Source organism: Lathyrus oleraceus, chromosome 2 (assembly GCF_024323335.1).
Source record: "Lathyrus oleraceus cultivar Zhongwan6 chromosome 2, CAAS_Psat_ZW6_1.0, whole genome shotgun sequence".
NCBI classification, from domain to species: domain Eukaryota; kingdom Viridiplantae; phylum Streptophyta; class Magnoliopsida; order Fabales; family Fabaceae; genus Lathyrus; species Lathyrus oleraceus.
Window position 1 is genome coordinate 410331051 of NC_066580.1, and position 72089 is coordinate 410403139.

Sequence of the window (72089 nt, forward strand, 5' to 3'; positions counted from 1 at the left end):
AGAACAAGATCTGATGAAAAGTCCAAACAAGGAAAAGGAGTTCAGTGCCATGAATGTGATGGGTATGGACACATTAGAGCTGAATGTGGGACCTACCTCAAGAAACAAAAGAAGAGTCTTGCTGCTACTTGGTATGATGAAAGTGAAACAGAAGGAGAGTTTGCCAATCTTGTGACTACCTTGACTGGAAGATGGGGTTCTAATGAAGACTCATGTGATGATGAAGTAACCTTTGATGAGTTAGCCACTACCTACAGAAAGTTGTGTTACAAAAGTGAAGAAGTGTGTCAACAAGTGGAAAATCATAAGAAATTGATAACACAACTAGAGGATGAGAAGACAGAACACTTGGAAACAATTTCTAAGTTGAAGATTGAGGTTGTGTTCTTAAACTCCAAACTGGATGAGATGACAAAGTATGTCAGAATGCTAAACAGTGGATCTGACACCTTAGACAAAATCCTCCAAACTGGAAAAATGGCAGGAGACAAGTCTGGCCTTGGGTTCAATGAATCCACTCCTGAGTGTAGTCACACTGGTAGCAAACCAAAGATGTCACATCATGTGTCACAACATCACAAGGAAAGACAACATAAAGGAAAACACCAAAGATGGAGATGTCATTACTGTGGAAAATTTGGCCACATAAAAAAATGAAGTGATCGTGAAAGGAGTCAGGTCTAGGGACAACTGCTATATGTGGAGTTCTCAAGAAACTGGCTATTCTTCAATGTGTACTCTAGCCAAAGAAGAAGAAGTGAAACTATGGCATCAAAAACTGGGCCATCTGCATCTTAAAGGAATGAAGAGAATTATATCTATTGAAGCTGTCAGAGGAATCCCAAAATTAAAGATTGATGAAGGAAGAGTTTATGGGGAGTGTCAGATTGGAAAGCAGACAAAGATGTCACATCAGAAGATCAAACATGACACAACATCCAGAGTGCTATAACTTCTCCATATGGACTTGATGGGACCTATGCAGGTGGAAAGTCTTGGTGGGAAAAAGTATGCTTATGTGGTGGTGGATGACTTCTCCAGATACACCTGGGTAAATTTTATAAGGGAAAAATATGATGTATTTGAGGTATTCAAAGATCTTTGCCTAAGACTTCAAAGAGAAAAAGAAAGTCAGGTTATCAGAATCAGAAGTGATCATGGGAAAGAATTTGAGAACAGTAAATTTGTTGGATTTTGTTCATCTGAAGGAATTAGTCATGAGTTCTCATCTCCCATTACTCCTCAGCAAAATGGTGTGGTAGAAAGGAAAAATAGAACTCTCCAAGAGTCTGCCAGAGCTATGATTCATGCTAAGAAGTTGCCCTACCACTTCTGGGCTGAAGCCATGAACACAGCCTGCTATGTTCACAACAGAGTAACCTTGAAGAAAGGGACTCCAACTACTCTATACGAAGTCTGGAAAGGAAGAAGACCTACCGTCAAATACTTCCATGTGTTTGGTAGTAAATGTTATATCCTGACTTATCGTGAACAAAGAAGGAAGATGGATCCCAAGAGTGATGAAGGAATATTTCTGGGTTACTCAACAAACAGCAGAGCATTTAGGGTCTTTAATTCCAGAACAAAAGTAATGATGGAATCTATCAATGTTGTTGATGATCAACAGACTGGTGTCACAGACGATGTTGAGACATCTCTAAATGATGCCCCAGCTGATCTCCTAGACAAAAGTAATGAGAGTGAATCTACTCAAGCTGAACCTGAAGCTGATAAAATTAATAAGGGACCCTCTATCAGAATTCAGAAGGATCATCCGAAAGATCTCATTATAGGAGACCCAAATAAAGGGGTCGCCACTAGATCAAGGGAAGTGATCTCACATGGATGTTTTGTGTCTAAGATTGAGCCCAAAAATGTCAAAGAAGCCTTAATTGATGAATTCTGGATCAATGCCATGCAGGAAGAGTTAGGCCAATTCAAGAGAAATGAAGTATGGGAATTGGTTCCAAGACCTGAAGGAATAAATGTTATTGGAACAAAGTGGGTTTACAAGAATAAATCTGATGAACAAGGGGTGGTTACTAAAAATAAATCAAGATCGGTAGCACAAGGATACACTCAAGTTGAAGGAGTTGATTTTGATGAAACATTTTCCCCTATAGCTCGGCTGGAGTCCATTAGACTTCTGCTCGGAGTAGTATGTATTCTGAAGTTTAAATTGTTCCAAATGGATGTAAAAAGTGCCTTCTTGAATGGTTACTTAAATGAGGAAGTGTATGTTGAACAACCTAAAGGGTTTACAGACCCAAATCTTCCAAAGCATGTGTATAAGTTGAGGAAAGCTCTTTATGGGTTGAAACAAGCTCCTAGGGCTTGGTATGATAGACTCACAGTGTTTCTCATTGACAATGGATACAGGAAGGGAGACATTGATAAGACCTTATTTGTCAAAAATGAAGGAGAAAAACTCATGGTGGCTCAGATATATGTGGATGATATTGTGTTTGGTGGGATGTCAAATAAGATGGTTGAACATTTTGTTAAACAAATGCAGTCTGAATTTGAAATGAGCCTTGTTGGAGAACTAACCTATTTTCTTGGGCTACAAGTCAAGAAGATGGACGATTCTATCTTTCTATCTCAAAGCAAATATTCCAAAAATATTATTAAGAAGTTTGGCATGGAGAATGCAAGTCACAAAAGGACACCTGCTCCTACTCATCTGAAAGTCTCTAAAGATGAAAATGGTGTCAGTGTGGATCAAAGTCTCTACAGAAGCATGATAGGGAGTCTGTTATACCTCACAGCAAGCAGACCTGATATTGCCTTTGTTGTAGGTATATGTGCTAGATATCAAGCTGAACCAAAGGTGAGTCACATAAACCAAGTGAAAAGGATCCTGAAATATGTCAATGGCACTAGTGACTATGGGATGTTGTACACTCATGGGTCTGGATCTGTGCTGATTGGATACTGTTGTAGCGGGGTTTTCATTACCTTTAGGTTTATTGACTAAACCAAAAGTCAACATACAATTCGAGTCACCACCGCACTTTTATTTGTCCAAAGGAAAGGCTAAAAAGAGAACAAAAGCCAAGTAAGAAGTTTTTCAAATCAAAAACTAATAAAAATGTCAGAGATCTAGGTAAGGGGGTTGGTTATGAAATGGGAAGGTTTTACGCACCCAAAACATCCTTAGTACTCTAAGGGAACCCTTTTTGCAAATATGGGTTATAGGTTGGTATTTGTGAAAAGATTTGTGCAAAAGATTGGAGGGATGAGAAGAGAATAGATTATATTTACAAATTTTGTTGTTTGAATGGATGAACTCATTGCCTACGTACCATCACAAAGGAGGATCAAAACCTCGTAGTTCGGGGTAAAAAATCTCAAAGATCGATGAATTGATTTGAATCAAAAGCCTTAAGGTATTTTTTTATCAAAGGGAGAAAACTCAACCTAAACCAACAATCCACCATGTGAGGAAGGCTTCAACATGCTAGTGAGGGGTTAACCCTATAATAAGCATGGAAGGCTTATAATCCAACACTAAGGATGAGGTGAGGTTTACATCAACCACTATGATAACTCAAACCTATGACTAGTATTTTTGAAAAGGTTTTAACAAGTGGCCATTGGAACCACAAAAACAACTTGAAATGAGTTATATTTACAAGTTAGATTTATTTACAAAATGAAGTCAAAGTTGGATTAAACATTTATTTACAATGAGTATTTATGAAAAATGGTTTTGATAAGTCAAAGGCTTAAGGCCTAGGTTTCTAATTTGAAACAAAGTCAAAGTTTTGAAAATGATTTTTGGCTTAGTTAGAGTGGGGAGAAGAAGAGAAGGGCTATTCCTAAAGCAAACAAAAATAAGAGGGGGAAAGATAAAACCCTTGGAGTTCCTTTTCTTAAAGTCATATAGAGATGACTCAAGATGCTCCTTTCCTTTGGATTTAGCACACAAACAAGCAATCAATAATTGAATTCAAGCTCCTAGGATCTCCATTTGGCTTGGCTCTTAACTTGGCTACTCATGACAATGGTCCTCTTTTCACAATCTCAAGGTGGGATCCCTACCACACACAAGCAAACATCAAAAAGCTCACAACACAATAAAGGGAATGGACAAAGAATAAGTTTGAGGAGAAGTCTTCTGAGATCAACTTTGAGTTTTTGCATTCTAAAGGCATGAGGCCTAGTTGCTCTTCAACATATTTTGCATTCTAAAGGCATGAGGCCTAGTTGCTCTTGAACTCCTTTAAGCATGGGTAAATCCTAATTCTAAGTCCTTTCTCCTTTTGCATTTGGTTCACATCACAACAAACACAAACAACACAAATAGCAATATATTTATATACAATAATGGGCTCAAATGAGCAAAGGAAAAATGACATAAACATAAAATATGTGCTCAAGTGAGCAAAGATGAAAATCAATATGAATAATGAGCAAGAAATAAATGACATTAAAAGTAAATGGCAAGAAATTAAAAGCTCAAATTAAAGTTAGTAATTAGTAGAGTTATGTTAACTTGTCATAAGACAATGTAGCGCTATGTTAAGCAATCGTAAGTGGACTAATGTAGTAGTCACACCTATCTGAGGTCGGTCAATAAGAATATAGGCAAAGAACACAAGTTAGAGATCATGACTAGTAAGCCAAGCTCCATAAACTTGTCATGCCAAACAAAAGGGGAAGGGTCTTGTATTGACTTTTGGTTATTTGCTTGACCAAGAAGCAACCTATCTTTGACACAAAATAACTCAATTGATCATGGATCAAGTTGAACTTGGTTTGGATCAAAGAAGGTTAAACTTCTCATTTTTCAAGACCAACTTCAAGACTTTAACTCATTGGCCATTGATGGAAAGAAAGGGATGAAGATGAAAGGGAGGGGAAAAAAGTCAACAACAAGTCCCAATTAATCAAAGTTGAATCAAATCAAACTCAATCAACACCAAACAGAAGAGAAATGAAGATAACAAGTCAAGAAGTCAATGATATTTTTTTGGTATTTTTTGAATTAAAAGAAAATACAAATAAAAATAAACAAATAAGGTTGAACCTCAAATTCAATTCAAATCAACTTCAAAAAGTCCAATTAAATTCTCATAGGTTCAACATAATCACACATACTTTGACTAATTTTCTCTCAAATTTTTAAAATCATAAAGTAATTAAAAACAATTAAAAACAAATAAAAATAGCATAATATGAATTAAAATCTCAAATAATCTCAAAATAATCAATAAATTGTTGAGACTATTTTTCATTGACTTATCATGATCCATAGATGCTATGAAAATATTTTTGGATTTTTTAAAAGTCAAAAAGTATTTTAAAATGAATTAAAACCATTAAAAACCAAGTAATTCATAAAAAATATCAAATGAAGTCACAAAAATAATTAAAAATCATAATATGAAACTAGATTTTTCAAGAAATTTTTTGGAATTGGTCTCATATTTTTCTGACTTCAAATGAATTTTTAATGAATTAATGAAAATAAAAGGAATTAACAGAAAATAAAAAGAAAATGGAATAAACGAAAAAACCACAGCCACATGATGCGCTTCATTAATTGACGTGGCACTTGTGTATGGTCCAGATCTGAGGACACACAATGCACTTGAGTCAAACGCGCCACATCCAGCATTAAATGAAGTAATTACAATGAATGAACAAGATTAAATCGTGGCAACAAGATCCAATGGCCCTAGCGTGCACACGTGGTGGTGGTGGTGGTGGAAACCACCATCTTCTCCAGCGAAGCAACCAATTTCGGCCACCAGTTGCAGAAAAATAAAACTTAATAAAAATTAAAAACAAGGCCATGGAAATGAAGCTCGTGTGATGGAGATCGTCCTTGTGCCAATGGATCTCCCTCACTCTTCATATATTGAGAGAAATGTGAAGGAGAAAATCATGGTGTCCACACGGATTGCTCATGAAATGAAGAATTGAAAGCATCAACAGCTTGCCTCAAGTGTGAGGACTTCAGAAAACCACAGAAACACAAGAATGCTACATTGAATTCAGAGTTCTAGATCCAAAAAGTTTGAGATTATACCTCTGAATTGATGAACTTCTGGCCACGAATTCTCCAAGATCCTTGCTCCTCTTTGATCTATGAATGTAATGGAAGTGATAGGCTAAAGAATTTGGCTTTGAAAACTCAGCTAATGATGCTGAATTTCAAGCTCGAAAAATTAAAGAAAAGTGATTAATTCCTTTAGTGATGGCTATGGTTTCACTTCTGCAGCACTTGGGATCTCCAAAAGGTTAGCAAATGAATGAGAGGACGCTCTATTTATAACTGAATGCATCAACTGATCATGCTTTGTTCATGTGCATGGCAAATGGAATTTGAATTGCATGGGCCTGTGTAAGTGTGTGGAAGGCCCAATGATGGCTGAAACAACTTGCTGAGCTCAAGGGAAATGCATTTGGACGTGCACATTGGACTGAACAAGCTTGCAATTCAAGTTCCACCATAAAATATTAAAATGCACCTAAATGAAAAGAAAATCGAATCTCCCAAACGATGAATCCAAAAGAGCATTGTGAGTAATGGTTGGAAAGCCCTTGAGATAAGTAAAAAAACTCATGTTGGGAAAAAATAATTTGGCATGTGCAAATTGATGAAAACTGGCTGGGAAAATCCAAGTACAAAACATGTTCAAATCACTTTGAAAAATTTCACCAAAAGCAAGCTTAATCAAACCCCTATGTATTTATGATACAAGCTTCAAATCAAAAAACCTCCAACATAAAAGTTGTAGATACTTTCAATATAGTCAATCTAGACTCAACGTTTTCATCATTTGGATTTTCTATGACAAAGTTATGGGCATCTGAAGTTGGGTACTTTTTCAAATTCAAAGAATTATGTCCAAGATGACCTATATTGTTTTGCATTACCACATGTATTTATTTTATGATTATAAAATTTTGTCCAACATAACATTTTAATTAGACATCTCAATATTTCCAATGCATTTGGTCTCACCTCAAAATCATAAAAATTAAGGAAGTTATGCCCTTGGTAAGTTGACCCAAAATTAGGGTTTCAGTCAAAATGACCTATAATGTTTTGAAATGAATGATGACCTTACAAGTTTCAAATGTATTTTTTATGAACATGAAAGTTGTTCATATGGTTATTAGAAACATTTTTTATCTTTGGGTCATCTTCATTTGACAAATACATCAAACGTTATATCTCATTGATTCTCAGTTTAGTCAGATGACTTGACTGGTCAACTTTTCAAGGCGAAACTTCCAATCTTGATGAATAAATGATTTAGGGAACTCAAATAGGCTCATATATGCATAAAGTTATAAACGAAATAACTTCCCTTGATTAAATTTGATCAGAGGTTGAGATTGCTTCATGGGCAAGGCATAGTCAAAGCATGGTGAAATTAGGGTTTCCTTGGGAAACAATCCTCAAGCCCTTTGGTTTATCTTGATCAAATTGGAAAATTGAGATACTTGGGAGACATATACGATGATTAAGAAATTTGTGGACCATTTTCATGCTTTTTCTAATCTTCATCTAGCCATTGCATTGGGCTTAGGGGCCTCCTAGGGGCATTATGGAGCACATGATCACTTGAGCTTCAAAAAAAAGAGTTAGTAACATATTTGTGTGCTTTTGGTTAGTAATTAAATAATAAAAGCAATAATATACAATACAAGCATGCTTGGTGATTTCAAAACACTCAAACAAGTCCCAACCCTAGGGTTAAGGAGCCAAACATGCTATGATCCTTGAGGCAATGCACTTGTGCAATAACATGATGCCATGAGGGATCTTAGGGTCAAAATTAGGGTCTTACAACTGTGATGATGATTGGGCTGGAAGTGCTGATGATAGGAAAAGCACATCAAGAGGATGCTTCTTCTTAGGGAACAACTTAATATCATGGTTTAGTAAGAAACAAAATTGTGTTTCTCTGTCCACTACTGAAGCTGAATACATTGCAACTGGAAGTAGTTGTTCTCAACTTGTATGGATGAAACAGATGCTAACTGAATAAAATGTCACGCAAGATGTCATGACATTGTACTGTGACAACCTGAGTGCTATAAATATTTCTAAGAATCCTATTCAGCACAGCAGGACAAAACATATTGATATTCGTCATCATTTTATTAGAGAACTAGTGGAAGATAAAATTATAGCCCTAGAGCATGTTGCTACTGAAATGCAGTTAGCTAATATTTTTACAAAGGCATTGGATGCAAATCAATTTGAATTTCTAAGAGGGAAATTAGGGATTTGTATTTATGAGAATTTATAGCAATTAATTTGGAATGGAAAAGGTAATCAAATTATTGTCTGCTTACTTAAAATAAAGCACCCCATTTATGGTAAATCATCACTTAGTATTGGAAATACCATCTATTACCTTTTCACACGCAACCTCTACTCAAACATTTCCAACTCCCTGTGTATTCCTCAAACTCCTCTGCTAGGGCAACTGAAACCTTTCCACAAAAACAACAAGATGTCACAACATCAAACACCATTTGGTTCAAAAAATACTAAGCCTGCTCACAAGGATAGAACGCCTTCAATGGACTTTCTTGATGAAGATATTTTGGATGTGATTCCCCTGTCTATTATTCCAAGCGAAGCTCCTAACCGTCCCATGGATGCATCTACCTCTGCTTGCCCCACTAAAGGTAACAGCTCTAGTATCCCTTCTAGCTCTACACATGCCACTAGTTCTAAGGACGACATGCATCACACTGATCGTGTCATAAGAAACCTAGTCACTAGCATCCTCAATGAAGGACATACTGTAAAGGGAGTTTCTACTCCTCTATCAAGAAGGGGGCCCTCTCCTAAGGTAGAACCTCATAGTGAGAAGGATGATGATTCCACTAAATCTGAAAAGGATATGGCTGTTGAAGGTTTGTCCTCTTTAGGGCAAACTATGTCTGGTAAAAAATCGGTGGCATCTACAACTGCAAATGCTTCACATTCTGAGAAGCATGATTCTGCACACAATGTGATTGACCTAGAGGATGATAGGTCAGATGATCAAGAGGATAGCTTACTTCATCACTTAAAGCCTAGTGTGGCTAAGAGGATGAAGACTAGAAAAGGTAGGTATGTGGCTGAAATGATGTCAGCCAAAACTGCTAAGAAGACTACTGGTGTAGGCCCCTCAAAATCTTTGAGCAAAGTTGATGTGAAGAAGAGGAAGGTTAGAGAAGTTTCTGAGTCTGATGAAGATGTCGAGGAAGATGTCCCTGATATCTCCCTTGCGAAGAGGACACCTGTTAGGAAGTCCCCTATGAAAGTGGTTGTTGTACACTTGGACAATATCTCTTTCCATCTTGAAGATGGAGCAGCAAAATGGAAGTTTGTGATCCAAAGAAGGGTGGATGTAGAGAGAGAGTTAGGCAAGGATGTTGTGGAGGTCAAAGAGGTCATGGACCTAATTAAAAATGTTGGGTTAATGAAGACTGTGGATGGGTTATCTCAGTGCTATGAAGGATTAGTTAAGGAATTTGTTGTCAACATTCCTGAAGATATTGCTGATAAAAACAGCAAAGAATTTTGTAAAGTGTTTGTAAGAGGGAAGTGTATCACTTTTTCTCCCACTGTGAGTAATAAGTTTCTAGGAAGAGGTACAGAAGGTGCATGTGAATTGGAAGCCACAGATAATGAGGTCTGTAGGGAAATTACAGCAAGACAGGTGAAGGAGTGGCCTAGTAAGAAGCATCTCCCTGCTGGGAAGCTGACTGTTAAGTATGTTATATTGCATAAGATAGGGTCTGCAAACTGGGTACCTACCAACCACATTTATTTTGTCTCTTTTGGCTAAAAAGGGGGAGAAGTAGCTAAAGTTATGCTAAACTATATGTTATGCAATAGATGATGTTACAAATGATGTTGGAGTTGTATGTTGGAGATAATCTGTTTATTACAGGTGATGTTGAAGGTGATGTTAGGTGGTGTGTTCTGAGCACAAGCGCATATGTGATTAATATGTGTTTACTAGTTGCTATTTTTGCTAGTAATGTGTGTTTGTTTACTTCTGCTGTTGAACTGATAATGTGATTATTTTCTTGTGAAACATATGATCTGATGTATGTTTTAGCCAAAAATTGCCAAAGGGGGAGTTTGTTGGTTCTAGGTGTTGGCATCAATTTTGGTAAAACCTAGAGTTATCACAAGTTATCACATGTGTTGTCTTGACATGAGATATCGGTTTCCTACAGGGTGTTTAAATATGGTTGTGCAGGATTTAGCTGAGATGTCAGACCCGATGTCAAGACATGTGTATACAGAATATTCAGTCTGAATGTTATGCATCTTTTGATTGCGCTTTTCATGCTAATCTATGTGTGATTGATGTGGAGATTGAACACGCCATTCAAGCAGTAATTAAAACCAGATTGATTTATTTTCCAATAAGATATGATCAGCTATCATAAGAAGATACGAAAGGAAAATAGATTTAGGGTTTTATGATGTCCAAGCCCATTCAAATGCTTCTATAAAAAGGCAATGTAAAACCTGGTTTTAATGTACACAACAGAACGAGCGAAATAGTGAGAGAGAATAAGGGTTTTAGTCTTGTGTGCATTTGTGTATTGTGAGCCATTCATTCATCCTGTTGATGATTGAATTGGACTGACTTTTATATTGTAATTTGTCCACTCTAAGCTTTGAAGCATGAGTGTGTGTTTACTTGGTTGAAGCTTTGAAGCAAGATCAAGTATGTGTTCTTGAAGAGTGTCTTTTTTCTTTGTAATATTTGTTTTTACATCACTGTTGTGATTGAGGGGGGTGAGTAGGGTCTCTTATCTAAGAGTTCTTAGATAGAAATCACACGGGTAGAGATTAGGTGCAAAGACTGTAACTTGAAGTTGTTTACTGAGAGTCTTTGAACTGATTCTGTTTAGTGGATTTCCTTCCTGGCTTGGTAGCCCCCAGACGTAGGTGAGTTTGCACCGAACTAGGTTAACAATTACTTGTGTCACTTGTACTATTGTTTCTTTATCTTTTATCCTATTTATACTGTTCAGATATTAGTGTCGTGACATTACCTTCGACATCTCATATCTGATACCAGAATTTCAAGCGCCTTCACCTTCGGCTACTGAGTCAGAACCTTAGGCCTGTAGGCCTAGAATTCGATTACATTTGGTAATCCTACGGTTCTATAATAATAGTACATATGCTAGTGTTGATGACAATACATACTATACATAAACTCAATATCTTAATCTATCAAGTGAGGTTGTAAAAGAGGAAGAAAGAGCAAGGCATAGCAAACTAGCTAATAAACTATCATATGTCATTGTTTCAAAAGCTAAAGCCACAAGGACCGTAATCCGCATCGTAACAACTGCAATAGCCACAACCGCAGTGGTCGTAACCGCAACCGCATCCGCAGCCTCAACCGCAATTTAAAACCACGATTGCTACTATGGTTGAGAAACCGTGTCGTAGTCGTCAAGGAAAATCACTAGGACTACCTAATTTTGCAATGAATCTGAACTTCAACATACAACATAATGGTAGCATTTGATACTAATTGCAACACACACCAATCTCTACACATAGATATGTAAACATATTATGAAGGACTCCACTAATATAATTGGTTGTACCTTGCAATAGTTTAATATTAGCAAATTCTATCAAACATATTATTGAATTGATAATAAGTTTCCTTATCATAGGAAATCTTCTGTTGCAAACCAAGATACAAGTTAGGAAGATGATGATAATGATGCACCTTTTTTACTATATGAAGCGTCTAAAGGAAGTTATGAAGATATGATAGGAAGTTATGAAGGTATGATTTCTTTACCTGAATATAACTTGTCTATTCTAACTACTAAAATAATAACATTTTATATTTCTTGACATTGTAAAACCTTAATGAAAAAGAAAGGATGAATAAATATTATCATTTGGTAAATCCCAAATATTTTATATATTGTAAAAATGAATCAATTTCTTAAACCACCTCCTCAAATTCTACACATATCTTATTTGATCATGAATCAATTTCTAGTACAAAGTTCCAACATCAAATTAGACTTTACAGTATGATGTTTTCCTTCACATCACCTGGTGCAAAATTAGATAACTGGTTTAATAATGGTAGCGGACCACAAACAATAAGAATTCAGTTTCAATCTTATAATCAAATTGGTCGTTTGTTGCCACTTGAGGGTTAACCACCAAATTTGCATAACTATACATTTATGACACTAAGAATGAAGTTTACAATCGGATGCATGACCTAAGGTAATATTTCCTATGTCGCAACTTTAACCTAATCACTAAAAAATTCAATTGTTTTAAAATATTCATATTGAACATAGTCAAGCTAACGATATACAACAACATTAATTATTATGCTTAACATCCTATCTTCTTATTTATCATCTTTTTACTTCCTCCATCTTTTTGTCATTATTAGGAACATAAAAAAACATTGATCCATTGATTATGCAACAGCTATCTGAAATTTTGCATAAACATAACACATGTGAAATGCTTTCAAATGTAAAAAAAATAATGAATGATGGTAATCTCCAAAATTTGAAATTGACACAAACTTTTAATAGAACCACTAAAGGGAGAATATACAAATAACCAACTATATAAGACGTTATTGCATTTATAGTTAGTAATAATGACACAACAAGGGAAATTTATATCATAATGTAAATTAAAGGAGGGAAACTACAAAGAATAGATGAGTTTCATGCAAGTTACTTGACTTATCAATATCCTTTGATTTATCCATACGGGGATGATAGATATAAACCTAATGTAGCACATAAAGACTTGAATTTTTTGGAGAAAGCAAGAGAAATAGACTTACAATCAGAGAGTGGTTGTCATTTAGAATTTAAAGCAGGTCAGAAGAGGCAAACAAATTGTTATCATCTAGAAGATTATTTCAATAATTATTGATTAATGGTTACACAATATTATGGTCTGTGAGGTTTAAATGACTTCCTAAGAACCAAGCAAAACTACGAGTATATAATTTCAATAATCTAAATGAAAAATGTGATCAAAGTCAAACACAAGGATTAAACACAGGAAAAAGAGGGGTGTTGCCTTCATCCTATGTTATTCAGATTACTTCATTTGAAGCCACAAGATAGATCAGAAATTATTTCCATAATCTTTAAAATGGAGTTTGATCAACTGTTAGCAGATTTAACCAAGAAGTGTGTTTTAGGCAAAGTAATGGCATGTAATTATGACATTTGCAACTTTACTAATGGTGTTTTAAACATTTAATAGTACTTACTAGGTTTTGAATCTATTTTATAGATATGTACATCATTGAGTTTCAGAAGAGAGGATTGTCACATGTTCACATCTTGATTTTTTTTACATCCTTCTAACAAATACCCAAGGCTTAAAGATATAGATAATATTATTAATGTTGAAGTCCCTGATCCATTAAAAGGAACCTAAGTTTTACAATTTGGTTAAGAATCATATGATTCATGACCCTTGTGGTATGGAGAGTGAAAGTTCATCTTGCATGAAAGATGGGAAGTGTTCCAAGTGTTATCCTAACAAATCACAAAGTTCAACTATAGTTGATCAAGATGGATATCCCATATATATATATATATATATATATATATATATATATATATATATATATATATATAAAGAGCTAATGGACACACAATTGAGAAGAACGGGTTGTGTTTCACAACAGTTATGTAGTGACTTACAACCCAAGTTTGTTGTTGAAGTATGAAACACACATCAACATGGAATAGTGAAATCAAAGTAATTCAATCAAATATTTTTTCAAGTACATAAACAAATGTTCTGATATAGACAATTGTTATTGACAATTCAAACGATACTACAAGAGATGGGAAAAAACAATATTGATGAAATCAAGCAATATATGGATTGTAGATACATTTCCCAAAATGAAGAATGTTGGAGAATATTCTCATATTCAGTACATGGGAGGAAGTCATCTATTGGGATATTGTTTTTCTACATGGAAGGAGAAAATAAGTAAATGTAGATAATCTCAAAGAAGTCAAACTAAACAACCATTCACTAAGTTTCTTAGTAAGGAGGTTATTTACGTCACTAGATAAGCACAAATAAGTCAATCTAAACAGACCCTTAGTAAGTTTCTTTCCCCTTGTTTGAATGTTTAAAATCTTCCAAAGTTCTTCTTCCTCCAAATTGGAAGAACAAGATGTTCATCAAAATCTAAATAAGGAGTTTCTCATTTAGAATTGATTTAAACTTGAAAGTAATAAATTATGAAAAAGGAAAGAGGATAAGTACCTTGTATGTTGTGATGTAAACAGAGGCAATAAAGGAACATTTACAGGGAGGTAGATGAAGAGGGTGTTTGTGAGAAAGATAAAGTAAGAAAAAATAATGAAAGAATGAGCATAGTGATGTGAAATCTATTTTTGAGAAGAAGTGTAATGTTTTTTGTTGTTGTGGGGCTTGGGGAAAAACCTGAGAGGAGTAGGAGTAATAGTTGTCGTTTCCAGAGTAGAGATAGAAAATAGATATAGATAACATAATATTACATTTAAAATGCCATACTATAATGGTATGTTATCTACTCATGCTACATACACCAATAAAATTAAGATTAGAGATATTATATTTTAAATCAGGATATTTTAAGATGTTTGAACACTAACTTAAAATAATTTTTATTTGTATTTAAACAACATTTATAGTTATTGTTATGGGCCGATCATTAGTCTAAAATGAGGAACCCTAATCATCAATTACAATTGTCGTACCCAAAATTTTATCCACCTTTCATATGTTTTCTAGTGCCACTTTATTTTGAAAAAATGAAATGACACAATTTATAGAGAGTATGTGTAAGGAGTTATAAGGGTGAGGTCTTGAGTTCGAATCTCACTTTCTCTACTTTTAGATTTTTTTTCTCTTTTTAGATTTTTTTTTCACTTTTATAGTTTTCTTTTCCCTTTTTTATAATTAAAATTAGGTATTTTTATTTTTTATTTATTTATGTTTGAATTTTTTATTATTTTATTTTTAATAATTATTTTATTTTTAATTTTGGTTTAATAGTACATATCAATAGGGGACGCCATACTTGTTCAATTTATCTCTCAACTTGGATTCCGTGAGGAGGACCTTGGAAAGTTTTAACATAAGCCTCAGGGATTCGCAAATCTTCTAGACGTAGAGCACGCAAGGCCTTAAACCCAAATTCATTACCACTAACTTAAAATAATTTTTATTTGTATTTAAACAACATTTATAGTTATTGTTATGGGTCGGTCATTGGTCTAAAATGAGGAACCCTAATCATCAATTACAATTGTCGTACCCGAAGTTTTATTGGTCCTTCATATGCTTTCTAGTGCCACTTTATTTTGAATAAATGAAATGACACAATTTATAGAAGAACATGTGTAAGGAGTTATAAGGGTGAGGTCTTGAGTTCGAATCTCACTTTCTCTACTTTTAGATTTTTTTCTCTTTTTAGATTTTTTTTTTCACTTTTATAGTTTTCTTTTCCCTTTTTTATAATTAAAATTAGGTATTTTTATTTTTTATTTATTTATGTTTGAATTTTTTATTATTTTATTTTTAATAATTATTTTATTTTTAATTTGGGTTTTGTAGCGGAGTATTCGTTACCTTTAGATTTATTGACTAAGTCAAAAGTAAGCATACAATTCGAGTCGTCACCGCACTTCTATTTATCCAAAGGAAAGGTTAGAAAGCAAACAAAAACCAAGAAGTTTTATCAAATCAAAAACTAATAAAAATGTCAGAGATCTGGGTAAGGGGTTGGTTATGCAATGGGAAGGTTTTAAGCACCCAAAACATCTTTAGTACTCTAAGGGAGCCCTTTTTGCAAAGCGTATTGTAGGTTGGTATTTGTGAAAATATTTGTGCAAACATGATTGGGGAGATGAGAAAAGAATATACAAATTATTTATAATTTCTTTATTTGAATGGATAAACCCATTGCCTTCGTACCATTACAAAGATAGGATCAAAACCTCGTAGTTCGGGGTAAAAAATCTCAAAAAAAGATTGGTGAATTGATTTGATCAAAAGCCTTAAGATCTTTTGTTATCAAAGGGAGAAAACTCAACCTAAACCAACAATCCACCATGTGAGGAGAGCTTCAACATACTAGTGAGGGATCCACCATATAATAAGTATGAAAGACTTATATTCCAATCACTAAGGATAAGGTGAGGTTTACATCAACCACTATGATAACTCAAACCTATGGCTAATGTTTATGAAAAAGTTTTTAACAAAGGTGGCCATTGGAACCACAAAAATCACTTGAAGTGAGTTGTATTTACAAATTAGAAGTATTCACAAAAATGAAATCAAAGTTGACTTAAAATTCAATTCAAAATAAATATTAATGAAAAGAGTTTGAAAAAATCAAAGGCATATGGCCTAGGTTTCTAATTTGAAAATAATGTCAATGTTTGCACAAAGATGAGTTTGGCTTGGGTTAGAGTGGAGAGAAGAAGAGAATGGCTAGTCCTAAACATGCAAAGATGAGAAAAGAGATATAACCCTTGGAGTTCCTTTCTTGAGATTATAAAGATGATTCAAGATGCTCATTTCCTTTGGACTTAGCAAGCAACAAGCAATCAAAACAATTAAACATTCAAGCTCCTAGGATCTCCATTGGCTTGTCTTTCTCTTAACTTGGCTACTCATGACAATGGTCCTTCTTACTATATCAAGTTTGGAATCCCTATCACACAAGAACAAACAATCAAAAAGTTCAAAATGCAATAAGAGGAATGGACAAAGAATGAGTTTAGATTAGAGGTCCTTTCAAGTCAACTTTCAAAATTTAGAATTCTAAAGGCATGAGGCCTAGTTGCTCTTGAACGAGTTTAGCATTCTAAAGGCATGAGGCCTAATTGCTCTTGAACTCCATTAAGCATAGGTAAGGTCCTAATTCTAAGTCATTTCTCCTTTTTGCATTGGGTTCACACAAACAATCACAAAACAAAAACAAAGCAATAATATATATATATACAATAATAAGCTCAAATGAGCAAAAGGAAAATGGCATAAACATAAACATAAGCTCAAATGAGCAAAGGGAAAAGACAATATGAATAAATGAGCAAGAAATTAAATTGCATTAAAGTAAATTGCAACAATTAAATGCTTGAATAAAAAAGTTAGTAATTAGTAGTTAGTGTTAGTGTGCCATAAGGCAATTTAGCGATATGTTAAGCAATCGTAAGTTGACTAATATAGTAGTCACACCTATCTGAGGCCGGTCAATAAAACTATAGGCAAACAAACACAAGTTAGAGATCATGACTAGTAAGCCAAGCTCCTACAACTTGCCATGCCAAAAGAAAAGAATGAAAGGCCTTGTATGGATTTTAGGTTTTTTTGCTTGATCAAGAAGCAACCTATCTTGGACACAAAGCAATTCACTTGATCTTTGATCAAGTTGAATTTGATTTGGATCAAAGAAGGTTAAGCCTCTCATATGTCAAGACTAACCACAAATCATTAACTCATTGACCAAAATAAAAAGAAGAAGATGAAGATGAAATGAAATGAATAGAAAATGAGAATTCAAATGACATAATCAAAATATAATGGTCAAATGTGAATGGAGTCAACATCAACCAATGGTAAACAGAAGTGAAATGAAGATTAGAAGTCAAGAAAGGTCAAACATATTTTTGGTATTTTTTGGAATTAAAATAATACATAAAATAAAATGAACAAAATATGGTCAAACTTCAAATTCTATTCAAATCAATTTGAATAAGTCCAATTGAATCATCATAAGTCTAACATGGTCAAACAAGGTTTGACAAATTTTCTCAACATTTTTTGAAAACAGAAACTATTTTTAAACAATTAAAAATCAAGAAAAATAACACAAATGAACTAAAATCTCAAATAAATCTCAAATCAATTAAGAAATTGATGAGAATACTTTTCATAGACTTATCATCATCCATATGTGTTAAGAAAATATTTTTGGAATTTTTGAATATCAAAAACTATTTAAAATGAATTAAAAACTAACAAAAACAAAATAATTCACAAAAAATATTAAATGAAATCACAAAAATAATTAAAAATCAGATTAGGAAACTAGATTTTAAAAGAAATTATTTGCAATTGGTCTCATATTTTTGTGATTCCAAATAAAAGAGTTATGAATTTTTGAAAATAAATGGAATTAAAGAAAATAAAACAGAAATTAGAAAATCTAGAAAATCCACAGCGCTTGGATCCACTTCATTAATTGACGTGGACAATCCAAAGGCTATGAGGCGCGTGTGTACCATGTACATGAGTCAAGCGCGAAATAGAATGAATTAAAAAAAGTCATAAAGAACAAAGGCCAAGATTAGATCGTTCATGTGAGATCCAATGGATACAGGGCCTCCGCGTGGGGACGGTGGTGGAAACCACCGTCTTCTCCGGTGAGCCAACAGAAATCGGCCACCAGTTGCAGGTTTTGCAACCTCAACCAAATTGCATGATCCTTATACCAAATTAAAGCTGGGGTGATGTACATCACCCCTGTAACCTTTGATTTCTCTCAAGATCTCTATGGAAAGAGAAATCTGAGATGGAAAATCCAGGTGTTCAATCTGAAATGCATCAATTCACAAAATCAAAGCCACCATTGGCTTGCCTCTCACACGAGGACTTCAGAGAACCAAACAAACACAAGCAAATCACATTATATGAGGAGATATGGATCAAAACAGTTGAGCAATGAACCTTTGAAGTGCAGCTTTAAACAGCACGATCCACTCAATCTCTTGCTTCCAACTTAATCTTGAGATATGATGTGAATGCAAGGCTAAGGAATTAGTATTGAAGATCAACTGATTTTGTTGAAATTCAAACTTGAAATGAGAAATTAAAAATGAGAATTCCTTTGGTATGGTTGGGTTTCCAATTCTGCAGAGCTTCAGGTTAACTCAAGGATGAAATTTGAATGAAGCAAGGCATGTATTTATAGCTGCAGTTGCAAGCAAAGTGAGGAGAAACTCGTGTGCATGAAGCTTTGGGTCCTCCATGCATGGGCCTGTACAGGCGCATGTGAGGCCCAAAACCAATTGGAAATGAATGTTGAGCTCATTTGGAGAAGGTTTAGATGTGCAATTTGAATTGCAAATGCTTGTGCATGAAGGCTCCATGTGAATTCCATATTTGGGCCTAAATGTTCCCCTCTTCAAAAGTCACACATAAAAAATCCAAACATAGGCATGTGAGTAATGGTTGGAAAGGTCTTAACATAAGGAACAAAAGCTATGTTGGGCAAAAATCCATTTGGAATTTGGAAAATTGTGAAAACTGGTCGTGAAGTCTGATGTACAAAACATGTCTTTGAACAATTTGCCAAAAGTGACCAACTTCAAGCCCTTCTTCTTTAATGATGTAAGCCTAAAATGGGAAAACCTACAACATCAAAGTTGTAGATCTTTTCAATATGATCCATTTGGACTTAAATTTTGAATCATTTGGATTTTTTATGAGAAAGTTATGGGCACTTGAAGTTAGACTTTTTCACATTTCAATGGCTTTGGTCCAAAGTGACCTATAATGTTTTGTATTATCACATGTGTTTCTTTTAGGATTATGAAATTTTGTCCAACATAACATTTGAACTATACATCTTAATATTTCCAATGAAATTGGTATCACCTCAAAATCATAACAAATGAAGGAGTTAGGTCCTTGGGAAGTTGACCCAAAATTAGGGTTTCAGTCAAAATGACCTATAATGTTTTGAAATGAAGGATGACTTTCCAAGTTTCAAATGGATTTTTGATGAACATGAAAGTTGTTCATATGGTTCTTAAGAACATGTTTTATCTTGGGGTCATCTTCATTTGACAAACACATCAAAAGTTAGGTCTCAGTGGATTTCAAAATAGTCAGATGACTTGACTGGTCAACTTTTCAAGTCCAAACTTCAAATCTTTATGAATGAATGATTGAGGATACTCAATTAGGCTCATATATGCATAAAATAGTGAATTAAAGAACTTCCCTTGATTGTATTTACTCATAAGTTGAGGTTGATTCATGAGCAAGGCACAGTCAATGCACAGTTGAATTAGGGTTTCCTTGGGGAACAAGCCTCAAGCCCTTTGGTTTATCTTGATCAAATTGGAAAATTGAGATACTTGGGAGACATATATGATGATTGAGAGCTTTGGGAACCATTTTCATGCTTGCTTTCATCTTCATCTAGCCATTTCATTGAGCATAGGAGCCTCCTAGGAGCAAGGGATCTCATGATTGCTTGAGCTTCAAAACAAAACAAGTTAGTGACATATTTTTGTGCTTTTGGTTAGTAAACAAAATAAGAAAAGCAATAATATACAATTCAAGCATGCTTGGTGGTCTCAAACCAACTCACACTAGTCCCAACCCAAGGGTTAAGGAGCCACACATGCTATGATCCTTGAGGCAATGCAATGAGCAATGATATGATGCCATGAGGGATCTTAGGGTCAAAATTGGGGTCTTACAGGTTTAATATTACATACCAATAGGGGACACCATACTTGTTCAATTTATCTCTCTAAAATTGGATTCCCTGAGGAGGACCTTGGAAAGTTTTAACATAAGTATCAAGGATTCGCAAATCTTCCAGACGTAGAGCACTTAAGGCCTCGAACCCAAATACATTACCTACAATGGAGGTAAACATGTTAGTAACATAATCTTCTTCAAAAAGGTCTAAGGGATAAGCTACATAAGAAATAAATTGGTTATCTTCTCCAAGAACAAGCTCGATTTAGTAGCGGCGTCCTTTATAACGATTGAGGCTGGTAAATTCATCGGTCCACACAGTTATCCATGTACCAGCGAAAGATTCTGCAGCTACCATTACACCTGTTTCTTCAAGCAGAACTCCAGGTTGAGGAGTTACTCGGAATGCTGCCAAGATATCAGTATCTTTGGTTTGATAGTTAGGAGTAAAATAAGTCAATTTATAATCTTTAACACCAACTTTGAACCCAACCTTTGCTTTCGTTTCTGTTTGTGGTGACATAAATCTTCCCTTACAATGCATGAATTAAGAATTATAACAACAACAACAAGGTATACCCGACATAACTTAGGAGTTAATAAAACCTTTTTACAATTGATCCATCAACTAATATTATCAATGAATCCAAATGGGTCATTGTGAAATTTTACCATGATATTTTTTTTTTGAGAAATACATCATTACTCTATACTCTTTCATATGTATGGCGCAACCCAACCGTTTTTTTTTCGAGTCTTTTTTTTTTAATTTTGGAATATCATTTTCTAATCTAAATAAAAAAAAATATATTCTTGACCTTAACAGTGATATATGTTGTATATGTAAAACCTAGACGTAAAAATCGGCAGAATTTTCCCAATAAAAAGAAAAATTGGTAAAAATGATATGCATAGTATAAATCATATGCCGAGGAAACAAAAAAGAAGGACCAGTGAGATAGAAAAACGGAATCATAAACAAAGTTCAGGTTCGAATTCCATAGATAATATAGATAGTATTGTCTATAATCTAGATGATTGGTTTTGACCTTGAAAATTCAATCATTGAAATTTTAAAACAATTTAATTGATTGGATGGTACCAAGAAAATTGATTATTAACTTACATTTATTATTCAATATCATTAACCACTTGCTTTGTTATCCAACATTTTTTTCTTTTCTTAATCTCAATTTTTTTTGAAAAAAAAAACTGATATTTTGCAATATGACAATAACTCCTCCCCCTTCTGATACTGAGGTTTCTGCACTTGAAAACAAAAATCTGAGGCGTATTGCGCAAATAATTGATCTGGTACTCGATGTAATTTTTCCACCAGGAAAGATGCCTTATATTTACAACGCTCTGGTATTTCAAGGTCGAGATACGGTTGACCAACAAATTCACGTAACTTGTGAAGTACATCAATTATTAGGAAATAATCGAATTAAGGTTGTAGTTATGAGTGCTACGGGTGGTCTAAAGAGAGGAATGGAAGTGGTTGACACGAAAGATGCTCTAAGTGTTCCAGTCGAAGGAGCAACATTAGGTCAAATTTTCAACATGCTTGGAGAGCCTATTGATAATTTGGGTTCTGTAGATACTCGCACAATATCTCATATTCATAGATATGTGTCTGCCTTTATACAGTTAGATACACAATTATCCATTTTTGAAACAGGAATTAAAGTAGTTGATCTTTTAGCTCCTTATCACCGTGTGCAGAGAAAAATGCATGCACGGCTTGGGGAGGGATTTTTATTGTTTTATTTGATTAAACATGGAATTTTCTACTTCATCCGACTAGTTCTGTGTTCGAGTCCCGGGCAACCCATTCTAATTAATAGATAAATTATATATTATAATTAATATAACAAAAGAATATATATATATATATTTCCTTGTGCATCGATACTCAATAAATGGATGACAAAGATTTGTCTACGAACAAAACTGTGACACTTATTCTCTCGATTATTTTTGAACAACTAAGGTAAAGGGTTGTTTATTTTTTAAATAAAAAATGAAATAATTTAGACCTACTGAGGGAATAAATTACTTCTATTTCATACCCAGAAATAAAATGATGTATTGTAAGGTATATCACTTACAAATTTTACCATTCACCATTTTCTTTTTAGGTTGTAATATTTCTAAGTATGATTAGGAATAGGTTTCTCAATGTTGTCAACCAAGGAAATAAAAAGAATGACATTCCATGAGATGGATCTCTAGAGCAAGAAAAATATTTTGTTCAAGGTTGGTAAACAACAACAATAATAACAACAACCTTGAAAATTTTCTTAACTAATTAAGAAATCTTAATATTTTTCGGTCTTGCAATTCATCTAATATAATGATGTTTACATGTCAGGTTAGGGCAAAACTTAATGAACATATGCTTTTATAGTGAAAATGAGTAATCTTTTCCCTCGGTTGTTAGTATAATAAAAGGAATAGATTGATTAATACTTAAATAAAAAATAAAATAAAAAAGAATGACACCATTAAAAAATAAATAAAACATAAATTGTAATTAATAGGATTTAAATCGCGTCCCTTAGTGACTTTACCCTTCGATTGTGTGTTGCAATCGAGGGAATATATTTATATTTTTTAATAAAAAAATATGGTGTGCCCAGGGTTTATACCTCAGCTATTTCTTGGGTGATGTGAAATATTTGTCAAAAAACATGTTATTTATAGTAGTGAGTGGAACATGTCACATTTTAGAAAATGCATTAATATCACGGTCTTGTAAAAAACAAGCATGTGTTGTTTTAAGCATTGCAGAAGCATAGTACATAGTTGCTGGAAGGTTTTGTGTACAAGTACTTTGGTTAAAGCAATAATTATGTGATTACGGCTTAAATTTGGGATGCATTCCTCTAAATTGTGATAACACTAGTGCCATCAGACATCATTTCTTAAGGGATCATGTACTTAAGGGGGATGTTGAAATTACTTTTGTTGAAACTCATGATCAACTAGTAGTTATCTTAACAAAATCTCTATCCAAAGAACAATTTTACAAAATTAGAAGAGAATTTGGGATCTTGGATGAGAGCGATATATGATTCACATATATTGCATATTGTTACCTTTAATATTTGACTTGTGTTTTCTTATACATCTTTGATCTTGACTATTACACATGTTAAAATTGTTTTTGCATATAAGCAAGATTAAATATATATTACTATGTGTTTGTGATCTTAAAATATGTTCAAACATGGTTTACCATGAGAATATGGGGCAAAAATGTGATAAAAATTTCAAAATTTTAAGTGTGGTAATCAATTATCAGTGCAAAAAAATGCAACAAAAAATCGGGTCAAAACTTACAACCTCAAATGGTAATCGATTACATATATGGCATAATCAATTACCAGCACACATACCTATTTAAGCTTCAACCCTCCTTTTATGGTCATTTTTAATATTCTCATATTTGAACCATTTTGCAACAACTTTTGTTTTGTAAACTTGAATGTTTCCATTCTTGTCTATTTTCACTTTGAAAACCTATTTTCAACCAATAGGTGTAACCCCCATCGGGAAAATCAACCAAGTCATATACTTGATTTTCAGACATGGATGTCATTTCGGACCTCATGGCTTCGAGCCATTTTTCGGAGTCTTCACTCATCAAATCTTGTTTCTAGGTAATAGGCTCCTTAATTTCTAAAATCAAGATTTCAGAATTTTGGTCAACAAGAAATCAACAAACATCTTAGGCAAATTTCATGGTCTACTAGACATACCAGGGGCAGCAATAGAAGAAATTTCCTTCTTAACAAATTGAGAATTTTCGCACGAATTAGACTCGAGTGGGACAATATAAGGTTTGTGCATTGAATTCACTTCCTCCAATACATGGTGAGACATGGAACAATATTTATGCATGGGTGCACTACTTCAACCCCATCATTTAGCACTTGCATAACTGCCTCTAACATAGACCGAACTACGTCCATTTGTTTCTCTTCTCGAACTTCTTCGAGAAAGATATTACTCCTACTTGATTGTTTTTAAATGAAATCTCTTAGACACCGCGATCAATAACAAACACTTTTCCCTCAGTGCAGTTATAGAAGTAATAACCATTGGTCTCTTTGAATAACCCACAAAGAAACACTTATCATATTTAGGAGCGAATTAATCCGAGAGTAAACATTTTACATAGGCCTCACAAACCCAAATTTGTAGGAAAGACAAACTGGGAACCTTTCCACTCCACATCTCATATGGCGTCTTTTCTACTGCCTTTGATGGAGTTCAATTAAGTGTGAAAGCAACAATTTCGAGAGCATATCCCTATAAGGACAATAGAAGGTTGGCAAAACTCATCATTGATCAAACCATATAAAGTAAGGTTCGGTTCCTCCTTTCGAACACACCATTCAATTATGGTGTACCTGGTGGAGTTAATTGTGAAATAATTATACAACTCTTCAAGTGATCATCAAACTCTTGGCTCAAATATTTACAACCACGATAGGATCGTAGTGCTTTAGTTGTCTTACCAAGTTGATCTTGGACTTCATTCAGAAACTCTTTGAGTTTTTCAAAGGATTTTGATGTATGCTCCATTAAGTAGACATGCCCATATCTACTTAAATTATCAATAAAGGTAATGAAGTATCCAAACCATCCCCTAGATTTTGTGCTCATTGGTCCATATCATTAATGATGAGGCCCAAAAGATCATTTTCTCTTTCACCCTTTCTAGTAAAAGGTGACTTTGTCATCTTGCCCATCCAACACGATTCAAACACATCAAATGGCTCAAAGTCAAAAGATGTTAGAAGTCCAAATTTATGTAACTTTTGGATGTGTTTCACGTTGATGTGGCCAAAGCGACAATGCAATAGATAGGTAGGATTATTAAGGGCCCGTTTGAATCAGTTTTGCTTTTCACTTTTTAAAATATGTTTTATAAAATTGTTTTGGAAAAGTATTTTTAAGAAGAGAACTATTAAAAAATTTATTTGGTAACATGACTTTTCAAAACTGTTTTAAAAATGAGAAAATAGAAATATTTGTTTGGTAAATTATTTTTAAAAACAGTTTTAAAAATGAGAAAATAAAAAATGATAACTCAAATGAAAACAGAAATCCAGAAATCCAAAATTAAAAATGAAAAACATGTTAAACCTGTTTTTGTTTTTCACTTTTAAAAACAATAAAAATGAAAGAGTTTTTAAAAACAGTTTTCTAAAACATTGTAATCAAACAAATTTTTAATTTTATAAATTTTGAAAACAAAAAAAACTGTTTTTAAAAACTAAATCAAACACACCCTAAATCTCGGTCTATGATTTTTTTCGTCTATGTTAAGGATATATTTGTCTAAGTCTAGATAATATATGTCATATACTTTTAAGTTTTGTCATATGTCATACCCCAAAATTCACCATACCATTCACAAGGTTCATTTAGGTCACTAACCTAATCATTTGCATATCTTCATAAGTTTATGTTTATTGCAAAGGTTATATTGATTGGTCAATTTGGTTACACTTGACTTTTGGTCAACTGTTGACTTTTTGATCAACCAGTTGACCAAAGTCAACTCGTCATTTTTGATCCCCTAATACTTGTTTATATGCATTGCAACAAGATTCATCATAAGATCATTGGTTCGTTTGGGTTTTGCTTGGTTTTTAGGTTGGTCCATGACTAGGTCCAAATCTGGTCAGACCAACAATTGGACCTCCACTTGGCCCAACATGAATTTTCCTCTATTTTTAGTCATTTTTAGTCCAACCTTTCCATACACATAAACCATATAGTTTCAATCACAAACGCATACATCTAAGTGACTATTTCCACATGAACCATTAATCTGTTTTCTTCTTTTTAGCCATTATACATTTCAACATCATTTCATACAAAACCATGTTCGTAAACCATGTTCAAATTAATACAATTTCCATTTTCATTTACAAACCATTATTCAATTTCTAAATTTCCAATTCAACCATTAACATTCATGTTTCATACATAAACAATCAATTTTCAAATTTCCAATTACATAGATTCAATTTCAAATTCCATTTACATACATACATTTACACCCATCTCCAACTTAAGTACTGTTTGAATTTTTACTGCAAAAGTTACATTTTTCAATCGATACACAATTTACACTTCATTAGCCTATGATTCACAAGTCCAAAGCCAATCCAATCAATTCCAAAACAGCCCCATTCAATCCACTTCAAGCTCTATTGTAACTTCTAGGCATCCAAAACTTCTCAAAGCCCTGCAAAACACAAAACTAGCATAACTTAAATCAATGCCATTATTCACCATTTCATTTCAGTTGAGTAGCAAACATCCGCAACATAAGTTCAACTTAAGCAAACAATCACAAGACAGGACCATATAGACACACCAATAACAGTCCACAAACCTGCAGCTGATTCACCATGACAGTCCAATATACAAGATGCAGCAAAATCAAATGAACTTGCAGCAACCTGCAGCAAGAAATGTATGCAACATGATCCTGCCACAACACTTGACCCGCGACATTCAACCTGCAGTCAGCCCAACTAACAAGTTCATTAACATATTAATGGTCATCAATAGCAATCAGCAAGTACCCCTAACACTAGAAGCTAACGAGAAAACAATTCCCAACAGGTGACACAAATTGAGATTGGTTCATAGTAGACTGGTAACAGAATGTCAAACCAACATTAGCATAACTAACTGCTCCAGCTGGCATTTTTCAGAAATTTAATAGCTAACAAACTTTCAGATTCACAATTAACTTCATTCATTCCAAAACTACCCTCTCATCTACTCTAAATAAAACTACATTTTTCCTCTCGAGGCCCCAGATTTCACTCTCCATCTCAATTCATTCAATCCATAATCCCTCACATTTCCTCCCTCGGATTCATTCAGTTTTTCATCACAACATACCAACATCTCAGAACAGAGGGAGGAAATTACATATCCAAAAAACTCTTCGGTCATTATCAGAACTCATCAGAAGCAGCAGGGACGCATCAATATCACAGAGAAATTTATTCTTCACAAGAACTCTCAAGGGTTCGTCGCACACAATAGCACAAAGAAAGAAGGGAAAGTCGATACCTATTAAATCCAGTGAGTTTTCAATTCACTTTCGATTCCTTTTTTTCTGATTACGCGCGATAGCAAAGCGAGATGAATGGAGGATGCTGAACCGCGGAGTTCCGCTGAAACATGATGAACCGTGATGCCGAGACGAACGCGTTACCGTTGGAGTTCAATAATTTCTTTCTATTCATGTCGAAGCACGTTAGCACGCAACGATGATGATGGAGTGAAGAGAGAATCACGCGTTGTACTTTTTCGAGGAGAAGCGATTTTCTCCCTTTCAGGTCACATGAGAAGACGTTATGTTGGGCATTGCAGGATGCTTTGGATAAGCACTTTTCTGGTCTAGCTATTTCAGTTCACGCGATGAAAAGAATGGCCTCGGTTCTTGCAAGGCCTTTGCAAGTTTGAATGTTTGGGCCTAAGGCCCAAACGAACCATTAACTACTCTTCGCACATGCCTCAGTGGGCCTGCACCTCCCCGGTGTTCTTTAATAATTATTTACTTATTTCCTTAGTGTTTTTAGGTGATGATTAGGATCAGGTTAATTAGATTAGGATTAGGCTAATTACATGATTAATTAATTAGAGGTTTAGGTTGATTAGGTTAATCATGTTAGTTAGAGGTTAATTAATTTTAGAATTTTAGAATATTAGGTTATTTAGAATATTAGAATTTCATTTTCATTTTCTTTTCTTCTTGCAATTTCGATTGATCATTAACTTTAACTACTAATCTCTAACATCTAACCATTGACTTGTATTTCTTTTTATTTTGTTTTGATTGCTTGATTGATAAATCTTCCACACTTCAAATCATTGATAGATGGACTTTGGTTGATTTAATCTTCTTTGATTCAAACTTGTTGATAAATGGTTATTGGATCATTTTTGATACTTTGAATCATTGATAGGTTGTCCCTTAATGCGCCATATTTTGAGTCTTTTAATTTGTGGATAGATAATCTCAAGTAATTGGTTCCTTTTTAAATTGACTTCGTACATCTAACTTCTAACATTTGCATTACGCATCTAACTTCTAACATTTAAGTTCTTGCAATTTATTTCTTTACTTTGTGTATTATAATTCTCATTCTTCATCATTATTGCTTTATTTTATTATCTAATCTAAAATGAACAAAAATATGATAAAAATGGAAAAGACTAAAAAGACATAATTTGAGGACTATTGGACTATGGACTTGGTGTTTGACCTTAGCATTAGACATGGAGTATTATGGACCATAGTACCCTTGCATTTGGACTTGGAATTTTGTGATTGAGCTATGCAACTTGGAGTTTCTGAGGACTTATAATCTTTTATTGCAATAATGGTTTTCCTTCATGGCACTACCTCAGGGAAACATGCTTTGTAATTCCATTGTTCAATTGTTAGCTTATAACACAATGCACACACAAAGCTTTATCCTGGGCTACCTTACAAAGACACCCTTTATTTCTCACATAAATGCCTTGTATTTTTCATGTATCCATCTCCCCACTTCAGTGTACTTTTTACTCGTTTTCCTTTGTCTTGTTGTTGCTTGTTAGCCAACTTTAGGGTTAGGATCGTCACCATTTCGTAAAAAAAGAAAACAAACCCTTGATCCAACGTCAAGCGGTATTTTCTCAAATCAAATTCAAAACACAATAAAATAGATTACGAGTGTATGCCACGAGCCTTAAGTGGTAAAGAAGGGATGAGAATTGAGTTTTCCTATCCTCATTCTGAATATTTTGGACACAAGACACTTGAATTGGTAGTTCGAGATATTCACCTTTACCCATAGTCTTTAGTGCAATCTGAAGTCAAAAAAACAATCTCTTTTCAAAACCTAAAAACAACGTCAACTCATCAAACCTTTTGTTTGAGCCTTAGGGCATAACTCTGAAAACCCTTTTTTCAAGGTATAAAATCAACAAAACACACAAACATTTTGTACCACGAACTACGGAGCTCTAATTTCTCACTTCAACGAGTGAGCATACGTAGGCACGAGGACCCAAATCCTTGGCAAACACACTAATAAAAAATCCATTTCCACTCCGTAAACCTTTAGCAAGTAAGCATTAAGATAATGACACTCATTCAAGCAAAAGACAATCTAGATGGTTACTATCGAGTACGATGGATGTGGGGGATGCTAATACTTTCCCCTTCCATAACCGACTTCTGAACCTGTTCGTGGTTGCGATGACCATTCTTTTGGGGTTTTCTTGATATTTTCCCTTTCCTATGGAATACATAAAATCCGATGGCGACTCTGTATTTTTCGCGTAATGACAACATAAAATATTGAATTCAAGTAAATGGAGAAACAACCTTTCTAAATGATAAATGAAAAACCTTCATTATCTAATACAAGAATACAAATAATGTTTTTGGTAATAGCAGGAACATATAACAATTATTAAGATCTAATATTAATCTAGAGGGCAAAGGAAGACTATAAGTCACAATTGTGAGAGTTATAACTCTTACACCATTTCTGACACACAATTCTACTTCTCCATTAGCCAAGGTTCTACTCCTATTAGTCCCTACATATTCAAAACAATGTGAGAAACTCAACTAGTATCAAATACCCATTAAGAAGAAGAAGTTGCTAAGTTGATATCAATGACAAATATACCTGAAGTAGAAGCCCCAAAGTTCTTGTCCTTCAGATACTTGGGGAAATTCTATTTCCAATGACCTATCCCGTCACGACAAAAGCATTTGACTTTGGGCGCCACCTTTGGCCTATCAACATTTCTAGAGGTAACTTACTTGCCTTTATCTTGCTTCTTCTTGCTAGCCTCATCCTTCTTAAACCCCTACCTTTTGCGCACAATAAGAATATCCTTCTTATGTGCCATATGTATGTTTTTCTCAGTAATCATGAGAGTTATGTGTAACTCAATGAGGGTCTTTGATGCCCCATTCATGTTGAAATTCAACCTAAATTGGTTGAACCCTCCATGAAGGGATTGAAGTATAAAGAAATCCCAACCTCTCAATGGCCTTGAAATATCCAATCATTTCAAAGACATGAGTGGCGACTAACTTCTCTTCCTCTAACTTACACTCAAGAACGGCCTTATGAGTCTCGTACCTCTAAATCTGAGCTTGTTGCTAAAACATAGTTTTTAGTTGTCAGATTATGTTGTAGGCGTCCATGATTGCAAAATTCTTTTGCATGCATGGTTCCATGGCTGCGAGCATTCGACAAGTGAAGATCACTGACATATCCTCAACGATCTTATGAGCGGCATTTTCCTCATCAATAGAGTTATAGGCTATAATCGGGATTAGGGTTTCAAGAGCATCCTCTTGACCTTTGGATCTAAGAAAAAATATTATATTCCTTTCCCAATCAAGGAAGTTATTGTCATTCAATTCATCTGTCTCAAGGATTTAACGCAAGTTAAACGGTGATTTATTGTTGTTACCAAACATGATCTCTACAATAGAAGATACGCAACGTTATAACGTTTATCAGAATAGCCTTTAACAAAATTTAAACGGTTTAAAATTAAAAAGTCAAACACTTAATTCAATTTTAAGTTTGTCCATTTTGATCCAAATATTCTAAGACCATAACAAAAAAAATTCCATGTGGTCTTTAGTCGCTCCTCAAAAACAAGTTGAAAGGTAAGTAAACTTCTTTACTAATTACAACTCTTGTAATTCTTAGTAGATGGGTGATAACCCTTTATCCAATCTGATTCATTTCCTTCAAAACTCAAAACTGTTTTGATGATTTTGTTGACTCCAAGCAACTTAAATATGCAAATTTCGGAAATTTACCCTACTTATCCCAAGATAGAAAGTAACACCCTACTTTGGTAGAACCTATTAATAACAATCAAGTTCTTAGTAGGCGTTGTTTTGGAAAAGCATATACTCAATGTTTATTAAGGGACCTAAGCGATTACTATGTGAGTTTAGATATTAGTGAACTCAAAGCATAAATGAACCACATGCAAAACTTAGCTTGCATTAAAAAATAAAAATAAAAGCAAATAATAAAATGTGATTCTAGTATGGCCCATAATGTAACACCCCGATAATAATAAAATAATTGTTTAAATTAAGTTAATAATTTATTTATTAATTTAATTAAAATAATTGGAAATTTTATTATTATTATTTTTTGGATTATTATTATTATTCAGAAAGTATATAAGTTGGAATTTAGAAAAATCCCATTTTTGGTAAAAAGGTTATTTTCACGTGAAAAGAGAAAGGAGGCAGAAAAGGGAAAAGGGCAAAAAAGCCAAAGAACGAAGGTTGAAGGAAGGGAAAGCTTGAAGCTAACGGAAGTGCCGGATTGACTCAGGTAAGGGGGGTTTATCATCGATTAACGGGTATTATGGGATAGTATGTGATGGGTAGTGAGAAACCATTGAAATTGCCTCTGATTGAATGATATATGTGATGAACTTGTGAATATATTGATGAACGAAATTGGATGATAATTGATGAAATTCGTAGGAATTAGATGTAGTAAGGTTAACGATTTGATAAGTTGAATGCATCTGAGTTGTAATTGATAAAACGAACGAACATGTATGAAAAATTGGACTGTGAGAGGTTGGATCGGAAGGATCTCGTAGCAGAGAGAACCCATAGCAGATCTGGAAGACTGTATTCTGGTCATACGCGTATGGCACTAGGCAATACGCGTATGGGTTGGCTTGGAAAGGGGGGTTTTGGCGCTGGTACGCGCCATACGCATGTGATACGCGTAATCCCTGGAGTGGTACGCGTATGGTGTATGCCATACGCGTATGAGTGGAAAAGATGATGATTTGAACGTGAAAACGTCTCTGTTGGTACGCGTATGAGGATGTGGTACGCGTAGCATACGCGTATGAGTGTGGGCGATACGCGTATGGGATGGGCGAGGAAATGCGCCATACGCGTATGGGCATAGGCGATACGCGTATGGGCAGACTTGTGGTTTTTCTGTGCTGTTGTTGTGCAGTTTTTAGTTGTGTAGGCTGAGTGATGTACTTAGCTCAGGTGTGATGTTGTAGGGATCATTTCCCGTGGTGTTGAGTAGTATGGGTATTAGTAGAGTGTGCTAATACTGTATTTGGTTATGTGGCATAATGTGATATGCTTTTGTGATAAAATGTATTAATGATGTGTGATGATAAGCATGATGCTGTGAATGTATCAGTTATGTATGCATTTGTGAATAGACCGTTTTATGGCTTAGAGTGTGAACTTATGCCTATTATTGAATTGTTGTTGTTGTTGTTGCATTGCTAGGTGATTAGCATGCATATTCTAGCCTTTGGGGCTGTAGCTAATTCCCATGGTGAGGAATTAGTGAGTGAATCATTGTGGAATTGTTGTTGATGTTTGCATGCTAGATGATTAGCCTGCATAGTCTAGCCTTCGGGGCTGTAGCTAATTCCCACGGTGAGGAATTAGTGAGTGAGTCATTAGATCTCAAATGAGTGGGACTAGTGAGCTTAGTAGCCGCATCTGGATTTGATCGGTGAGCTTGAACTGTATGTTCAAGATTAGTCGGTACCGCATATGTTGAGTCTCATTGCATAATGAATGTATGGCATGTAATATGAATGGATGTATTCCAGTATTATATGTGTGTTGTGTGTTGTGCTGTTGATGTTGAGTATGGTTGAGATTATACATATGCTATATGTTACTGTTGGATATGACGTTTGAAGGGATATTGCCGTTGCTGAGTGCGTAGTCTGATTAGGGTGAATTGATGTGTTATTTACTTAGCATTACATGTTGTTCTATAATGCTTATTATATTGATTGAGGAACTCACCCTTACATCTATTTTTCAGGTAACGAGCAGTGAGTTGAGTAGAAGCTAGTGCTATGGAGTCTAGTGTCGTCCTTAGTGGGTCATGCTCTGGTAGATGTAACATCGGGAGGGAATGTTTGACTATGTTTTAATTTAGTTGTTCATTCAACTTTACATGTAATGTAGTACATGAATTGAATGTCGATGTTTGTACCCGCTGCGAATTATGCAAAAGAGTCTTATTTTGATTTAATAAATGAGCATGACAGGATATTTTGATAAATGTTGTGAAATGATTATGTGACACCCTTCGGGGCATAATTACTCTGATTGATATGTTATTATTTTAATTAAATATTTTGGGGTATTTAGAAGGGTGTTACATTAGTGGTATCAGAGCATAGTCGGTCGAGTCGAGTCGTAATTATTCTGTTCCCCTGTACGGGATAGGTGTTGTGTAACCCTATCAGTACTCATTGTTTGGCTTGTTTGGGTTCTCAGAATAGAGATGGCTGGAAGAGGTAGAGACGATGCTGCGATTGCTGAGGCTCTGGGTATGCTAGCTGGAGTACTTGGAGGAAATCAGAATGTTATGGGAATGGGAGATGCTCGTCAACTGAGTGAGTTCCAGAAGAACAATCCTCCAATGTTCAAGGGAGCATACGATCCAGATGGTGCTCAAAAGTGGTTGAAGGAGATTGAGAGAATCTTCCGAGTGACTGAGTGTGCCGATAACCAGAAGGTCAGGTTCGGTACACATATGCTGTCAGAAGAAGCTGATGATTGGTGGGTTGCTACCCGCACTGAGTTGGAATCTGCTGGGAATACTGAGATCACTTGGGCTGTGTTCAGAGAGAGATTTCTGAGGAAGTACTTTCCAGAGGATGTCAGAGGAAAGAAAGAGATAGAGTTTTTGGAATTGAAGCAGGGCAATCGGTCTGTGACTGAGTATGCTGCTAAGTTCACAGAGCTGTCGAAGTATTATACTCCCTATAGTGAGGCTGCTGGAGAATTTTCTAAGTGTGTGAAGTTTGAGAACGGGTTGCGTCCCGAGATCAAGCAGGCGATTGGATATCAGCGGATCAGGGTGTTTTCTGACTTGGTTGACTGTTGCAGGATTTTTGAACAGGATTCCAAAGCCAGAGCAGAGAGCTATCAGCAAAGGGTTGATAGGAAAGGCAAGAGTCAGAATGACCGTGGAAAACCGTATGCAGCTGGCAAAGGTTTCCAGAGGCAGAGTGGGATGAAGAGGCCTAGTGGGGGAGACTCTAGTGCTCCTGTTAAGTGTTACAGATGTGGCCGGGCTGGACATCGTGTTCATGAGTGTACCAGTGCTGAGATGAAGTGTTTCAAGTGTGGAAAAGGTGGTCATTTGGCTGCAGAGTGCCGGTTGAAGACTGTAACTTGTTTCAACTGTGGAGAGGTGGGTCATATCAGTCCACAGTGTCCTAAGCCAAAGAAAGAGAATCAGTCAGGAGGCAAGGTCTTTGCTTTATCGGGTTCTGAGACTTATGCAGATGATCGGTTGATCCGAGGTACGTGTTATATTAATGGCTTTCCTCTTGTAGCTATTATTGACACCGGTGCTACTCATTCCTTTATATCTTTGGATTGTGCTGTGAAACTTAAGTTAGAGATATCTAAGATGCTTGGAAGTATGGTGATTGATACTCCTGCGAAGGGTTCAGTAACTACTACTTCAGTTTGTCTAAGTTGTCCCTTGAGTATTTTTGGTAGAGACTTTGGGATAGACCTTGTGTGTCTTCCACTAGTACAGGTTGATGTTATTCTGGGTATGAACTGGTTGGTGTTTAACCGAGTCTATATCAACTGTTTTGATAAGACTGTGATATTTCCTGAGATTGAAGAAGGAAAGAGTTCGTTTCTATCAGCCAGGCAGGTGAATGAGGAAGTAGCAGATGGAGCGGAGTTGTTTATGCTGTTAGCGACTTTGGAAGCTAAAGATAAACTGGTGATTGGCGATCTCGCTGTGGTGTGTGATTTTCCTGATGTGTTTCCGGAAGAAGTGAATGAATTGCCGCCAGAGCGTGAAGTTGAGTTCTCGATTGATTTGGTACCTGGTACTAGACCAATATCGATGGCTCCGTACCGTATGTCTGCTGTTGAGTTAGCTGAATTGAAGAGTCAATTGGAAGATCTGTTGGGTAAGAAATTCATTCGTCCGAGTGTGTCACCGTGGGGTGCACCAGTGTTATTGGTTAAGAAGAAAGAAGGTACTATGAGGTTGTGTGTGGACTACAGGCAACTGAATAAAGTGACGATCAAGAATCGGTATCCTTTGCCGAGGATCGATGATTTGATGGATCAATTGGTTGGTGCTAGTGTGTTCAGCAAAATAGATTTGAGATCTGGGTATCATCAGATACGTGTGAAAACTGAAGATATTCAGAAGACTGCTTTCAGAACAAGGTATGGACATTATGAGTATTCTGTAATGCCTTTTGGTGTGACTAATGCGCCTGGAGTATTTATGGAGTATATGAATAGGATTTTCCATCCGTACCTGGACAAGTTTGTAGTAGTGTTTATTGATGACATTTTGGTGTATTCGAAATCTGAAGAAGAGCATGCTGAGCATTTGAGAGTGGTTTTAGAAGTCCTCCGAGGAAAGAAGTTATTTGCTAAACTGTCTAAATGTGAATTTTGGTTAGGAGAGGTTAGTTTTCTTGGTCATGTGATTTCAAGAGGTGGTGTTGCCGTTGATCCTTCTAAGATAGAAGCGGTGTCTAAGTGGGAAGCTCCGAAGTCTGTTGCTGAGATTCGAAGTTTCCTTGGATTGGCTGGTTACTATAGGAAATTCATTGAGGGATTTTCCAAGTTGGCGCTACCGTTGACAATGTTGACTAGAAAGGGGCAAGCGTTTGTTTGGGATTCAAAATGTGAAGAAGGTTTCCAAGAGTTAAAGAGAAGGTTAACTACTGCTCCTATCCTGATATTACCGAGTTCGTCGGAACTATTCGAGGTTTATTGTGATGCTTCATTGTTGGGTTTAGGTGGTGTGTTGATGCAGAATAAGCAGGTTATAGCTTATGCTTCGAGACAACTGAGAGTTCATGAGAGGAACTATCCGACGCACGATTTAGAGTTAGCAGCTGTGGTATTTGTTCTGAAGTTATGGAGACATTATTTGTACGGGTCAAGATTTGAAGTTTTCAGTGACCATAAAAGTTTAAAGTATTTGTTCGATCAGAAAGAGCTGAATATGAGACAGAGGAGATGGTTAGAATTTCTGAAGGATTATGATTTTGGGTTGAATTACCATCCGGGTAAAGCAAATGTAGTGGCTGATGCATTGAGTCGGAAATCATTGCATATGTCTATGTTAATGGTTAAAGAGTTGGATTTAATTGAGCAGTTTAGAGACTTGAGTTTGGTGTGTGAGAGTACTCACAATAGTGTTAGATTGGGAATGTTGAAGTTAACGAGTGGGATTCTGAATGAGATCAGAGAGGGTCAGAAATCCGATATGCTTTTGGTTGATAAGTTGACTTTAGTGAATCAAGGTCAAGGTGGTGAATTCAGAGTTGATGAGAATGGTGTTTTGAGATTTGGTAATCGAGTGTGTATTCCGGATGTTACTGAGCTTAAGAAGAGTATTCTTGAAGAAGGACATCGTAGTGGTTTGAGTATTCATCCTGGAGCTACGAAGATGTACCATGATTTGAAGAAGTTATTTTGGTGGCCGGGAATGAAGAGAGAAATTGCGAGTTTTGTTTATTCCTGTTTGACTTGTCAGAAGTCAAAGATTGAGCATCAGAAGCCGTCTGGGCTAATGCAACCGTTGGCTATTCCAGAGTGGAAGTGGGATAGTATCAGTATGGATTTTGTTTCTGGTTTGCCGAGGACAAGTAAGAATTTTGAGGCTATCTGGGTGATTGTTGATAGATTGACGAAGTCGGCTCATTTCATTCCGATCAGAATGGATTATCCGTTAGACAGGCTAGCCGAGTTGTATATTGAGAAGATTGTAAGTTTGCATGGTATTCCGTCGAGTATTGTTTCGGACAGAGATCCTAGATTTACATCGAAATTTTGGGAAGGTTTGCAGAGAGCTTTGGGAACTAAGCTGAGATTGAGTTCTGCATATCATCCGCAGACTGATGGTCAGACTGAGAGGACGATTCAGTCATTAGAGGATCTTTTGAGAGCTTGCGTTTTGGAAAAGGGAGGTGCTTGGGATTGTTATTTACCTTTGATTGAGTTTACCTACAACAATAGTTTTCATTCGAGCATTGGTATGGCACCGTTTGAAGCTTTGTATGGTAGGAGATGTCGGACACCTTTATGTTGGTATGAGTCCGGTGAGAGTGCTGTGGTTGGACCGGAGATTGTTCAACAAACTACGGAAAAGATTAAGATGATTCAGGAGAAGATGAGAATTGCTCAGAGTCGTCAGAAGAGTTATCATGATAAGAGGAGGAAGTCACTTGAATTCCAAGAGGGAGATCATGTGTTTCTTCGTGTTACTCCGATAACTGGTGTTGGTCGAGCTTTGAAGTCGAAGAAGTTGACACCTCGATTTATTGGTCCTTACCAGATTTTGGAAAGGATAGGGGAGGTAGCCTATCGTATCGCTTTACCGCCATCGCTTGCGAATTTGCATGAGGTTTTCCATGTGTCTCAGTTGAGGAGGTACATTCATGATCCGTCGCATGTAGTCCAAGTAGATGATGTACAGGTGAGAGATAACCTGACTGTGGAAACATCACCTATGAGGATCGAGGATCGAGAATTGAAGCAGTTGCGGGGTAAAGAGATTGCCTTGGTGAAGGTAGCTTGGGGAGGACCAGCAGGTGGCAACGTGACTTGGGAACTGGAGAGTAAGATGAAGGAGTCTTATCCGGAGTTGTTCGCTTGAGGTATGTTTTCGAGGACGAAAACTCTTTTAGTGGGGGAGAGTTGTAACACCCCGATAATAATAAAATAATTGTTTAAATTAAGTTAATAATTTATTTATTAATTTAATTAATATAATTGGAAATTTTATTATTATTATTTTTTGGATTATTATTATTATTCAGAAAGTATATAAGTTGGAATTTAGAAAAATCCCATTTTTGGTAAAAAGGTTATTTTCACATGAAAAGAGAAAGGAGGCAGAAAAGGGAAAAGGGCAAAAAAGCCAAAGAACGAAGGTTGAAGGAAGGGAAAGCTTGAAGCTAACGGAAGTGCCGGATTGACTCAGGTAAGGGGGGTTTATCATCGATTAACGGGTATTATGGGATAGTATGTGATGGGTAGTGAGAAACCATTGAAATTGCCTCTGATTGAATGATATATGTGATGAACTTGTGAATATATTGATGAACGAAATTGGATGATAATTGATGAAATTCGTAGGAATTAGATGTAGTAAGGTTAACGATTTGATAAGTTGAATGCATCTGAGTTGTAATTGATAAAACGAACGAACATGTATGAAAAATTGGACTGTGAGAGGTTGGATCGGAAGGATCTCGTAGCAGAGAGAACCCATAGCAGATCTGGAAGACTGTATTCTGGTCATACGCGTATGACACTAGGCAATACGCGTATGGGTTGGCTTGGAAAGGGGGGTTTTGGCGCTGGTACGCGCCATACGCATGTGATACGCGTAATCCCTGGAGTGGTACGCGTATGGTGTATGCCATACGCGTATGAGTGGAAAAGATGATGATTTGAACGTGAAAACGTCTCTGTTGGTACGCGTATGAGGATGTGGTACGCGTAGCATACGCGTATGAGTGTGGGCGATACGCGTATGGGATGGGCGAGGAAATGCGCCATACGCGTATGGGCATAGGCGATACGCGTATGGGCAGACTTGTGGTTTTTCTGTGCTGTTGTTGTGCAGTTTTTAGTTGTGTAGGCTGAGTGATGTACTTAGCTCAGGTGTGATGTTGTAGGGATCATTTCCCGTGGTGTTGAGTAGTATGGGTATTAGTAGAGTGTGCTAATACTGTATTTGGTTATGTGGCATGATGTGATATGCTTTTGTGATAAAATGTATTAATGATGTGTGATGATAAGCATGATGCTGTGAATGTATCAGTTATGTATGCATTTGTGAATAGACCGTTTTATGGCTTAGAGTGTGAACTTATGCCTATTATTGAATTGTTGCTGTTGTTGTTGCATTGCTAGGTGATTAGCATGCATATTCTAGCCTTTGGGGCTGTAGCTAATTCCCATGGTGAGGAATTAGTGAGTGAATCATTGTGGAATTGTTGTTGATGTTTGCATGCTAGATGATTAGCCTGCATAGTCTAGCCTTCGGGGCTGTAGCTAATTCCCACGGTGAGGAATTAGTGAGTGAGTCATTAGATCTCAAATGAGTGGGACTAGTGAGCTTAGTAGCCGCATCTGGATTTGATCGGTGAGCTTGAACTGTATGTTCAAGATTAGTCGGTACCGCATATGTTGAGTCTCATTGCATAATGAATGTATGGCATGTAATATGAATGGATGTATTCCAGTATTATATGTGTGTTGTGTGTTGTGCTGTTGATGTTGAGTATGGTTGAGATTATACATATGCTATATGTTACTGTTGGATATGACGTTTGAAGGGATATTGCCGTTGCTGAGTGCGTAGTCTGATTAGGGTGAATTGATGTGTTATTTACTTAGCATTACATGTTGTTCTATAATGCTTATTATATTGATTGAGGAACTCACCCTTACATCTATTTTTCAGGTAACGAGCAGTGAGTTGAGTAGAAGCTAGTGCTATGGAGTCTAGTGTCGTCCTTAGTGGGTCATGCTCTGGTAGATGTAACATCGGGAGGGAATGTTTGACTATGTTTTAATTTAGTTGTTCATTCAACTTTACATGTAATGTAGTACATGAATTGAATGTCGATGTTTGTACCCGCTGCGAATTATGCAAAAGAGTCTTATTTTGATTTAATAAATGAGCATGACAGGATATTTTGATAAATGTTGTGAAATGATTGTGTGACACCCTTCGGGGCATAATTACTCTGATTGATATGTTATTATTTTAATTAAATATTTTGGGGTATTTAGAAGGGTGTTACATTAGTGGTATCAGAGCATAGTCGGTCGAGTCGAGTCGTAATTATTCTGTTCCCCTGTACGGGATAGGTGTTGTGTAACCCTATCAGTACTCATTGTTTGGCTTGTTTGGGTTCTCAGAATAGAGATGGCTGGAAGAGGTAGAGACGATGCTGCGATTGCTGAGGCTCTGGGTATGCTAGCTGGAGTACTTGGAGGAAATCAGAATGTTATGGGAATGGGAGCTGCTCGTCAACTGAGTGAGTTCCAGAAGAACAATCCTCCAATGTTCAAGGGAGCATACGATCCAGATGGTGCTCAGAAGTGGTTGAAGGAGATTGAGAGAATCTTCCGAGTGACTGAGTGTGCCGATAACCAGAAGGTCAGGTTCGGTACGCATATGCTGTCAGAAGAAGCTGATGATTGGTGGGTTGCTACCCGCACTGAGTTGGAATCTGCTGGGAATACTGAGATCACTTGGGCTGTGTTCAGAGAGAGATTTCTGAGGAAGTACTTTCCAGAGGATGTCAGAGGAAAGAAAGAGATAGAGTTTTTGGAATTGAAGCAGGGCAATCGGTCTGTGACTGAGTATGCTGCTAAGTTCACAGAGCTGTCGAAGTATTATACTCCCTATAGTGAGGCTGCTGGAGAATTTTCTAAGTGTGTGAAGTTTGAGAACGGGTTGCGTCCCGAGATCAAGCAGGCGATTGGATATCAGCGGATCAGGGTGTTTTCTGACTTGGTTGACTGTTGCAGGATTTTTGAACAGGATTCCAAAGCCAGAGCAGAGAGCTATCAGCAAAGGGTTGATAGGAAAGGCAAGAGTCAGAATGACCGTGGAAAACCGTATGCAGCTGGCAAAGGTTTCCAGAGGCAGAGTGGGATGAAGAGGCCTAGTGGGGGAGACTCTAGTGCTCCTGTTAAGTGTTACAGATGTGGCCGGGCTGGACATCGTGTTCATGAGTGTACCAGTGCTGAGATGAAGTGTTTCAAGTGTGGAAAAGGTGGTCATTTGGCTGCAGAGTGCCGGTTGAAGACTGTAACTTGTTTCAACTGTGGAGAGGTGGGTCATATCAGTCCACAGTGTCCTAAGCCAAAGAAAGAGAATCAGTCAGGAGGCAAGGTCTTTGCTTTATCGGGTTCTGAGACTTATGCAGATGATCGGTTGATCCGAGGTACGTGTTATATTAATGGCTTTCCTCTTGTAGCTATTATTGACACCGGTGCTACTCATTCCTTTATATCTTTGGATTGTGCTGTGAAACTTAAGTTAGAGATATCTAAGATGCTTGGAAGTATGGTGATTGATACTCCTGCGAAGGGTTCAGTAACTACTACTTCAGTTTGTCTAAGTTGTCCCTTGAGTATTTTTGGTAGAGACTTTGGGATAGACCTTGTGTGTCTTCCACTAGTACAGGTTGATGTTATTCTGGGTATGAACTGGTTGGTGTTTAACCGAGTCTATATCAACTGTTTTGATAAGACTGTGATATTTCCTGAGATTGAAGAAGGAAAGAGTTCGTTTCTATCAGCCAGGCAGGTGAATGAGGAAGTAGCAGATGGAGCGGAGTTGTTTATGCTGTTAGCGACTTTGGAAGCTAAAGATAAACTGGTGATTGGCGATCTCGCTGTGGTGTGTGATTTTCCTGATGTGTTTCCGGAAGAAGTGAATGAATTGCCGCCAGAGCGTGAAGTTGAGTTCTCGATTGATTTGGTACCTGGTACTAGACCAATATCGATGGCTCCGTACCGTATGTCTGCTGTTGAGTTAGCTGAATTGAAGAGTCAATTGGAAGATCTGTTGGGTAAGAAATTCATTCGTCCGAGTGTGTCACCGTGGGGTGCACCAGTGTTATTGGTTAAGAAGAAAGAAGGTACTATGAGGTTGTGTGTGGACTACAGGCAACTGAATAAAGTGACGATCAAGAATCGGTATCCTTTGCCGAGGATCGATGATTTGATGGATCAATTGGTTGGTGCTAGTGTGTTCAGCAAAATAGATTTGAGATCTGGGTATCATCAGATACGTGTGAAAACTGAAGATATTCAGAAGACTGCTTTCAGAACAAGGTATGGACATTATGAGTATTCTGTAATGCCTTTTGGTGTGACTAATGCGCCTGGAGTATTTATGGAGTATATGAATAGGATTTTCCATCCGTACCTGGACAAGTTTGTAGTAGTGTTTATTGATGACATTTTGGTGTATTCGAAATCTGAAGAAGAGCATGCTGAGCATTTGAGAGTGGTTTTAGAAGTCCTCCGAGGAAAGAAGTTATTTGCTAAACTGTCTAAATGTGAATTTTGGTTAGGAGAGGTTAGTTTTCTTGGTCATGTGATTTCAAGAGGTGGTGTTGCCGTTGATCCTTCTAAGATAGAAGCGGTGTCTAAGTGGGAAGCTCCGAAGTCTGTTGCTGAGATTCGAAGTTTCCTTGGATTGGCTGGTTACTATAGGAAATTCATTGAGGGATTTTCCAAGTTGGCGCTACCGTTGACAATGTTGACTAGAAAGGGGCAAGCGTTTGTTTGGGATTCAAAATGTGAAGAAGGTTTCCAAGAGTTAAAGAGAAGGTTAACTACTGCTCCTATCCTGATATTACCGAGTTCGTCGGAACTATTCGAGGTTTATTGTGATGCTTCATTGTTGGGTTTAGGTGGTGTGTTGATGCAGAATAAGCAGGTTATAGCTTATGCTTCGAGACAACTGAGAGTTCATGAGAGGAACTATCCGACGCACGATTTAGAGTTAGCAGCTGTGGTATTTGTTCTGAAGTTATGGAGACATTATTTGTACGGGTCAAGATTTGAAGTTTTCAGTGACCATAAAAGTTTAAAGTATTTGTTCGATCAGAAAGAGCTGAATATGAGACAGAGGAGATGGTTAGAATTTCTGAAGGATTATGATTTTGGGTTGAATTACCATCCGGGTAAAGCAAATGTAGTGGCTGATGCATTGAGTCGGAAATCATTGCATATGTCTATGTTAATGGTTAAAGAGTTGGATTTAATTGAGCAGTTTAGAGACTTGAGTTTGGTGTGTGAGAGTACTCACAATAGTGTTAGATTGGGAATGTTGAAGTTAACGAGTGGGATTCTGAATGAGATCAGAGAGGGTCAGAAATCCGATATGCTTTTGGTTGATAAGTTGACTTTAGTGAATCAAGGTCAAGGTGGTGAATTCAGAGTTGATGAGAATGGTGTTTTGAGATTTGGTAATCGAGTGTGTATTCCGGATGTTACTGAGCTTAAGAAGAGTATTCTTGAAGAAGGACATCGTAGTGGTTTGAGTATTCATCCTGGAGCTACGAAGATGTACCATGATTTGAAGAAGTTATTTTGGTGGCCGGGAATGAAGAGAGAAATTGCGAGTTTTGTTTATTCCTGTTTGACTTGTCAGAAGTCAAAGATTGAGCATCAGAAGCCGTCTGGGCTAATGCAACCGTTGGCTATTCCAGAGTGGAAGTGGGATAGTATCAGTATGGATTTTGTTTCTGGTTTGCCGATGACAAGTAAGAATTTTGAGGCTATCTGGGTGATTGTTGATAGATTGACGAAGTCGGCTCATTTCATTCCGATCAGAATGGATTATCCGTTAGACAGGCTAGCCGAGTTGTATATTGAGAAGATTGTAAGTTTGCATGGTATTCCGTCGAGTATTGTTTCGGACAGAGATCCTAGATTTACATCGAAATTTTGGGAAGGTTTGCAGAGAGCTTTGGGAACTAAGCTGAGATTGAGTTCTGCATATCATCCGCAGACTGATGGTCAGACTGAGAGGACGATTCAGTCATTAGAGGATCTTTTGAGAGCTTGCGTTTTGGAAAAGGGAGGTGCTTGGGATTGTTATTTACCTTTGATTGAGTTTACCTACAACAATAGTTTTCATTCGAGCATTGGTATGGCACCGTTTGAAGCTTTGTATGGTAGGAGATGTCGGACACCTTTATGTTGGTATGAGTCCGGTGAGAGTGCTGTGGTTGGACCGGAGATTGTTCAACAAACTACGGAAAAGATTAAGATGATTCAGGAGAAGATGAGAATTGCTCAGAGTCGTCAGAAGAGTTATCATGATAAGAGGAGGAAGTCACTTGAATTCCAAGAGGGAGATCATGTGTTTCTTCGTGTTACTCCGATAACTGGTGTTGGTCGAGCTTTGAAGTCGAAGAAGTTGACACCTCGATTTATTGGTCCTTACCAGATTTTGGAGAGGATAGGGGAGGTAGCCTATCGTATCGCTTTACCGCCATCGCTTGCGAATTTGCATGAGGTTTTCCATGTGTCTCAGTTGAGGAGGTACATTCATGATCCGTCGCATGTAGTCCAAGTAGATGATGTACAGGTGAGAGATAACCTGACTGTGGAAACATCACCTATGAGGATCGAGGATCGAGAATTGAAGCAGTTGCGGGGTAAAGAGATTGCCTTGGTGAAGGTAGCTTGGGGAGGACCAGCAGGTGGCAACGTGACTTGGGAACTGGAGAGTAAGATGAAGGAGTCTTATCCGGAGTTGTTCGCTTGAGGTATGTTTTCGAGGACGAAAACTCTTTTAGTGGGGGAGAGTTGTAACACCCCGATAATAATAAAATAATTGTTTAAATTAAGTTAATAATTTATTTATTAATTTAATTAAAATAATTGGAAATTTTATTATTATTATTTTTTGGATTATTATTATTATTCAGAAAGTATATAAGTTGGAATTTAGAAAAATCCCATTTTTGGTAAAAAGGTTATTTTCACGTGAAAAGAGAAAGGAGGCAGAAAAGGGAAAAGGGCAAAAAAGCCAAAGAACGAAGGTTGAAGGAAGGGAAAGCTTGAAGCTAACGGAAGTGCCGGATTGACTCAGGTAAGGGGGGTTTATCATCGATTAACGGGTATTATGGGATAGTATGTGATGGGTAGTGAGAAACCATTGAAATTGCCTCTGATTGAATGATATATGTGATGAACTTGTGAATATATTGATGAACGAAATTGGATGATAATTGATGAAATTCGTAGGAATTAGATGTAGTAAGGTTAACGATTTGATAAGTTGAATGCATCTGAGTTGTAATTGATAAAACGAACGAACATGTATGAAAAATTGGACTGTGAGAGGTTGGATCGGAAGGATCTCATAGCAGAGAGAACCCATAGCAGATCTGGAAGACTGTATTCTGGTCATACGCGTATGGCACTAGGCAATACGCGTATGGGTTGGCTTGGAAAGGGGGGTTTTGGCGCTGGTACGCGCCATACGCATGTGATACGCGTAATCCCTGGAGTGGTACGCGTATGGTGTATGCCATACGCGTATGAGTGGAAAAGATGATGATTTGAACGTGAAAACGTCTCTGTTGGTACGCGTATGAGGATGTGGTACGCGTAGCATACGCGTATGAGTGTGGGCGATACGCGTATGGGATGGGCGAGGAAATGCGCCATACGCGTATGGGCATAGGCGATACGCGTATGGGCAGACTTGTGGTTTTTCTGTGCTGTTGTTGTGCAGTTTTTAGTTGTGTAGGCTGAGTGATGTACTTAGCTCAGATGTGATGTTGTAGGGATCATTTCCCGTGGTGTTGAGTAGTATGGGTATTAGTAGAGTGTGCTAATACTGTATTTGGTTATGTGGCATGATGTGATATGCTTTTGTGATAAAATGTATTAATGATGTGTGATGATAAGCATGATGCTGTGAATGTATCAGTTATGTATGCATTTGTGAATAGACCGTTTTATGGCTTAGAGTGTGAACTTATGCCTATTATTGAATTGTTGCTGTTGTTGTTGCATTGCTAGGTGATTAGCATGCATATTCTAGCCTTTGGGGCTGTAGCTAATTCCCATGGTGAGGAATTAGTGAGTGAATCATTGTGGAATTGTTGTTGATGTTTGCATGCTAGATGATTAGCCTGCATAGTCTAGCCTTCGGGGCTGTAGCTAATTCCCACGGTGAGGAATTAGTGAGTGAGTCATTAGATCTCAAATGAGTGGGACTAGTGAGCTTAGTAGCCGCATCTGGATTTGATCGGTGAGCTTGAACTGTATGTTCAAGATTAGTCGGTACCGCATATGTTGAGTCTCATTGCATAATGAATGTATGGCATGTAATATGAATGGATGTATTCCAGTATTATATGTGTGTTGTGTGTTGTGCTGTTGATGTTGAGTATGGTTGAGATTATACATATGCTATATGTTACTGTTGGATATGACGTTTGAAGGGATATTGCCGTTGCTGAGTGCGTAGTCTGATTAGGGTGAATTGATGTGTTATTTACTTAGCATTACATGTTGTTCTATAATGCTTATTATATTGATTGAGGAACTCACCCTTACATCTATTTTTCAGGTAACGAGCAGTGAGTTGAGTAGAAGCTAGTGCTATGGAGTCTAGTGTCGTCCTTAGTGGGTCATGCTCTGGTAGATGTAACATCGGGAGGGAATGTTTGACTATGTTTTAATTTAGTTGTTCATTCAACTTTACATGTAATGTAGTACATGAATTGAATGTCGATGTTTGTACCCGCTGCGAATTATGCAAAAGAGTCTTATTTTGATTTAATAAATGAGCATGACAGGATATTTTGATAAATGTTGTGAAATGATTGTGTGACACCCTTCGGGGCATAATTACTCTGATTGATATGTTATTATTTTAATTAAATATTTTGGGGTATTTAGAAGGGTGTTACACATAATCCTAAATATTATTCTTTAATCCTCCATCTCGAACCGTCATGCATATCCATCATTGATCTTCACGGATATTTGTAATGTTGGATCATCTTCCTTGAGCTTATATCTTGAATATTAAAATTTAATTAAAGTACAAAAATACCAACGATACACAAATCGTTTATAAGTTGCATAAATACAAAATGATATATAAATTGTTTTTATCATATAAGTCACTGCATGTATAATATCAAACATATATAGACATTCAATTTTTATCATCTTATTCAAATTATTATCATGTTTTTATCACTTATTATAACATAATAAAGCCATTATGATTTAATCACTTGTTAAATCATATGGGTGGTACCATAATTCTAATTCAATTAGAATTAAAATATGGGTGTTATACATCAAACACATATAATATTTAATCACATATTAACCATATATTTTTAATGATGCTAAAATCAATAATGCACAATTTTTTATTTCATAATCAAATCATAAATAAAACCATGGGATTTTAATGGAACATTTAATTATATGTTATGATCAAAATTAAAATGTAAAATTAAACATCATATCAAACACCATCATAATTCTAATTCAACGACGGATTTGTCATGAGATCAATTTAATTAAAAAAATATCCTTAATATTCATTATTGGAATATTTAATTTTTCTTACAACCAATAAAATCAAATACTATAAGTGTTGTTCTAGGTTGATGATCATATACTTCTAATAAGTGTAAGATAAAAAAAAAATATAAACACAAATTTAAGTAACAAAGTTACACACACATGCACATGCACACAGGCGCGCGCGAGCGCACACAATATATATATATATATATATATATATATATATATATATATATATATATATATATATATATATATATATATATATATACCTTCCAATTAATTAAAACCATAATTTTAATCATGCATACTAATTCAAGAATACATTTTTTATTAAATAAAATTATGAACAAGTTAGCATCACCATGATCATATTAATATATGCAAGGTGCTCTGATATCATTGTAGGATTTTAGATGCTTATAGCAGAATTTCAAGAATCTTATTCTTTATTTCTAATTCCAGGATAATCATGCATATATGAATCATAATGAGTATACAATTATATACATTTGATGCGCGAATCCACGGAGGTGCTAGTTTATAATGAAGATCTTTGAGAACGTCAAACATCTTTTCTCTAGTGTTGGTCCACGAGGAACAACCGGATCACTACGTATGCTAGTACAGAAGGAGGGTACGAGTTTCTCTCTTTACTTTTGTGTCATGGAGAACCAAAAGATGGGAGGAAGATAATGTAATAATATCTCTATAATCTTCTCCATGTAACCTCTATCTTATATAGAGTTAAATGGAGAAAAATAGATTAAGCTCATAATGTAATACATTATGTGACTTAATCAATCCTATTAATGTCATTTCTCTTCCAATTCATAACCTCTCAATTTAATTCTTATGTTACTATTTGTGTGACCTTAACCCAATATTATTAGTAGTTGGTCTAATCTCTTTGTCCAATAAAACATAATTAACTTCTAGTAAAGCATTGTGATCATATAATATTATCGAATATTTTATCTCCATAAATTGTTCAATTATATTTGGACTATTAGACTGCATCGAAAGACAAAATTCTTCGTATTTCACTTTAAAGAGTCAATTATTTATTGAACTTATCCCTTGGATAATAGACTATGCATATCAACAAGACTAATCGTATTATCTACTCAATATCAAAAAATAGAACAAGACTCCTCTGGCATCTGAGGAATTAATCTCATTTTAATTAAAAATTCACTTTAACTTCGACAATGCCCAATAAATATTTTTTTAACGATATGATTTCACGTATGCAAATGATATTGAATATGTAAACTTTGTGGATTTGACAATGACAAATTCAAACAACGGTAACATGTATTTGTTGGTTTTGCATGTGTACTCAAATGTAAAAGCAATAGAAAACATATTCTAACAAGTTTGTGGGATTTGGATGCTTACAAAATAAATCGCCTATAAAATCTAAGTCTTCACATTTTCAAATCAAACACGCATACTTGTCATCATCAATTATCTTCATGGCATGTTGCATTTCAATCTTAAGACCTTTCAAAAGAATTATCATTCTTTCTGATCTTATGAATTTAGTTATTGATTCAATTGTCCTTGTTTTATCTTACAAAGAAATTTAATAGGAACCTTGGTGCAACATTGTACTTTGCTTCTTTGTTGACGTGTCTTACACCTTCTTCATTTAAATAATTTACAAATGAATTATCGAGCTAATTATTATTTTCGAAGTCCGCACATCACTTTATCTAACAATCCAATGAGAAACTTTCATGGTTTCACTCTAAGTTTAAACGAACAACCACGTTTTATATAACCGTTTGCAATTGAACTTTCATCTAACTTCTTATTGTTTCAAATCCTTTCACATCCCAATTCTATTTTTGTATTTCTTAATTTTTTGTTACATCTTCACATATGATCTTGTAGTAATCACCATCATTCTATTTTGAACATACCAACCTCTATAGCTCATATCAATACAATTTCTCTCATGTCAAGTTTTTATATGTTGTAAATACTTTAGTCAAATTTTCACATAAGAATTTGTTAATTATTTCAACATTTCATAAAAAAAAACTTTTGAAAAAAATAAAAAATCTAAAACAACAACCAATGAGAAAACTTCTACTTTAATTATTCAAACCATATGTTTTGTTTTAAAAACTTCTCATTTAAATATTCAAAATGAAAGTTACTCATTTCTAATTATCTTGAGAAATATCTGAATCAGAAGATTTATCACAAAAACCTCTAGTTTAAATATTAAATTTGAATATATATATATATATATATATGTGAATTGTTTAACCTCCGATTTCAATATTCAAATAAGAAATTTCACTAGAGTTTATTTTTCAGAAATATTTTCCACTTACTTATTTTGAATTTTTTTAGACTAATAGGATAAGTTTCAAAATATAATTTTTTTGTTAAAGAAAACAAGGGATTTTTTTTTGGGAGGAGGGGTAGGTCCAGAAAGGAATAATATGAAGCCCAATTTTCTCAAACAAGTTATGAAATTTTGGTCTATGGACTCGTACTCAATAATGACCCAAAATTAATGTGCAGTTTTTTTATAAAAAAAAAAAATACAGGTCTGTGAAAGTAGTTGTCAATTAAGTATGTCTTAAATTGAGGTGATGTATCCAAATTGCTAACTCAACCTTAAATAATGTACAATATTATAAGCTATCCAAATAAATAGAAGGAACATTCATGCATAGTTGTGTACCTTGACTTCCATGACAAAGTTACCATAATTTCTAATTTGATTGAAAGCCTAAAAAACTTTGTAGGGCACAATTATGTACACCTTTTCTTAAAGAGAATAACTACGTGAATGATGGAAAGTGAAGCAAGAAAAAAATGTAAGATTGAGACAGGGAACAAAGCCACAATTAATGTTAATGGTTTCTTGTCAAAATCTAGCACATTATCTTTTAATCTCTACTCTAACTAGATATGTGGGGAACCTTATCATCCATTGCTCCCTAAAAAACATGTATTCAAAATATTCCATCTTTTACTTTCTTTATTATTATTATTATTTTTCTTGGTGGGTATCAAGAAAGAAATGGGATATATACTATACAACTAAATGGGGTTGTAGCCAAGACTCAAATGGAAAAAAAAGAACCCTATAGTACTTTTAAAGTGTTTAAATATGTGGGGTTCAAGTCAAGGAAAATTCTTATTGATGGGTTATGATCTATTTTCAAAGGCATATATTTATTTTTCATATTAGGAAAAAAAGTTATCCCTGAAATGATTTTTCATAAGAATATTATTGAAATCATCCATTATTTTTATTAAAGAAAAGGATATATATGATTCAGATATTATCCTAAGTGTCTGAAAAGGTTGTCCAAATTAGTATTCTCATTCTCATATAAAAGAAATTCTCTATGTTTTCTCCGCAAATGAAACACTCTCAATGGTTGACAGCAATATATATACTACCTGCATGTAAAACCTCCTCTTTTCTTAGTCACCAATCACTAGACTAATGCATATATATAATATATAATTATATATATATATAATAGATATATACTATATAATATTATAATATATATATATATATATTATATATATATATATTCTATATATATATATATAGATATATATATATATATATATATAGATATATATAATATATATATATATCTAATATATATATATTATAATATAATATATATATATATATATATATATATATATATATATATATATATAATATATATATATATATAATCTATATATATAATTATATATATATATATATATATATATATATATATATATATCTATATATATATTATATATATATATATATATATATATATATATATTATATATATATATATAATATATATATATATATAGATATATATATATATATTATATATATTATAATATATATATCTATATATATATATATATATATATATCTATATATATATAATAACTTCTATTATGAGTGGTAGTCTAAGTTTGCCACAAGGAATAATCCATGCACTATTATTTTTTTATGGCTGGAATACACCATATTGAAATTATAAAGTAAAATTAAAATATGGAAGAGTACAAGGCCAACACACTTAGGTCTAAAACAAATGTTAACGTGAAGTTTAAGTGAAATTTAATTTAATTTAATGTTGGAATATAATATAAGAAAAAACCATTTTTAGAGACTATGAAGCCTATAAGATTCATACCTACAAGTTTTAATTAAAATTTGGAGATTAGCCATTATGTCTGAGCTGAGACATATTTTAAAATATATCCGTTCATTTTCTTTTATAAATAAATTTTTATTTTTATATTTATTAATTAAATAAAAATTAAATAAATTGATTATTTAATAAATTTAAAAGTAAAAATTATTTGTAAAAAAATGGAAGGAGTAATATATTACATACTACACAAGTATATTTTAAACAAAATTATTAGTGAGTCTAAATTTTTATTTTACTTTAAGTCATTGGCCGGTTTTGTAAGTTGAATAAATTAGTCTCTTTATTTTCACTCCCCCAAACAATTGGAAATTTCATTGGATTTCTGCATCTGAGCAGTTGCATCATGCTCCATCTCCTAATCGACATCGTATTCGAGTTTTCCTTAGTCGATTAATTGTTCATTGGAATCTGAGATTTGCTTGCTGGGATATGGGTGGATAAGATATGGGATTCGCTGGTTAGGTTCTGGGGTTTGTTTGCCAATAACACTACTTGAAAATGAGAGATTACCAAAAACAAAATATCAAAAAATGTGAATAAAAACACACACCCTCACATACAGATTAAATAAATCGGAATAACATTTTGTAGGAAGAGAGTCATAGAGGAAATTGAATCTTAACCATTCAAACATTCAAATTCATCTCAAATCAAAATCAGATTCAAACATTAATCTCATATGAAAAGGAAAAATCATATTCAAATATCAATCTTATCTGAACCGAAAATCAGAAAAATAAAAGTTTAGAGAAGAAAAAATAGATTGTTAAAAAATATAGAAGAAAGAAGAAATCGTTCACCTTCAGAACTTCAATAAATCAAATGTTCTCCCCTCTTCGTTTGTTACTTTTTTCTGCAAGATCTCAGCCGAAAATCATTGTTAGAAGTTAGATGAAAGGATTACTTTACAAAATACTATGGATTTATATGAGATAATCGATCCAAACAATAATGGAAACGAATAATAAAACTAAACATAAACAACAAATGAATACCAAATGAAAGAAAATGATAAGAATTTGGATTTGCAAAAAATTGTAGAATGGTGGAAGAGAAAACGAAGAGTCAGATGAGTGAAAGCAGTTTTGTGTAAGAAATAAATAAATAAATTGACAATTTAAGAAATCAAACTAATAAGCAGGGAGTCTAAAAGTTTTACTCATTATTCCCAATATAAATTTAGAGAAAAAGGAATATGCACCGACAGTGTAAAATATTTTTACACTGTCAATCAAGGAGACCCGTGTATTCCGTTACATCACACTTTTACTTTTAAAATACTGTTATGATTTGACAATATAAAATATTTTGATTGGACGTGAGTGTAAGACTTTTTTACACTGATAGTGTACTACCTTTAATCTCATAAATTTATGAAAGATGTACATTGAAAGTAACATTTAAAATTGTCGATATTTATCAGTAAGATTATAATAATTATGAATGTAAAATGAAAATTAGGATCATTAGCTCTCTAAATTGGTTTTATCTATAAATACGTAAAAAGTATTCTAATACAACTTCGGTATCTAGTCTCACACTTATCTTAAGTTTTAACTTCAATTTCTGAATTTCTATCCTTAATTAGAGTTTGATATAATGTAAATAGACTAGAATTTCACTTCCAAAAGCTAACTCATAAGATGAGAATCTAACCCATATAATTTACTAGTTTCAAAACTTTGACAATGTGGCACTTACAAACTCGACATGTAGAACCAATTGAGCTACACTCATTGAATTATTGATACATTGATTAGACGCAAGAATGAAAAATTATACGGAATTAAAGCATGTAGAAAATTACCGGTAAAGGAAAGAGAAATGAGTTAGTCAAAATTTCTACATATGAAATCCTAACTTATAAAGATTCCTGCAATGAGAATCGCAAGTGTTAAAATCGTGTCGACTAAAGATCAAGACATAAACCGTGTAGGGTCATGCAACAACAAATCATTCTTATCACTATATTCCCTTTGATTTCCATAATTTCACTCTTTAAGGCTTTAAAAGAACAAAAAGAAATTTTCATGATTCTCATTAGGTGGTAGACAGAGAAAATTGGTTAACCAAAGAAAATAAAAACTGCTTTTAAGAAAGGGATGTTGTATCTTAAAAGCACTTTTATAAAAATTTCAATCTATCCAATGTATATTTCACTTAATTTGCAGCATATCTATGCTTTGGTTTTCAGGGAAATCACGTGTGCTACATATCCTTCTGCCTTCTGCAAAGGCACAACGATCTCTTCAATTTGAATACGTTAGCAAGCCAAACATTGAAAACTAATTGGAAATCATGATATTTTAATCAACTCTAATAGATTCGACATTAGAGAAGATGGTCAAAACTATAATTGATATAGTTGTATATAAAGTAAAATAAACGGTGAAAATGATAAATAATAGTAAGATGGTTGAGTCATACATCATATCGATTGAAGTGTGAAACTTGTTTGGAGATAGGGGCATTGGAATGGATAGTAAACACTTTAATTCCAATCTATATAAACAAACAGTATATATGAAATTTGACAAATTATAGTGGAGTTAAACGTATAAGTCATACCATAAAGTTATATGAAAAAATGATCGAACGAAGACTAAAAAAAGGACTCAGTTTACATATAATCAATTTGGTTGTGTTTAGGAGGTCAACCATGAAAACGGTCTATTTACAATGATGTGTTATGGAGTATTATCGAATGCGTCAATGACTAGAATTTAGTTTGCATTGATTTGGAGAAGACACTTGATAGGGTTTTTAAAGAGATTTTGTAGAAAGTTCTAGAGAAGAAATGCGTTCGAAATTTCTGTATTTGAGTTATCCAATATATGTACGAGGGAGTATGAAGTATTGACTAGTGGAGAGAAATTTGATTTTTCCATAAAAATAGAATTTTACCAAGGTTCAACCCTAATCCCATACATTTTTATTTTAATTTTGGATGTATATTTTTTGTAGATGATATTGTCTTACTTGGAGTGTCGAAGAAGGATTTAAATAAAGGTTTTGAAATTTAGAGATGAGTCTTAGAAGCATACGGCTTTCTCCCGAGTAAAAGTAAGATGAGGTATATGAAATGTAAGCTAAGAAAAGTGAGAAACGTTCATAACATAAAAAAAAGGTTGAAGATTGCATCATACCACAATTTACATGATTTAAATATTTTGATTCCATAGTACAAGACGACAGTGAATAGAAGTAGAGGGTAAGTCATTGAATTCAACTTGCGTGGTGGAAATAGAGGAGGGATTTAAGGATTTTATGTGACATGAACATACTACACAAGTTAAAGGGTTTTTTTTTTCCAAATAATTATAAGACATGTGATGTTGTACGAGACAAAATGTTGGGAAGTTAAGAGACAAGACAAAAATAAAGTAATTAAGAATAAAGTAATTATAGTATAGAAATATATGTTACATTGAATATGTGTTACGATTAAATGAGAACAGATTAAAAATGAAAATATTGGAAATATTGGAGAGAGTGTTCGGTTAGTTTAAATATGAAAAGGGAGGACATGTATATTTTGATATACGGATAATATATCAGATATAGAGTAGTCAAACAATTATAAGTAAGAAAGTTTTAGAAAAATTAAAAAAATTATTAAAAAAGATCTCGATACTAATGAATTGTATAAAAATATGATCTTTGATAAAATTATATGGTGATATTTGATCTCACTAGTGAAATAATGTTTGGTTGTTGTTGTATACACATATTGTATATCTTTAGATTCATGACACCCGAAACTTTGACAATTTAATTAGATAATAACATCAAACTACTATAAAATATTTATATCAATAGAGATAATTATTAATAAAAATATATGATTTTTTTTGCTAAAATTGTGAGAAGAACAAAGATATTAAATTTTCAATCACAACTTTTTGTAACTAGTTCGATTTTTATAGTAGTTTATATTAATAACTAGTTTAGTTAATTAAAAAATTATTGTAAAATTAAAAGGTTCAACCACACCAAAAATAATGATGCCAGAGACAAAAACAATGACAACCACAAATATGACCTCAAGCAAAAAATAACTTGTCAAACAGTACAAGCAAATCCATAATAAGCAAGAGGATGATAAAAGAATAGTACACAAAGATATTATTTATGCATTTAGATCAAACTGATCTACTTTAAGGGAGAGAAGAGTTCTTTGATTGATTATACTTTCAAAAGTTGTTATAAGAAATTACAAATGAGTTTAAAAAATAGTCTCTCAAGTTTTTAAGAAAAAACCTTATTTTCTACAAAAGTGTTTCTCAGTCTCTTCAAATCTCTATATATAAATCACACAAAACCAAAGAATTTTAAAGTGTTTACCAATACTCTTAAGTATCTCAAAAGGTCTCACAAATTCCAAGAATGAAATCTTAGGAATTTCTACTCTTACTTCTCTAACTAGGATTACAGTCTCTTGTTTTGGTCTTCTTCTCTTACTAACAAAAGTGATAGAGAATCATATTTATAATATCCTTAAACCTTAACGGGCCAGATATCCAAAACAAACCTAAAACATATTCCATTGTTAAACTGATCGAGAAACTAAATTGACATGAGACTCGCCCATATCGCCACTTCCACCTACCACATCCGCTCATCAAAAATCCAACGCCTCTATCAACCGACTAACATGGCCCACCATATCTCTTTTTCCTCAACTGACCAAACTCTATTAATATGGATATTCCGCAAACTACCTCGCGTTGTGGGAAACCACAACCTTATTAGGCATCCGTCAACCTTCACCATCAAACTTCTTCTAACCGCTTCGTCTAACCTATGCTGTGAATTTTTTCAGGCTTAAAAATATGTTTCTTTAATCTATAGAATTTGAGATTTAAATGCATACTTTTATATCAATCATCAGGTTTTAAATCGATTGATTGAAATAGAGTAATGTTTCAGATGATTTATGTGATACAAAAGAAACATTCAAATTGAAAGGAAAAACCAACTATGATGTGTAAGGAAAAATGTTGAGTTGTACAAATTCAATATGAGAATAATATATGTATTGTAGAGATGAAAATATTGTATTAGATGTGTGGTGAGACTAGACAACATGTGATTAATGAAAATATTAGAAACAATTTGTAGTAACACATATCATAGAAAAGAGTTGAATGAAGGATAATTAAATCTCTAGCAGCATATGAGGATCTAAAAAAAACCTATATGAGAACCTAGTAGAAAATGATTAGAGATGAAAAAGCACGTGGAGATAAAGATATAGACATGAAGAAAAAAATTTAACATTGTTTAGTCCATATATGTGAAATTATAATAAGAGATGTTGTTTTATAAATAAATTTTTATGATCCATGATGTCGTAACAAATTATCCTTTTCTATCCCTCAAATTATAATATTTTTAAAATTATTGTGAAAACAATGTCGGAATTACAAAGTATAATTGGTTTCTTGATTAGTAAGAAACCCACAAGGATAGAAAAGAAGAAAATAATAAGAACACAGTGAAATTGGTTATAAACTGTTATTCTTTACTTTCTCTTTGAAATAAGATTACAAGTGTTACAGAATAGCAAATAACCTCTATCACCCTAATTAGGATTTGTGTTATTGCAGTGATGAGAGACTAGTATGTTATTTATAAGAAACCTAATATACTAAACTAATGGGATTTTACATACAAGCTCATTACACAAGTTAACTCAGAGAACAAGCTAACTTAAACAATTGGACATAACAAACAAGCCCAATTCAACATGCTAACAATCCTATCATACTTCGACTACAACGTGTAAACAGACTTCGACGACATGCTAATGTCCTGTCGAATTGTCGAACCAAGAAGCTACTGTTCAACCGTACTAGAATTCGATCCAATATCTCATAAATCTCCACTTTGGGACAAACTCTATAACATCAAGGGAACAAACTAGCTTTCTTCATGCAGCTTTATCAACTGCATACAGTGGAAAAACTTGCAACTTGGTAATGTTGTTTTTCTTTATCCTTTAACGCATCATCCATGGCTGTTGCTCCCTTTAACGCTTCTAAACAACCCTGTTGAACAATAGGGTTTTCATCTTCAAGCACCACAGACCAAAATCGTTCACTCCGGTGAAGTTCTCAATCTCATGCTTTGTTGACGACATCTTCTCCATGCTCACCGTACCAATTTATTGTAAAAACAATACTAGAATTATAAAGTATAATTGGTTTCTTGATCGGTAAGAAACCCACAAGGGTAGAAAAGAAGAAAATAATAAGAACATAGTGAAATTGGTTATAAATAGCTATTTTTACTCTCTCTTTGAAACAAGATTACAAGTGTTACAGAATAGAAAAAACCTCTCTCACCCTAATTAGGAATTGCGTTATTGCAATGATGAGAGACTAGTATGATATTTATAAGAAACCTAAGATACTAAACTAATGAGGTTTTACACACAGACCCATTACACAAGTTAACTCTCAGAACAAGCTAACTTAAACAATTGGGCATAACAAACAGACCCAATTCTACATGCTAACAATCCTAGCATACTTCGACTACAACATGTGAACAGACTTCACGACATGCTAAGGTCTTGTCCAATTGTCGAACCAAGAAGCTACCCTTCGACCATACTAGAGTTCGATACAATATCTCACAAAAATACTTTTACCATTCCCATTGTGTTTGAATAAAGTTGAATTTGAATTTGTTAGAACATATTTGTATTTTGGAGAATTTAAAATAGAGTTTTTCGGTACACATTTGTGTTGTGACAAAATTTAAACACAAATGAGTATTGATAAAGTCAAACTTTGACTTTGTTAGTAAACAAAATAAAAGGGAATTTTTTTATTTATGAACTTAAAAAGTATTTTAAGTACTTCAAATAATGTTTATCTAACCGCAAATCACACAAAGTCCATTGCCTATTTTTATATTGAAAATTTTCAAAGTTTCACGTACTTTATGATTAAGGTTCATTCCCATAATACTTATAGAATAAAGAGAATCTTCTGTTTTTTCTTAAAATTTATTAAGTCAAATGTAACATTGATAAGGCTTCCTTAGATTATCTAAACCCTCCTGCCTATGGATTCTTATTTAAAGAAACTTTTGTTGCTACTTTGGGAAGCTTTGCCAAAAACTTTGACATTAATACTGCATGATGTTGTCCATACAATTGCTTACAATAAGGGTTGAAATTTACTTTGGATAGTGTTGTTATATCTTATTGGAATAATTTTAAGGCAATACATGATGCAAGATGCCATGACATTATGTAGAAATATCATGTATCTATGATCTCAAAATAAGAGGCAAGGTGTGGAGCAAGATGTCCCACTAATTGAGGAATAACATACCTCATAGGCCAGCCAACGCTGAAGTGAATCTGACGCCTGATTTGTTTCCTTTATTATTTTATTTTTATGCGCTTTTTTAAATAAGTAAATATTTCCTAAAAGATCAATTTTTCAGACTTAAAAAGGACCGAATCATATTGATAAATATTTACTTTATCAAAGATTGCAAATCAAGTTAATGAAGATTAATATTGTGCGTTATTTGGAGTTGCTTCAACCGTACGGAATGTTCAAACCCCTAACGGGCCACACAACTAGATTATGTTCTATATAAGAGGAGCTTTCCTTGTAGAAGACTCAAACATTAGAAGAATAATCAAGGTGTGTTTAGTTTATTGAATCCCTTTTTGTTTTCATTGTTATTTGTCTTTGTGAAACTTTATTCACTAGTATCTTTCCTATATAAAGTGATATAGCTTGTTTTGAGTTATAATCAGTTTCATCATTCATTCAATATTGTTATAGTACAAACACTTAGGAAAGTGGTTGAGAGAAAGTTAGATGGGTCTCATATTCATGGGAGTCCTGAATAAAAATTCACGAGTAGTATTGAGAAAAACGATGTTGAACTACTTGGGTTCATCTTAGATCAATTTGTACTTTTACTATTAAGAGTGGATTTCTTTTCTTGGGTTTACGTTTTCCAGACTTAGGTGACACTTGCACCGACATGGGTTAAAAATATCTTGTTTTCTTTTACTTTCTTTGCATTTTATTTATTACTGCATTAATCTTGTCATACACATTGTCTAGAACATGGTGTCTGACGTCTTTCCAAAAGAAGAACAAAAATTCATTTGGCATCAGAGTAGACACCCTATTTTGGTTAGGTGAGCTCCAAGGGACCTATTCATTCTTTTATAAAATGGATAGTTCCAAATAAGGATGGTTTGTAAATTAGCCACATATCTTAGATGGCATAAACTATGATTATTGGAAAGCCCGCATGGTCGCTTTTCTCAAATCTATGGACAACAAAACATGGAAGATAGTCATTAAAGGATGGAAACCCCCAATGGTTACAACATAAGATGACACTCAGTCCCTGAATCCATAAGAAGAATGGTACAAATACTAAGATGAGGAATCGCATCAAAATTCTCATGCTCTCGACTCCATATTCAATGGAATTGAAAAACGTCTTTAGACTCATCAATACATGTACCGTTGACAGTGAAGCATAAGAGATACTAAAAAATGCTCATGAAGGTACCTCAAATGTTCTTATGGCGATACTTCAACTTCTCACTACCAAATTTGAGAGCTTGGGAATGCAGGAGGACAAAGCAATTATTGAGTTATATGTTCGCCTTCGTGATATAGCAAACTACTCATTTTCTCTTGATGAAAAATGTATGAAGCCTACCAAAATGATTCTCAGATATCTTCTAAAGAGGTTTGATATGAAAGTTACATTAATTGTGGAAGCCCGTGACACCAGCTCTATCAAAGTGGATGAACTTATTCGCTCACTACTCACCTTTGAAATGGAGATCACTAACAAGTCTGAAAAGAAAAACAAACGGTATTGCATTCAAAGTTGATGTTGAAAGCGATAAGGAGCATGAAGAAGAAGACATGGATGATAACTTATCAAACTCTATTGATTTACTTGCAAAAAGATTTAGTAAGGTGATGAGAAGACTAGATAAAGATCAAGGAATAATATCATGACAAATGTCAAGGATAAATTTCCGAACACTAAAGGGTTCAATTCTCAACGCAAAGGCTTAGATGGAGATAAACCAAATAAAGGCAAGGGAATTAAGTGTCATAAGTACAAAGGATTTGGTAATATTTCGGCATATTGTATCAATTTCATTCATAAGTAGAAGAAAGGATGCACTACCACTCTCTCAGGTGTAGAATCTGAAGAAGAAGAAGGTGATGAAAAAAGGCCAATAGTATGATTGCTTTCACTACTCGCATGGTGAAGAAACCTAATGACCAAAATGATGATGAATCCAAAGATGGAGAACTCTCAGATGAAAATGTTAGTGAAGCATACAGACAACTTTATGACAAATAGAAATAAGAATGCAGGTCTAGAGAAAAACAATTGGAAAAAATAAATATCTTACTTCAAGAGAAGACTAATCTTGTCACAACCATCTAAGAACTAAAGGAAGAAGTTACTCTCCTGAATTCTAAGCTTGAAGATATGACCAAATTAGTTTGCATGCTAAATTGTGGTTCTGAAATTCTTGACGGAATCCTTGGGGTAGGAAAGGTGGATAGAGACATGGAAGGAATTGGTTTTGATTATAGTTCCATGAATAAAGAAAATAAGTTTGTTCCGTCTGAAAAGGAACTGAGTTCCATATGACAAACTACATATCAAACAAACTTACTGATCGGTCACCATTTTCACTATATTTTCGTTGCTTATCCGACAAGAAACCAAGGATTTTGAGACACTGTGTATGCATTATGGTACCTTTAAAGTTAATTTTCATTCCCGTAAGTTATTTAAGAAGTTTTATTAATTGACAGTTTTATTTTATATTTTCTTGATTTTACGCATGGGATGTCTGTGTTTTTGTCCAACAGGTCCAGGTGGAAGAACCGAGGAACTCGGAGCGAGACAATGCGGAATTCCGGTAAGTAAAGGAATGGAAAAACCCCGGTACAGGAGGTCTGACACGGCCACCCGTGTCACCTGACACGGGCCGTGTCAGGCAGAAGGAGAATGAAAGCAAAAAAATAGTATCCTGACACGGTCGGCCGTGTCAGGCCTTATTCTCAATCGTGTTAAGCCCCATGGGCGTGTCAAGTGAAGCAGTGAGCTGACACGAGTCGTGTCAGCCCAAGCCCAAAATTTTCCTTTTTCATCGGGATTTTGATTTTCGGGCTTGCGGAGATATTTTTGGACATGTCCACCTGTTGCTTGGAATTTTCACTATATAAGAGAACCTTCTACCAAAGAAAAGATCATCTTGGAACGAGGAAAAACACAATATTGTCAAGCAATCAAGTATTACAGAGAGCAAGGAGTTCGGAGAGCTGGAGGTTTTCATGAGCGGAAGCGATTGAAGATCGAAGTCATCCAAATACTTGTAATGTGTAATTTTTATCTTGCATTTGTTTTGAATAATATGAGTAGCTAAACCCCCCAATGCTATGAGGGTGTCCCTGATTTAGAATTGTAACGAATTTGAGTATACTTTTGCATTTATAATATTATTCTTATGGTAACCTTTTGATGTGTTTAATGCTTTCTCTTTCGGACCAATCGAGATTGTTTTGTGGTTATCAATTAGGCTGGACCCCCATTGATAAGGTTTTCATAAGGTTACTCTGTAGTAGATATCACCTAGGACTAGGGATACCATGTATGAACCAGAGTGTTCTTGATATAATAAAGCTTAACTTCACCTTAATTGCCTATGGACATAGAAATTAGCGTAGATTGATTAAAAGTTTTCTCACCAGGGACTTGGAAGAAAATACCCTTGAGAACTGGTAGTAATTGATATTTGTTGATGCAATATTGACTCAGAGTTGTTACAGGGATAAATCATACACCTTCCCTGGAATTGTTCTTCTTACCTTGCAAACCCTTTTTTTCATTCTTATTTGCCTTTGCCTTTATTTTTATAATTTTGAAGCTAAAACCCCAATTCATACTTTTTGCTTAATTGAATGATAATTTGAACTCGATATTGATGTGCAGTCCTTGAGATCGACATTCGGGGAATTTACCCGTTATTACTATAGTAGGCAAAATAGTACACTTGCTATTTTTCTGATCACTTACCAAATATCATTACCAACACATAAGTTTCTACTAAATACCATTTTGGAGATGCCATTATTGTGGGAAACACGGGCATATTAGACCCTTTTGCTACAAGTTGCATGGTTTAAGACCCCAATTTTGACCCTAAGACCCCTCATGTTATCTCATCATATGCATTAGCATTGGGATCACACCTTGGCATCCTCCTTACCCCTCATTCATTGGGTTTGCATTAGGATAGATCACTAAGCAAATTTGATTGTATCATACTTCTTTTTTATTTGTTTACTAACCAAAATACCAAAAATGTGCCATTGTATAGTTTAACTCTTTTGTAGATAGCGGGTAAGCTCACCTATGCTCTATCAGGCTCATATCTAGGGTTTAAGACCCTCAATGCAAGGAGATCAATCAAGATATGGTTTACTATGGCTCTAAGTATCATATATGAATCCCCATGATCTTCACATGTTATTTTGATCAAGAAATCATCAAGAGTTTGGAGCTTGTTTGCCTTGGAAGCCCTAATTCATCTGGGTATCTTGTGTGACTTCTTCAACAAGTTTCTTCACCAATTGATCAAATATTTCAAGGGATAATTTACATTACATCATATTATGCATATATGATCCTCCATGAGTCCCAAAAGTCAAGATAATATCAAGCTAGCAAGTTGGTTCATGGTGGTTGACCAGAGGAATTCAACTAGTCAAAACTGGGGTTTCCTAGACCCTATCTCCTACACTTTTTATCATATGAAAATTATTCCAAAAGTAAAGTTACTTTAAATGACATTTCAAACAACTTTCATGTTGAGGTAAAGAGGTAGTTTTGCTGGGAAAGTCATTTTTTATGGTGAAAGATTATAGGTCATTTTGTCTAAACCCTAATTTGGAGGTCAATTCCCAAGATCATAACTTGCTCATTTTGTATTACTTGAAAGAAATTCAAATTCCATGATCACTTTAAAGTTATCTACTTCAACTTTTATGTTTGGAGGAAGTGCAAATTCAACTTGAAAATGCATGTGCCAAGAGGAAACATTATAGGTCATTTTGGGCCAATACCATTGAACATGTGATTTTCCTCAACTTCTAAAATGCATAACTCCTTCATGACAAATCCAAATTAGGTCAAATTTGTGACCAAATTTAAGGTATTTTAAATAGCTACAACTTTGATGAAGGAACATTTCTCATTTGAAGCACATAGAAAAGGTTATTCAAGGTGGAAGAACTGAACATATGAGTTGGTACTTAGAATTTTGTTGATATGTTTGATTTTCCAAACTTCCACCTCAAAATTAATGATGATCCAGTCTTTAAATGATAAAGTGTTCAACTTGAAAGTTGTTCCTCTTGATCTAGCCTTTCCCAAAAGTCCAAAATCATATCATTTGGGCAAAGTATGAATGACTTGCACATGGCTTAAAGTTGAAGGACCACTTGGAAGATTTCAAGTTCCACTTTTCATACACGAGTGCATGGCTTCACAACATGATTTCAGCATGGCTTGCACTCATTTTTGGACCTCAGTGCATCACTTAATGGGCCTATCGCACGCCCATGCAAGCATGCAAGAGAGATTTTCAAGTTTTGCCAAAAATGGAAGTGTGCAAATATCATTGACATTGGCCTATAAATAGAAGCTCTCTTACTCAGAAATAAAGACCTCATGCGCCAACTTTGAATCAGCAACCCTAAACCCTCACCATTAAAGGATAAGCTTGAATATTTTCTTTGAAAATCGAGTTTGAATGTCCCACTGTTTTTGAGATTGAAACTCCAAGAGTCTATCCCTTTCATTGATTCATTTATACTCCATCAAGCATCTGAAGCAAGGCCAAGCATAATTGAGAGCAAGATCGTGCCAATCCGAAGCTCCATTGAAGGTGAATTTCCAGATTTTTCCATTCCTCGATTCTCTCTTATTTCTCCATTATTCTTGTTGATTTTTGGTTGTCTGAAGTCCTACCAATGTAGGCAACAAGATTGAGTTACTTAGAGGTCAAATCGAAGCAAATCAGATCATGATCCTCAAAATTCAACTCCCTGTATCTTCTTATATAGTTGGAGTTAGACAAAATTGAGGTCTGATTCGAGCTCCTGAACATTTTTTATTTAAATCCATGTCTTGATTTTTCATTTTGGTGATGGTTGAAGGTGAACCAGTCCGATGAGGTCCACCAGAGAAGAAGACCGGAGCTCTGGGTCCGGCGATGCGTTGGCTAGTCTCTGAATCACATGATCCATTCAAATTGTTTTAATCTCACTCGTTGGTTGTGATTACCATGCCTGCTATGCTGTTGACTCAAGACCGCATGAAACGTGCGTTGGAGACCATCTGATCTGCCACCTCAATTAATGAGGGAGATCAGATGGTCCACGTATTTTTGTAATTTCTGATTTTCATTTTAATTACTTTATTTTCATTAATTCATATTAATTTTAATATTGATAAAGAAAATATGGGACTTTCACCAAAAAAAATTCAAATATTTTTCTATTACGTTTTCTAAATTAAAATTATTTTTTGGATCAATATTAATATTTTTCATGATTTAATTGTTTTTTTTTGCATATTTTTAATTGTTTAAAAATACTTTTGCATTTCCAAAAATAATGAAATTTTTTCTCCTAGGTCCTTTGACTTTGTTTGACCTATGATAAATCTCTTGGCCATTTATTTGGTGTTTTGAAGAGGTTTTAGGTTTTCGATCAAACATAATTTAATTTAATGCATTTTTAATTGATTTTTAATTGTTTAATTATGAATAAATTGTGTTGAGCTATTTTTATTGACTTGTGAAGTTTGACTATTGTGTTTGGGCCTTGGTCAAGGTTGGTTTAACTTTGTTGGATTAAAATAATTGGATTTAGGGGATTGATAGAATGTACATTCCATCTCCCAAAATGAATGGATGATTTTAATTTGATAAAATTCCTCCCATGACAAATTTGTGTTTGTCCCATTTCCCCTCCCTCTTCATCTTCAATCTCGTTCTATCCCATCCATTCCATTGACCCATGATATCTCTATATCCTAAGGCTAATTGGTTCATAAACCAATACATGTATGGATGAGATAAGGTCCACCCTTTTGCCATTTTTAAGTGTGGTATGTTTTAGGAATATGGTTTATTATACCATATCTCTAACATGCATTAACACTAAAATTTCTATTGCCCGATCTCAGATAGTTGTGACTTCTACATAAGTCCAATTACGATTGCTTAACATAGTGCTAAATTTTGACCCAAAAGCATATCATTCTAGTAAGTGAGATTGTAAGTCCCCCCCCCCCCCCCTTTCATGGTATTCTGTGGAAACTTGGTCTTTTTTCCTTTATTTGGAAGATGTCTTGGCTCAAGGATCCATGCTTGTGAATAGAGGGTTGAGTGTTCTCCAAAGAATGACTTAAACAATTGAAAAGAAAAAATAATACTAACATATAATCAACTAATATTTGACTAACCTTTAATTTCAAGTCATTTACTTTATACACTTTAAATACAAGTCTTTTATCATTTTCCATTATACATACCATTTAACTTGTTTATTTTAATGCCATTTTTACTTTGCTCACTTGAGCCATATAGTGTGATTGTATATACTTGTTTGTGTATTTTGTTTGTGTTTGTGGTCTTAAGACCTTAATGTACATAATAACAACAAAAACCCTTAAAAATGTTTGTGTGAACTCTTGGATTTGATCTGAGACTGGGACTTAGAATTAGGCAACACTCCCTATGCAAAAGGACTTGGCCAATGCCAACTTTTCTGAAACCAAGTTCTTGTGATTTGAATTATCATCTGATGCAAGTATTGAGATCCACTTGAGTTCATCTGCTACATGGTCTTGATGCAAATGTTACTTTGAACCTGTGTCTAATGCCTTATTCTGAGTCATTCAAAGAGTATGTCATCTGATACATGGGAAAGATTATGAAGAAGACTATGAAGTTGCTAGCTTGGATATGGCTATCTTTATTTGATGCATTGTTCGTCATCTTGCTTACTTGTTGATATTGCTTGATTTAAAGTCCAAAGGAAAAATGGGTTTCTATATGACATTCTTGTCTATTGGATTACATCTCATTGGTCAGATCTTTTCAACTCTTAACTTTTAAATTTTTTCTTAGGATTAATCTCTTCATCTCCTCCCACTTCTTAAATTTCAAATCTCTCCCTCTTTCAAAACCTTCTTTGCTTATGATTTCTAAACTTTGACTTTATTGCAAATTAGAAACTTTGGTCTTATGCCATTGCATTTTTAAACTCCTTTTTCTTAATCAAACTTGTAAATGAACTTAACCATACTTGAATTAAATTTTCAAAAAGACAAAAAGAATTAACACCCATTCAAACTCTTTTAGGCCTTTTGTGCCTCTTTTAAACTTAAAATTTTGTTAAAAGTAATCAACTCACTTTGAAATTATTACCACGAACTACGAGGTTTCGATCCCTCATTTTTATGTTGGTACGTAGACACAAGTCTGAAGGTCTTGTCAAACATAAAAATATAATTAATGTATTCTTTTCTCATCCCCACACTCTATTTATTGCAAACATTTTTTATACCAAAACACATACACACATAAAAAGGGCTCCTTAGGAGTACCTAGGACACTTTGGATGCTAACACCTCCCCTCTGTGTAACCAACCCCCTTACCTGTAATCTATGGCATTTTATTAGTTTTGATTTGAAAACTTCTTATCTTTGGGTTTTGTTCGTACGTTTCCCTTTTCCTTTGGAAACAATAAAAGCGCGGTGGCGACTCTGATTTTATTGACGTTAAGTTTATCCATAGCTTAATGGTCATGAATTTACCGCTACACATGGTAGACCTTATCATCATTATCCACAACGTCCCATTAAGAATAGATCAGGGAATAATCATGTTCCATAAGTCTAGAAAGTTAATGAGGCAACTACAAGTCACATAACTCATACCTTTCTAAGAGTTTCCTCTCATGAAGATTGGTACTTTCATAGTGGCTGCTCCAGACACATGATTGGAGAGAAGAACCACTCGAAAGAGGTAAATCCTTATTCTAATATTTTGTAACTTTTGGTGATGATGCGAAAAGAAATAGTATGGGAAAGAGAAACTAGATTATCTAGTCCTCCTAAGTTTAGAAGATGTCTTCTTGGTTGAAGATTTAAATACTAATCTAATTAGAATCATCCAATTGTGTGGTCAAGATATTTGTGTCAACTTCAATAGGTTTGAATGTATGGTCATCAACAAAGATTTGAAGTAGATCATGAAAGGTACCATATCACCAGATAACTGTTATATGTGGAGATCTCAATCTAAGGACCAACCCTCAACGTGTATGATTACTAAAGCAGTTGAAACCAAGTTGTGGCACAATAAACTTGGTCATCTTAACCTTAGAAGCATGAGGAAGGTTATTTCTGAAAAGGATATGAATGTAGTTCTTAGCCTCAAGATTAAAGAAGGAAGGATTAACGGAGATCGCCAGATAGGCATATAAACCAAGATGTCTAACAAGAAGCTACATCATCACACCCCTACAAAGGTCCTAGAGTTACTTCACATGCGTCTCATGGGACCAATGCAAGTAGGAATCATGGGTGGAAGAATATATGTGTTTGTGTGTGTTGATAACTACTTAAGGTACACATAGATTTAATTTCTTAAATAAAATTTGAAACCTTTATCACATTTAAAAGAATGTGTCATCGTCTTTAGTGTGAGAATAGAAGGGAGATTGGCAATATTGTTTGTATACGAAGTGACCATTGAAAAGAATTTGAAAACTCTGGTGTTTCTGAATTGTTCTCTACATACGGAATCTCTCATGAGTTTTCTACACTAATTACTCCATAACAAAATGGAGTGGTTGAATGCAAAAATAGAACCCTATAAGAGATGGCTAGAGTCATCTTTCACGCAAAGAATCTCCTATACCATTTATGGGTTGAAGCCATGAACACAACTTGTCACATCCACAATCAAATAACCATCAGTTTTGGCACAAAAGTTACTCATTATGAGTTATGTAAAGGAAGAAAACTTAATGTTAAATACTTCCATGTATTTGGCAGCAAGTGTTACATTTTGGTTGATCGGGAGAAAAGGTAATAAATGGACCCTAAAAGTGATTAAGGAATTTTCTTGGGATATTGTATCAACAACAAAGCCTATCATGTGTATAATAATCACACGAAGATGGAATCCATTAACATTGTTGTAAATGACGTACCTCCGAATGAAGCAAGTGAAGAAGAGGAAGACTATATGATAAAAGATGAGCAACATGTCATGCATGATGTGCCACATAAAGGTACTGACATTGATCAAACACCAAAAGATGATGACTCTGAAGATGGAGGACAAAATGTTCTAACAAAAAAGGATCATCTATCAGAATTCAGAAAGATCATCCCATTGAAAAATTGATTGGAAGTCTCAATGATGGAATCATTAACATATCTAAATAAGTAATGGCCAACATGTGTTTTATATCCAAAATAGAACCCAAGAATGTCAAGGAAGCCATAACTGTGAATATTTGATCAATGCCATGCATGAAGAACTTGTTCAATTTGAAAGAAACAAAGTATTGGAGTTGTTTCCTAGACCTAACTGTAAGACCCCAATTTTGACCGTAAGATCTATCATGCAATCTCATCATATGCATTAGCATTGGGATCACACCTTGGCATCCTCCTTACCCCTCTTTCATTGGGTTTATTTGAGAGATCATCAAGAACCATGTGATTGTATCATACTTGTATATTATTATTTTTACTAACCAAAATACCAAAAATATGTCTTTGCCTTTGCCTAACTCTTTTGTAGGAAGGGCATGATCCCCATTTGATCTATCAAGTTCATATCTAGGGTTTAAGAACCTCATGGCTACAAAGAGCACAACCAAGGAATGGTCCACAAAGTCTATAAGCATAATATATGAGTCCCAATGATCTCTTCATGTTATTTTGATCAAGTATTCTTCAAGAGTTTGGAGTTGGTTTACCTCAGAAACCCTAATTTATCTGGGTATCTTGAGTAACTTCTTCAACAAGATTCCTCACCAATTGATCAAATTTCTCAAGGGACACTTAAAATTAATCATATTATGCATATATGATCTACCATGAGCCTAAAAATTCAAGATAATTGCAAGTTAGCAAGTCGGTTGATGGTGGTTGGCCAAATGAATTCATCTGATCAAAATCGGGTCTCCCTAGACCCTATCTCCTACACTTTTCACCATATGAAAATGATTCCAAGATAAAAGTTACTCTAAATGACATTCCAAACAACTTTCATGTTGAAGTCTAGAGCTAATTTTTCTTGGAAAGTCATTTTATATGTTGAAACGTTATAGGTCATTTTGTCTAAACCCTAATTTGAAAGTCAACTTCCCAAGGCCATAACTTGCTCAATTTTTATGACATGAAAGATTTCCAAGTTGAAAAATAAAATTAAAGATGTTTAATTCAACTTTTATGTTTGGAGTGAAATCTAATTCAACTTTTATGAGTATGTGATATGAGGAAACATTATAGGTCATTTTTGACCTATACCATTGAACAAGTGATTTTCCTCAACTTCAAAAATGCATAAATCTATCATTATAAATCCAAATGATATGAAATTAGTGACCATTTTGAAGGTATTTTAAATAAATACAACTTTGATGAAGACACTGTTTTCATTTGGAGCTCACACAAAAAGTTTAGCAAGGTGGAACATTGAGGTATATGGCTTGAAATTTCCAAACTTCCACCTCAAAATTCACCTTGATCCAAGTTATAAATGTAAAATTGTTCAACATAAGAGTTGTTCCTATTGATCTAAGATTTCTAAATAGTCATATTTCATCCATTTTGGACAAGGTTTGCTAGGGCTGCGCATGGTCTTAACAGGTCTGCATCAAGTGGAAAGATCAAATATTCAGAACATCACATAGCATTGCCTTGCCATTCAAGCTTCATTTCAACTTCATTTCAGATGCATTTGGACCAAAATGGATTGCTTCATGGGCCTGTACACACCCATACAAGTATGTGCATGACATTGCCAAATTTGGAAGGAAAATCAAGTGTGCAAATAACATTCCTAATTGCTATAAATACAAGCCCTCTGAGCTCATTTGAAGGATCCGTTGCGCGCCAGCTTTGCCCCCTATTTTCAAACCCTCACAATTCAAAGGAAAACTTGAGAATTTTCTATCTGAAAATTGAGTTTGAATCTCACTATTTAGAGATTAAAAAACTCTAGGATCCAAAGCTTTGTTCCATTTCCAATCCACTTCTGCAAGCTCCCTCAGTGTGATTAAGCAAGGTTTGAAGCAAGAAAGATCAATTTCTGCACATCATTAAAGGTATTTTTCAGAATTTTTTTTCTCTTCGATTCTCACTCAATTATCATCAATTCTCTTGGATCTTTGGTTGTATGAATTCCTACCAATGTAGGCAAGAAGATTGAGTTGCTTTGAGGTCAAATCGAAGCAACTCAGTTGACACACCTAAAAATTCAACTCCTCATATCTTTCTATATATGTGGAGTTAGTTAAAATTGAGATCAGATTCGTGCTCTACGCCATTTTTTCTTTCAGATCATGTCCTCCTTTTTCATTTATGTGATGGTGATGATTGAACCAGTCCGACGAGGTTTGCCTGAGAAGGTGACTAGAGGTTTAGCGCCGGTGATGTGTTGGACATGTTCTGAGTCACATATTCAATTCAAAATATTTTAATCTCACGCGTTGGTTTTGATTACCATTCTTGTGGCGCATTGACTTAAGTCCATGGTGGAAAGCACGCTGATGACCACTTGATCTGCCACCTCAATTAATGAGGGAGATCAAGTGGTCCACGTTTTTTTGTATTTTTTTATTTTCATTTTATTCTTTTGATTTTCATTAATTCATATTAATTTTAATATTGATCCAAAAAATATGAGAGTTTCACCAATTTTTTTTAAATAAAATCCTCTTTCATATTTTGAATTAAAATTATTTTTTGGATCATTATTAATATTTTTCATGATTTAATTAATTTTATGAATATTTTTAATTGTTTAAAAATACTTTTAAG

General features: G+C 34.6%; 1 protein-coding gene, 1 long non-coding RNA gene and 1 pseudogene across 2 annotated transcripts; 1 reads left to right on the forward strand and 2 right to left on the reverse strand.

The window, feature by feature from the left end:
* Positions 1–15035: 15035 nt before the first annotated feature.
* Positions 15036–21059, reverse strand: LOC127123463 (ribulose bisphosphate carboxylase large chain-like; annotated as a pseudogene).
* A 683-nt stretch (positions 21060–21742) lies between these two features.
* On the forward strand, positions 21743–22366 carry LOC127123464 (ATP synthase subunit beta, chloroplastic-like). The gene has a single exon (XM_051053681.1). The coding sequence runs from the start codon at positions 21743–21745 to the stop codon at positions 22364–22366; it is 624 nt and encodes a 207-aa protein (XP_050909638.1).
* A 4127-nt stretch (positions 22367–26493) lies between these two features.
* On the reverse strand, positions 26494–27956 carry LOC127119780 (uncharacterized). Its single transcript, XR_007802918.1, has 3 exons — positions 27626–27956; positions 26934–27060; positions 26494–26783 (listed from the first exon to the last, which is right to left on the reverse strand). It is a non-coding gene; the product is annotated as an uncharacterized LOC127119780 (long non-coding RNA).
* Positions 27957–72089: the final 44133 nt, after the last annotated feature.

Bases quoted from the DNA above. Each gene is read 5' to 3' on its own strand.
- LOC127123464 (XM_051053681.1), top strand. From the start codon at position 21,743: ATGACAATAACTCCTCCCCCTTCTGATACTGAGGTTTCTGCACTTGAA.